Here is a 72,089-nt window from a genome sequence, read left to right on the forward strand (position 1 = left end):
GTCACATAGCTAACCTTGCATTATCAACCAAAGAAAACGTGTATACAAAATTTCAGGTATAATCAGTTGAAAATATATGTATGGTTCAAAATTGAGTTACAAGATTCCACCCTACCAAACATACATAGTTATATATATATATATTGCAAGTTAACTATAAAGTTGTATTAATATAACAAATGATTATCAGTAGCGTCATTAGTATAGCGTGCTTAAAACGCAAATATACACTCGTATGTTTGAATATAATTTCAGAATCATTAGTGACGTTATATCAACGTTAAATATCAATGTGTATCTATTGCAATTTGTATGATTAATGAAATAATTTTGGGACTAATTGTAATTACTTTACGAATTTATTTTTAAAAAAAATTATAACTTGTACATTCACGCATATATGTAGACACGAGTATTTATTTATATATTTTGATTGTACAATGAATTGATGTTACGGTGTCTAGTTACAAAAATTCTACTAAATCTTGTTATTGGTCTGGGATATTCTCATCTTGCCCACGATGTCTCGGAGTGCACGAAGAGGTAAAGTTTGCTATCATAAACTTTTGATAACAATCTTTACTCTTGAAATAATATTATATAGGAGCTTTATTCCAAAGTGGAGTAACATTTTATTTATTTAATTTTTATAAAAGTACTTCAATGCCTTATTTATTATTAAAAACTATTAAAAAAAAAGGTTAAAATCAACTTGTCACTTAGTCACTTCTAAGTACACAGCGCTTACATAAAAGAACTTTGTTTTATCGTTACAAACAATAAACAAGATTAGTTTTGTATGTATAATGACAAATAAATATCAAAGACTAAAGAAACAGTAAAAGCATTTATAAGTAAAATAACTTAACATACCTCCTCGTAGTCTCTGTACGAGTTATGTGCGGGCGCGAGCGTCGGCGCGGGCGCGGGCAACGCTCATTCGCGTGAGCGACGCGGGCGGCCCACCTTGCCCTTGCGCACGGGCGCGCCGGGGGTCGCCGCGTTTGCGTTCTTCATCAGCTTCTGCCAGTCCTGTTCACAGACTAGTGACCCCGCAAGCATGTAGTACCTGTGTCAACGAGTCTTTGTCATTGTACATAATTATACAACCTTTAACAAAAATAAAATAATGTATATGTTTGTTCCCAAACAAAAAAAAAATATCGACCACAATTTACATCGACAAGTACAATACACATTATTAGGGATAACTCAAAACCTACTCATCAAATCTCATTCAAAATCAGAGACGCATCCAGACAAAGTTCAAGTAAAAGGTAAGACCAACAGATAAAAAAATACAGTCGAATTGAGAAGCTTTTTTGAGGTCGGTTAATATCTACAATTAAAATCGGTAAGTGTTAGTACTCGTATGTTGCGTTTAGTAAGTATGTGACGTCATGTTGGCGCATTGGTCATAGCACACGGCCGGTTCGCAAGCGGTCGCAGTTTCGATTTCCACGCCCAATATTTGTATAGGCTATACCTTATATGCTGCTATAATTGGTCTGAGCGTTATGTGATTGTGTGTAATAATAGACATTTTATTATATCAGGCACGTTTATTTTCTTGATTTATTTATATATCGTTAAGAAATTAATATAGTAAAAGTATAAAACGGCTGTATTTGAAAATGTCAGATATTGATTAGACAATAACAATATCTAGCTATACTTGAATACGTAGTAGAAAGCAGAATAAGGCCTAAGACGAAGTTCAATTACCATTATTTGACTTCACTGAAATATATAATCTCGTTTCTTTAATAATAACTCCTACAAGCTCGTAATATGGGAATAGGAACTTACCGTTAATAATTAGACGAGAAACTAAGCATTTTCTATGAATTCAATTATTATAATAAATGCGAGTATAAACTGATATAATTGAATATCATTATTGAAAACTACTTACTACAACTAATATAACATTTGTGTAACAGTTATAAAAATGTGAAAATATTTCCAAGTAACCTAAGGAAAAACGTTGGATCCATTTGGGATCGTAGAAGGTCCAAACATACGCAAGAACTACCAGGCATACAATATGTAAAACTTGTTAAAGTTTTCAATAAGTAGTAGTTCACAGTTAAATAATACCACAGATTACTAAATAGTTACTACGTATAATACTGAATTAAATAATTAGCCTGCATTAATAATTTTTAAATAACGTGGGGTCCTGTGGTGAGTGAGTGTATATCATAAATAAATTAATTTAAATATCTTTAACATACACACACGTTCGTCTGATAGATCTTCAGTGATCAGAAGATATGCAATTTATGCTTGTGTAGCATCCGACTGATATATATACGCTTTTTAGACAAATACTTAATATTTCATATATATATATAAATACATATATGACACGCACATTCGAGGCAGAAATCGATCCCAAAAACTGTACTAAAAGACTTAGTCATAAAAACATTAACAGTAATAGTATAAATGAGCTGACCTATCTCCTTGCATGAGGTGTGAGCCGCACTTTGAGCAGGCGAAGCACTTTATGTGGAAGACGTGTAGGGGTTGCTGTGGGGCGTTCGTCCTCATCACGAACTCGCTCGCTGGTATCGCCTGCCCGCACGCCGCGCACGCGCCGCTTGAGCCGAACATTCTGGAACAATTACAATAAATATTTATTTATTAATTTACGTCGATATTTATATTATAAGCATATATTTTAGTCTTTTGTATACGATTTATTTGTATTGTATGTATCTTATTGAAATAAAACTTCTTTACGCACCGCACCGCATACATTTTCACTGAACTTTGTAAGTTCAGTGAATAGGTATGTGGTAGTATAATACAACTTAGATCGGCGAAATATAGTCAAATTAATTACGCAAGTTAAACACATTATGAGATATATCTCAAAAAGTCCTTGTCAGATCCCAATTAAATTAAAATGGGAACAACATGATACGCTTCGATCGACCTTTTGATTAAAAAAAAATCATCAAAATCGGTTCACCCACTCAAAAGGTAACATAAATTTAAAAAAACCCCAAAAAAATAGAATTGAAACCCTTCCTCCTTTTTTGGAAGACGGTTAAAAAGAACATTTTTCTCGTTTTCGTAACATTCCTAGTGAATGCACAGCTCCTATTGGTCGTAGCGTGATGTTTATATAACAATACTAACTTATAGCCTTTCTCGATTAATGGGCTATATAACACAAGAAGAATTTTTCAATTCGAACCAGCCGCAGGGGTTCCTGAGTTTAGCGCGTTTAAACAAACAAACTCTTCGGCTTTATAATATTAGTAAAGACTGGTTTACAACATTAGTTGCATGTGCTTCTATCACTATTAGATTAATTTTTATTAGTCTTTAACCATAGTTAATACGCAAGCTTTATAACATATATAAATAATATAGTTCAAACATAGAAACAGGATAATTTTTTTTACTTAGATATATATATACCATTATATACATTATATATATATATATATATATATATATATAATCCAATATAATAAATATTTATCCAAACATTATCTCAAACTATATTTCACAACATTGTTAAGTGTAATTCGAAGTGGCAAGTGATTTCGTCGAGTACCTATATCGATCTAAATGTGAATCCATTTCATCTCAAACGAGAATATTTGTTGGATTTGTTGATTTCAATATCAGAAATAGCAAGGCAATAAAGCAAATTCATGGATCAAATTATCAGATCAGTTGCAAACGTTACATTTAATAATCTAATATTTGCAGCAAACATTAATCGAAATAGCGAGTTAGCTGAACTTATGTAATAGATATAGCAAAGAAAAAATTAAGAAAGATTAATTTAAATTTATACACACTAGATGGTTCGTTTGTGTATTACATGTTCGTAGATGTGTGTACATAGTTACGTGATTTTTAGTATGTATTTTGATCCGTTACTAATAATTATAATTATTATTTAGAGCAACTATTGTGACAGTCAAAAAAGATCACATTTACTCTGTGTCTATATCTAAAAGAGTGACAGCGAATCGATAATTTGTAGCTTAATATATTTGCCTATTACCTAAAAAGTATAGTGATGATTTTAGATTAAAACTAGATGTGTCCGTGACTTCGTCCGCGTGGAATTCAACAAGTTATTTTTCAGTTCGCAGTTATAAAATAAATAAATTTTAAAAATAAAAGTAGCCTAAGTTACTCCTTATTACATCAGCTATATGCCAGTGAAAGTCCCGTCAAAATAGGTCATCCGTTTCGGAGATTAGCCGGAACAAACAGACAGACAGAAAAATATGTAAAAAATATTATTTTGGTATATGTACCGTGTACAAATCCATATGCGTTTAGTAGAAAGCGGTTATTTTATTATTAGATGTATAGATAAAGCGGAAAAAACTATTGCTAAGACAAGGGGGTCGTATCTTATATAGCGTATATAATTATTTGTAATATGTATAAACCGACCAAACACGACCAAGTGTTTAGATTTTTCTACAGTAATTATAACTGATTGATTGCCACCCTAAATAAATAAGGTTGAATTACATAAGCGTGTAATTACGGTTTAGAGTTGTAATAAGCTGTATGTGTAAAATAATAACTTGTGAAAGTATTTATGCAATCCACATTCATGTAATAATGCTGTATATGACAACATATTTTTGTGTCCCTTGAATAAGTCAAACTTTTAAGAAAGTTAATATTACCGTCTTCTAATAATATATCTTAAATTTATCAACCCTCAAAATATTATTTTAGAGTTAAAAACAAACGTTTATTTTTATAATATCAAGTTAAAACATGTATACGTCAATAAAAATAATAATAAATGTTTGTATAACAGTAATGTGTAAAAAAGGAAATGTGAGTCATGTTTTTTTTGTATAATTAATTTGTTTGATAGTATTATCAAATATAATACCAACGGCAATAATTTACTTACTTAAGTATTAACTTCATCAAAGGCTTTCAGAACTACTAATTATATTCACTTAAAGTAAATTATATTAACATGTAAATAATGCTATTAACATATTGTTTAACCGTTGCCTGCACTACCGCACCCCATTATTATGCATTACCGGTCACACATTGTAATAGAAATGTCTGATTAATTTAGTGGCTTCGACCGCATACATTACATAGCAAACAACGTAAGCATCAATTTTTTCCAAGTCACTAGATAACGGCGAGGCCCTGTTGCCGTTGTTGTCATTTAATGGCCTCATTTAATAATTAATGAGTAATTATTGCAGCGGTTATTAGTGTCGACCGGGTTCGTATTATTTACTACCGGACTGAATATATTAATAAATCGCAACAATCCGTTCGAAGCCAATCAAAATTTAATTACCTGCGCTTCCCCGCTCCGATATTATTCGAAGCAAACATCGCTAAAAGATAAATTTGAAAGTCTTAAAAGATAAATTCACTTCAATCACTCGCAGCAAATAGGATTTCGTTTCATTTACTCCGGTAAGAGCGTTTTCAATTAAGGAACGCCCGACAAACAGTAGGTATCGGCGTATGAAGGTAAAATTAATTAAACCGAGCCAAGACAAACATGTACGAATCTATTTGTGTTGGACGCTCGCGAGGATGTTCGGCGCGCGATACGAACTTGTCCTATCGATAAAAATGATACGAGCACGCTTCCAGAGGTGATTTTGCGACTTACGTGCGAATGTTAAACTTTTAATTCAGACGTTCTTATCGTAACAAAGTTGCAAGTCATTCAATGAAAATACTTTATAAAGCATTAATTAACTCCTTTTCCACTGCGCCGGAGGATGTCTTTAAGACGTTGGATTGGGGGGACAAGGTATCAACGTTAACGGCGAATACATCTCGCACCTTCGTTTTGCCAACGATATATCGTCATCTTTGCGGAGACATTGGAGCAGCTTGGCCAAATGCTGGGCGGCCTAAACGAGTCCTCCCAACGAGTGGGTCTCGGTATGAATTTTAATAAAACGAAAGTTATGTTTAACAACAAAGTCATACCGAGACCGATATTGCTTGGTACCCTTCTCGAAATTGTACAAGATTATGTCTATCTACGTCATACCATCCAACTAGGCCTTAACAACTTAGAGAAGGAGGCAGATATTCCGCCGGAGGATTCGATTGGGCTAGAAGACAAAAGTCTTAGAGCAATGCGTCCTGTTTGTGTTAACATATGCAGCCGAGACGTGGACACTGACGAAGGGACTGGTCCACAAGTTTAGGGTCGCACAACGTGCAACGGAACGGGCTATGCTTGGTGGTTCTCTCAAAAATAGGATTAGAAATGAGACTATCCGCGAGAGTAGTAGCTAGAAATGGCAGTGGTCTGGTCACCTGTGTCGCGGAATCGACGGCCGTTGCAGCAGACGTGTCCTGGAATGGAGACCGTCTGTTGGCAAACGTAGTGTGGGACGTCCTCCGGCACGCTGGACAGACAATCTACGTTGCCGGTGTAGGCTGGATGAAGGTGACTTAAAACCGGGATGTCTAGCGCGAACTTGGGTAGGCCTATGTCCAGCAGTGGATTGTAATAGACTGAACTGACTGACTGACTGAACTTTCTTTCCATATAAGTTAAGTTTCACATTATTCAATGAGATATGTGTTATTCTACGTCAATTAATTACTTAACATTAATAAACTTTCCAGCGAAAGGGTTCGAAATTAATCTTAAAGGACTTTTAGATTACCTTCATATGTGTCACGGATTTATTAGAATACGCAATCGGAACTAACTTTTAGGTTTCCTTTCAAACTGATATTAATTAAGACATGAGTAATGAGGAAGTTTGGTGTCTCCGCTACCAGCTAGTCGAAGTTTATTTGCCTTCGTTACGTGTAAAATTGAATACGTTGCCGTGAATCCTCATTAATTTAAGATGAAGACTGTATCTTGACATGTTATTTTATTCATTACGGGAATGTCTCGAGTCTGAATGTACACGTGTCGAGTTTAGATTGTTACAAGAAACATAATTTAAAGCTCTCGGGAGATCATTAGCGGATAAGGACAGGTGAGAAAGATTTTATGCTTTCTTCTCTACTTTTGAAGTTAATCAGAAAAATAATAAAAACTATTTCATAAAAAAAAATATTAACGATTTATTGCAGTTTTTTTGCAGTGAAATATTTCAATTGTTTATTTATTGAACAAAAATTATATTAACAGATAAAACGATAGAAACTTAATTTATAAATAACGGAAATTACTAAAAGAAATTAGCAATTAAATTAAAAAAAAATTAAAACTTCAAAATCCTGAAACGCGTAAGCCGCTTACCAACTTAATGGAACAAAACTTCGCGAGTAAATCCTCCCCGAGACTCATAAACTATGTTCGAAAGATGAAATAAATAAATGTAGAAATTACTGCAGAAATTAAAAAAATGATATTGACCCTTATAAACGCAGTCTTAATTGTAATAGAATTTAGACAATTAAAATCAATCACCCCGTCTTAAAACAGAAATCTATCTATATACATAAAAATGAATCATCGAAGTGTATATACGCGCATAGCTTCCGAAAAACTGCACCGAATTGGATAATTCTTTTTTTCTGTTCATTATTGTCAGGATAAGCTATGTATAAAAGAATGTTTAAATAAATCGATATACTCATGAAAAAAAAAATAATAATAGAGGGGGGATGTGAAATTCGGTGGGTCAGTTAAAAATATAATTATTTTTGATCTGCAAACAATTCTGATTATGACTTGGTTTGACAAATAAGTGCCGAGTTCGATAGGGATGCGGGACGGAATTTCTTACTTGTTGCTCGGCGCCATTCGTAGAACGAGTCGACGAGACGCAGAGTATATTTGTTACCATTATACCTAGATTAACCTACATATGACTAAGTATATTTAGATTATATGGGAACTATTATTTATCAGAATAAATATCTTATATTTTTATATTCTTCCTAGTCTAGAAAAACATTGCATTGTTTGAACTATACAATACTATTGTTGCACTGCTTATAATAATACTTGCATATTTTCTTTCCTTCTCTATATGAATAAATAACTTAAATATATAATAGTAAAGTGATTATCGTACTTTAGTTCAAGATAAATAATACTGAGTTTTATCAAATATATATTATAATTTATAATGCAAGTATGATTTATCGGCTTGTTTTGATTTTATCTAAAAATATTACGACGTATAAATATTCATAGTTACAAAAGTACAATAAGTACCAAAAGCCTTAAAATAAAACCTTAATATGATATATTATATCCATTATCCACAATCACACATCCCTTTATCTGCTGTCAAAAACAAAAAATTACACGCAATTAAGAACAAAAGCGATTACCTGAAACCTTTTAAAAGATTTTTAAAGGGGTTATTCGTTTTGATGCTTCAAAATTTACTTTGTTTTTTTTTGGGTTTGTATTTTAAAGCGTCAATTACAACGTAATAACTTTGATATAGCTTTATTATAAAATGAGTTTTTGTAATGTATCTTTTTGTATAGAAAGTTTTTAATAGATATACGTATTTACTTACGTGTTCAGGTACAAAGTCGCAGTTTTATTAAATCCAGATAACTAATTAAAATGTTGATAAAAACAATTGAATAAATGCATTTTATTTTTATCAATAATAAGTAGAGGTAAATGAAGTCCAAAGTTACTACACAAAGTAAAGAACAAGCTGGAAAATCTTAAACAATCTGTTAACATATTATGCATGTAATAAAGATCGCTTACAGTACGCTAGTTACGGTAGTAATAAGGCAAGCGAGTTATCGGATGTCGTTATAATCACAATGCATGTTAGGACGGTGGTGTATCAACTATCAAGTTAGCACGTCGTTAGCAAGAAACTCGTTAGCGGCGCGTGGCGTCGACAAGGCAAGAATTTGCTAATGACGCGTGCCGCCCGCGCCGCGGCAGCAACACTCGGGCCACGGGCTCGTAGAGCCGGTAGCACACACTAACGCAAAAAAGATTCGCACGTGTGAAATTGAATTTTAAACATTTACTACTTCATGGAAATTGTATAAAAATATATTTTAACAATAACAAAGAATGTGAAATAACCTATTTTATAAATGACGGCGCAGTCATTTATAAAATAAACAAATTAGATAATAAACTTGTTCATTTGACATAAAATGCAACTGAGGCGATCGGAAGGCAATAAAAGAGATTTAGTGCTTGCTATCGCTGATAAAATACACGGACCGATACCGAAATTCTAAATTATTGGCATAGCGAACAGGCGGCTACAATTAAAACGTTTAAAAAACAAACTATCGGTTTTTTTATTTTATAAACATTAACGCACAACCGTGAAGCAATCTCGTATTCAAATTGACATAGGTAGTAAAACAACAGAGCCTCCGGACTAAGTTCCATAAACTCGTTCCGAACTCCCCTCTACACACTCTATCGGCGATTTTTAATTAAGTCCCTAGCGAGCGTCGAGCGAGCAAAGTAACACCATCAATTTATTATCCTAAACTCCGGCCCGATTGTTCCTCGCTCGCTACTTACGCAAACTTTCATTTTAATCAAGCGTTTAATTAAAAATTATCCGAGAAAAACAAAATAAGCCCGTTAGGGCGGTCTGAAACTAATTAAGGCGCATACGATGAGCCGTCCGACAACAGCGGCCGTGAGGTGAGCGTCCTTTAATTAAACGCTTGTTCTACTCCGCGGCCGCTCTGCTCACCAACTATTACAGCGCCGCGGAAAATCTACAAGTGATGTGCGGTCGGGCTTCGATGGAGCCGATCTCAGTATATGTGATTGCTTTTCATCTTAAACATATTTTACAAAGATTGCCAGTGCGATTTAAGTTTTATTTTAAGTTTTCGTACTAATGTTATCCCTACCTTCTTCTGACTTAAAAAAAAATCGTTTTCTATCTGCTTGTTTCGGGGACATACTCTTCGTTAGATAGGTACCTTACAACACAGACTGTATAACCGAACATATGATTAACTCTTACATTTAAATAGAAAGGAATTTTTAAATCTTGTTTAATTAAAGGAGATCGTCATGCAAATTTTTATTAAAATTAAAAAACAAAACTTCGAGATCACAATAACTGTATTCTTTGTTTCCGCATACCAATAAGTTATTTTTGAAAAGATTAATAGTTTCTGAAACTATTAATCTTCCTAAAAAGTATGTCGTGTTTTTTGTACTTGTCCCCGTTATAGCTTTTTTCATTAAGTACCCATATCAGTACATGACTATGTTAAAAATAAATCTGATATAACTTAATTAAGAAGTCAAGTATTTATTTTGCTTCTACAACAATAGAGATACCTATATTTGTCTGTTTTAAACAAAACCGATAAACTTTTACACTACTAAGGGCCTGTTTCAGCGGCCTTGAGTAAAGTTTATCTGGCAAATAAGTTACGATTAGACTTTAGAAGCAGGAGGTAGAATAGGCCATTAGGACCTGTTTCTCCTTCACTACATAGTATAAAACTCGCTTTCTCTGTCCCTATATCCCAATGTCCCTATGTATGCTTAAATCTTTAAAACTACGCAACGGATTTTGATGCAGTTTTTTTAATAGATAGAGTGATCGAAGAGGAAGGTTTATATGTATAAAAACATCCATCAATTACATTTTTTTCCGCTTACATTGCAAACGCAGGCTGAACCCTACGAGCTTTATCAAAATAATATACTGTATAAAGTATTGTACACATTGAAAAGGTCTACAGAAAACTTCGCTTCGTTTATGTTTATCTCTTATGAATATCCCACAATAACATTTTTTGTCATTTACTTTTTACGACAAATACTGGCTAATTTTCGAAGCGATTTTAGCCAATACAGCATTAATCCTTATCTAATTAAATACCCTAAATACATTGTTGATTTAATATAGATCTATAAGGCCCTTTACAGCATATAATTTAAATGAATATTTTCGAAGATATTATAGATTTAAAAATTGCGGGACGTAGCGTTTGCGGCGGTACCGGCCGGCCAGGGCGGCGGCGGGAGCGTGTCTAAAGTATAGTATAAAAAGTAAATAAGTAAAAATGTAGTGTGTGAATTTAGATATTCCAAAGATAACAAGAAATTTTCATGGTTTAGGAAAAGAAGAATTGTTTTACTCTAAAGTTAACGCGTGCGGGCCACGGGCAGTAATGAATAAATCAAAACTACTAGATCGATTTTAATCATTTTTTCAGTGAATGACATATATTTTATATCCGTTCGAAGCCGGAGCAGGCCGCTAGAAATTAATAAACTACAAGTTTTAAATTTATATTTGTGAATAGAAATATAAATACAGTGAAATTTGTTGGCAAAAAAAATACATCACGAACATTTATCTGCTGGATATCGTCAGCCGTCAAATAACATTATTCACTATTGGTAAAACAGACCATAAATACTTCTAAAAATTGAATTCAACAGTTATTTCACCGTTACAAGGCTATAATATTAAAAAGCACATAAGCTAAATAATATATACAGCTACGTTAAGGATAGTCAACTATAAGGTATATGAATATGAGTAATACTGAGTAGGTCGTCTTGTTAAACTTTTATTGAAAGCTTATAATTAAAATAACTCACAAATAAAAGTAAAAACACGTTATTATACTAAGACAGCTCACAAAACCGATATACCTAAATAAAACAGAACGATGGCGGAGTAGACGCAAACTTTTCTAATTAATGTTAATTTATCAATTAACTTGCGCTAAGAATTAATTATCTCAGTATTACGATCCCTGACTTAAATAATAAAATTCCACTAATCAATCTTCTAAAATAGCCCGAGAGGAATGTGGAAAAAGTAATAATATCTGCTTATATTATAATTATCTGTTAGGTTAATTAGTAGCATAGGTTTTATTTCGTTATATTTATGTAATCATAATTATTCGGTGTTACCATGATATATATTCAACCTTTAGGTATATTTGTAGAATTTTCATGTAACTATAAAATTCTTCTATATTTTTTTGTTGTAAAAAGTACAAAGGCAAAAAAAATGCATTCAAATTGTTTAAATTTGGAGGAAATTAGTATGTAACAATTTGTTTTTTGTTATATTAATAACCAAGTCACAGGACATTGCAATATTTTATTATTTTATATTATTAAACGATGTATAATCTGAATCTCGGAAACGGCTCCAACGATTTTCATGAAATTTAGTATATAGGAGGTTTCGGGGGCGAAAAATCCATCTAGCTAGGATTCATTTTTAGAAAATGTCGTTTTAGCCCTGATTTTAGGCAATGAAAAATGGTTACAATACAAAGGTAAATTTCGCAAATGTCAATAAAGTTGTAATGTCTCGGGTGGGAAATCGGCCTGTCGGAAACATGTGAGAAGACCACGGTTCAAATCCCCATGTCTCCGATCCCGGTCGATTGTTATTATTTTTTTATTTTTGATTTTTTATATTTATTTATATTTTTTATTATTATCTGTAAAATCGAAAACTATTATTCATATTTTATAAATATGTAATTCCTACTTAAATATTATTTCCAAAAAACACGATTCGAAGCTCGGTTGCCCCGGTAGGTACTTGGTTTTAATATTTGCAGGTGGCACTGACAATAACTATATTCTATTATGTTGTTATCTTATCTATATTATCAATAGACTATTCTTCTGTACTAATACTAAACACCTAAATTGTTTTTATTATTGAACATGTTAATCAGTGTACATATAGTATTGGTTGGAATCGATTGTTTTTTAGCCTTAGATAATCAATTATATTTAAAATGATCAAATTTTATAAAAGATAACACACATTCATATTGTCACTTTTTTTAACAAACGAGACCCGAGAAAATTCTGACTGCGTTGTTATTGGTTCACTTAATCAACATAAGAGTTAGTTTCACACAAACGCTGTAGTCAGATGCACAATCAGTTGTCTCAGCGATAACACGTGTTTTAGTGAGTGAACCAGACGATTTTTATGCGCGAGTCAGGAAGATACGTTTCCTAATAAGCGCCCTTTACAATCTACAGATAAACTAATATACTATATAAACAATTTGATTGAATAATTTAAAAATTCTGATTGTAATAGATCGCATACTGAAATTACCCAGACAATATCAAGTGAAATAATAATAATAGGATTAAAAAATTTGGCAGTATATTGTTTAATTTTGTATTTTCTTTTTTTTATATTTTTTCCTATCTTATAAAAACACGAATTATATATATGTGTGTTTTTCTGTGTGTATGTGTGTGTGTGTGTGTTATAATATACGTCATTTCACTAACGGATGTTTATCATTATTATTTCAGGAAAGGTAGCGGATTATAATTGTACATATCGGCAGTATCAATGGATTTGTAGAAGGAGGATCGAAATATTTTGAATTTAATAAAACCTATGACTACCACCAAGATATGAACGCCAGTGTTTGAAAATTGTTTCCAATATGTTTTACCTAAATTGGATGAGAACGCAGTTATTTTTTTAGATAATGCATCGTATTATTCTCGAAAACTTGACAAAGCATCTACAAATTCACTTGGCAAACAAGACATTTAGTCATTTTAGAAGTATGTATTCAATATGAACGAGCCTTTACAATTTCAAAACAAGAACAAAGGCGTTCGCTCCACCCTAATAATAACCCATCTCACTCTGTCAATATCGGAAATGTGCGAGAGACATAGTCAAAACTCAGTTTTGTTAAAGAAACAGACTATAGTTCCACGTGACATTCCTAGATTTAAAAAAAAAAACAACGAACAAAATAAACTGATTGATTGTATATATAATTATCTATAGTAATTATAAAAACGATTTCCATAATAAAAGCATTATATAAACCAGTTTTGTGCTATTTATTATTCCAAGTAAAAACATTTTAATTAATTGACAATTAAAATAAAATAAACGGTTCATATATAATTAAGTGTTAGTATATGTAGTAATAATTTAAAATGCGTTCCCTGTCATCATAATAAGTATATAACTATTAATTATATGTATTTAACGAAGAAAAAAAATTTGGCTATATGAAGCGCCTGTTACCTAAGTATAAGACATGTAGGTATTATGTTGCTTACCGAGTAATAGATGACCGTGAGTCTATGTTATGGATATTTATTATTATTATTAGTCATGATGTTTTTAATAGTATATATTTTTTCAATTAAGCAAATCACATAAAAAATCTTTAAAAACACGTTTGTTAAATTGGTTATTTCTATCACAAATGGCCGTACGATAAAATATTGTACAATTGATAACCACTAATTCATATTTTAGTCACATTTAATTAAAGTAATAAGCACCGGTCAACACAACAGATTTAATTGGCCACGAGCACGCGTATTAATTACACCAATTATCTGAAACATTCATAAATAATAATAATTTATTGCTGGCAACATTTGTCAAAAGCCGCGCTCACACGATGAGCTAATCGACTATCACCGCTAATTGCCCCCGTCCCCGGCGCCCACCTGCCCGCACCCCAGCCCGGGAGGGGCTCGCGCGACGCGGTGCAGGTCCCGCTCCCCGCCCGCCGCTAACTAATTAGATAAGTTTGCAACTCCACTGTACTTCTGGTGCCCCGCTCTGCCGTTAAGCATCAATCTTTTTAATTAAACATTTTTGACGCTGCAATGCGATTAGCCATCGAACTCGTTTATATGCTAATAATCTAAATTATATCCAACATTTAATTCCAAAATTATAATTAAATATTTTGAATACAATTTTTAAACTTTAATTAAGACGTACGTCTTAGTCGTATAGAAAAACCATCACTGAAATTATTTAATAGCTTAAAGTTCAAATTAAAAATAAACGAATACGTTACGGGCGTACTAATTTACGATTCAAATGTATTATTAAGAATTTATTTAAAAACATCTACCTAATTAAAACTTGATTTCGAATCGAGCAAAAATGAGGTTGGTTTTGTTTTATTAACATATTAGTTAAACTTTATGGTTGCAATAAATTAAGAAATTTGTTATTTGTATAGTGTCATATATTTGAAAATATTGATGCTATTAAATAGTTATGGATATTCTGACAGTTAAATTATATTAAACAAGTCATTTACATTGATCGATTCGATCGTCTAATAAAACAAGCGTGAAGCTATTATAGATCAGAGCCGGACAATATATCGGCAGTTACAATAGCTCATTGTCCGTCGCTCACTCTGATTTAATAAATAAAGGGGAGCCGATCTGAGACACTCGCTATGATCTTATCCTCGGGCTCGCGACGCTTATAGAACTCGCGATGCATGCAGAAGTGATCTCTCTATCTACTAACGTATGGATATTTTATCTGTGTATACTATCGTAACCATCTAATCTGTAGCAGCATTTTCACAGTTTTGCAACACAATTTCGATCTTTATGTCGATTGTTTTTGACTATGCCTTGAAAGGTGTGTGTAACGATCCTTCGAGGTGGACGTTTAAAAAGTGGAATAGTACTATAATGTTAAGAGACGTCTCAGGTGGATAAATTGTCATTACATTTATTTGTCGACACAATATTTGGACATTATTGTATTTAAATTGAAGTTTTAAGTTGCTTTAAATTGGATTGCTTTAAATTGGAGTGGTTTATAATTGCCTACTTACTTTGTAACAACGTTTATATCATCTATATCTAAAGGCTTGTTATACTGATGTCGTTTGAAGCAAAAACGACGAATAGCTATTTTAATGTGGCCATAGTTCTGAACGTACACGGGCATACATTACCATCGCTAATGAATCTCGACGCATATATGTGTTGTGTCCAGGAGACCAGGACGATCGTTAGGGTGCTTTATTTAGGGTAAAAGGCAGCAGTAATTGGACGAGCCGGATGCAGTGCTCTCACAGGTGCTTGCTTGTGCGTGCTCCCTCTTGCGGCGTTCGCAGGAAATGAGAACCAATTTGATTTTCTTCTGTGGCGAATCGATTAATAACTACGCCTTTTCGCTTCGAACGGTAATGATATACGAAAATAATGAGATGACAGATAGATAGATACAGACTTAACGCTGGAAATACTAATCAGAATGCTTTTTGTTCCGTAAATAATTGTGTTTGCTCGCAAACGAAAAAAAAACCAACTTCAATTACATCGACAAGTAATACAACGTAGATGGACGAAAAAATAGTCAAGCAACTACGCGTTATCAAAGATTACTCAAAAAGTAGTTATCAGATCTCGATAAAATTTATACGTGGCCACATGATAAACATCAGCTTTCGATTAAATTAAAAATTATCAAAATCGGTACACCCAGTAAAAAGTTATTGCGGATTTTCGAGAGTTTCCCTCGATTTCTCTGGGATCCCATCATCAGATCCTGGTTTCCTTATCACGGTACCAAACTAAGGATATCCCCTTATCAACAAAAAAAGAATTATCAAAATCGGTACATCCAGTAGAAAGTTATGCGGTATAATACAACGTAGGTCGACGAAAAAAGCGTCAAGTAAAAACGCATTATTAGATATAACTCGAAAAAATTTGTCGAAATCGGTCTACCCGGTCAAAAGTTCTGATGTAACATACATAAAAAAAAAATACAGTCGAATTGAGAACCTCCTCCTTTTTTGGAAGTCGGTTAAAAACTGTTATATATATATATATATATATATATATATATATCAATCTATATTAATTAACTTTTTTAAATATTATCGTACAGTTAAATAAAATTTAATTATCTAAATTAGGTCTATTTTAATGAACTAAATCGTTCAACACAATTAAATCGATTTAAGTTACGATAAGCCGTTCCGTAAACGTTCACGTTTATTCATAGTCGGACTGTTCGCCACAATCTGTACAGAATCTCAGCACGAAACTCATTTTTCAACTTCATAAATTATCGGCCGATATCTGAGACCGTTCTGTACCTACCTTAATGAGGTTGTAAACAACAGTCTAATTTAACTCCTTAATCGCAAAACTCAAACGGTTAGCGCTTTTAAAACAAAACCTCGCAATTTTCGACCGACCACCGCGTAAATAGCTTTCGTTATATCGGGCCGGCGATCGCGGCTCATTACCTTCACCCCTCCCTAATTAGACCCCCTTCCTTCCGTCCCCTTCTTTACCCCTGTCCTGTCCGGATTGTTTTCTAATAATTCCTTAATTTCGATACAACTTCAACTCCCCTAATTATACCTGAACGATTGAATCAAGTCACAAATAAAAATTAATGTGAAAATTTAATTTGTGTTTCAATTTTAAAATTTCTTTAATATTTTGTAAATGAGACTTTTGGTTACATGGTAGATTTTATTTTTCTATTAAAAGACATCTGTAGTTAAAAATAATCCTTTATTACTTTTTGTAGTAGTCTGTGAAAAATAAAGCGGACAACATACAGCGAGGATCGACTTCGATGTCGCGACACAAAAGAGTTTTTCGGCGTTATAGACGTCCCATCGACATCATTAACGTATCGACAAAGTTAGCCGCTCAGTTATTCGCTAATGTGACAACAACACAGAAAAAAGCCCGCCGCAAACGAGCTATCTTTTCGGGTTAAGACTAGGACACACTTGTTAATATTTAAGGCTTTCAGTGTTACTTTCGTTTAAATGAGTTTTACTACGAATATAGTGAGATTCCCGATATTTCGGTGACTGATTAGTTCATGTTTTGTTACGATTTTTTTTAAATAAATAAATATATTCAAACCTGCCATAAAAAATCCAAGGGGTAAATAATCCTAGGTAATCTCTTTTGTTTAAATCCACTACATTTAAAAAAAATCATTAAAGACCCTTACGCACATTTCCTATAAATTTAATTAAATTAAAAAAGCCCTCTAATTCAAATTTAAATAAAGACAACCTATTTTATTTAATCCTCCTATCAATCCCCAATATGAAAGAAACTATTATTTCTACATTACCTTTAAAATATAAATTTAAATAGTATTAAAGTAGATCTGTATCCAGTGTGCCCTCAGCTCGGGGGTGTATTCTAATCGCGCGTTAGCGTGCCCCGTTTTTGTGCTAACGAACAGGTTGCGTTAAGACGACGTTGGATCGAGACCGACGGGGAATTTCGCCTCATTAAAAGTTGTGACCTGCAAAGGCAATTTAGAGGCCTCGCGACTTCGCTGTTACTTATTAACGAACTCACTTCGCACTATCACTTGGTATTTGGTGGAATCCGACTGAGTTTGGTCTCGAAACGTCAATTCTTTCCTAAAACGGCGATGTGCGGCACGTCGAAAGTTATTTAGTTGAATTTATTTCGTGCTCTTACACTTTTTTCTATATAGGTATATTTGCAATCATGAAAGGGCATAATTGGGTATGGTTGTTTTCGTTTGTTATTGAATTCATCGCTAGTCATTTGTTTGTCATTTCAATATGAGTGGACGTATAAGGACGTATAAGTTTTTTTTTTATTTTTAAATTTTAGTGTAATTTATAAAGTAATTGGTTACATATAACGTTTACTTATAATTTCACATCGATTAATTTATTAAAAATATCTTTAAAATCTATACCTAAGTACCTATCTATATTTTTAATTTCCTTTTCCTGCATCATCAATATTTAGTCTTATTCAAGACGATTAATGTGTCATAATTTAAATAAATAAATAAACGCTTCACACTCAACGGCCCCCAATAGGATTTTCTCCTGTGTCGGGGGTCCGGAAACACACACAATACACAAGCACAACCGCCCAGACCACGACAAACAACTATATGGCCAATACAAATATCTGTCGTGAGCGGGGATCGAACCCGCGACCGCCAGCGCAACAGTCAGTACTGTAACCATTGCGTCAAAGCGAAGAAATTGGGTGTCTCGCCGCTTCAGATGACGCTACATTGATATTTGTATGTCAACATTGCTTGGCTATAGAAATGGTATCAACATAAAAAAATAAAGAAATAAACTAAACCTTAATTTAACGGCAAAGTTGTTCACATGTCCGTCTAGAAAATGCGCTCCTATTCTTTTCAAACATGTAACAATAAATTCTTTTTTGTTAGCGGATAAAAATATCAAAAGTAAATATTTCGTATCTTAAGTTGCGTAATTAATTTTTATTATTATCAATTGAAACTGAAAACACTATTCTTACATTTATAATAATATATCTATCTAATAACAAAACCCCTAAAATATAACGATTACATTATAACGTATACGTAACATAAAAATGAATTCTATAGTCAAACTACAGACGATAATTACGTACTAAATGTTTGAAGCTTATCGAAAAAAATAATAATAATAACTAATTATTATTATTCTTGGGTTTAATGGCTTTCAGTTGTGCCAGAGGGCACTGTCGATTTCGTCAATGTCACGTGGGATAGAAAAGACACGAAAACAAACTAAAACAAAACGTTAATTTTAAATTGACACAACATAGGCGATAATCGGAAGTCAAACATACAGTATGTTGGCATTATAAAGTAAAGTGCTCTCGACAGATAGCTTCGATCGCGCTTGCTCAATGAGGGAACGACTTTGTCGATGTCAGCATCTTGATCGCGCTTTTGGGTGAATAATATAGGCAAATTGCTTGACGTTGTCAAACAATGAAACCCGAAAACACAGCGATGACAATTATTGAACGTCAAAAAAGAGCTATCGATGTTCGAGATGGGGTGATCATTGTTTTATTCTTTAATTGGAACGAGCGAAGTGATCCATTAGATTGCTTCTTGTGCTTTCTTTTGTTACAAAAAAAAATATTTTTATTTCAGCCTTGAAATTGTGCATAGTAAAGCATGATATGAATTAATACGTAAACATGATTTTCGAAGATCGGACAAAAAGCGCAACTGTACGATTTCGCATTAAATTGTCTGCTAAAAAATAAGGAAGATTTAAAGAATAAATCAAAATTAATATTGAATGATTAATAACTATAAATCGACTACAAAATTAACGTCGAATCAACAATCATACCCAGGGCCCAGTCACCAGACGCATCTATTTCGAACTTTCTAACACGCAGTTCATCAACAAATTCATTATGTCGTAAAGGAGCGTGCGAGACCGAAATATCGCGGGGCTCGTAAAACCGCTCGTAAAGACGTTTGTTTACTAATTCGAGTGGGGCAGGTGGGGCGAGGGATGCTGCGAATAATAGCTTTACTAATATACTACACGTAAAAATTGAAAATTCTTTGTGTAGATATTTATTTATTTATTTATTTAAAAAATTAGCTGTCTTGTAAAATATAACAACGATTTTTTATACCTACAGAATTTTAATAATACATTACCAAATTGTTTAGGGGAAGGTATAATAACTCAAGTATTAATGTTAGCAGAATAGTCACGTCTATTATTGAGATATAAAGTATTATGTTGTAAAATTCACAATATTATACCCGTAAAATGACTCTATCTTCTATAGTTTTACAATGATGATTTTCTTTCAGAACTACCAAATAAATGTATTGATTAAGGCCAAGGTCGTGGAAATAACATTTTTTTTATATTTTTAACAAACAAATTCCTATAAAATTGTTTCTATAAATCCTAAAAATGACTATTTGTTATAAAGCAGCTAAGTAGTATCTCGACGCGTCGTATAGTCATGCGAGGTTAACACATGAGGTTAATTAAGATCACAGGCGGATCCATAACTAGTTGCGCTCGAACTTGCCGGGAACTACGTAATTGATACGATTTGATCGTCATCGCAACCGCGCTCATTTCTATCGAAATCAAATTTGTTTCGTTAATTTCCTTCATTCTGCCGTAATTTGGTTAATTATCGCGTGCAAATATGTTACAAATTGTTTGATCTTGACTTAGGATAGCAGGAAAATGCTATTTGGGTTTTTTATTCACTGTGTAGATAGATCTTAAGGGTTTTAGTTTAAAAATCATATGGAAAACTAGCTGTGCTCGCGACTTCGTACGCGTGAAATAGTGACTACACGTTCAACGTGATTGTTTAAATTGGCTTAACTTTTTTATTTATGAACCAATTTACATGAAACAAACAATAAATGTTAAGTGAAGCTTACCACAATATATTAGTAAAAAGAATTCTAACAATCATTGTTTTGGGTTCCTTTTGCATTGATAAGGGTTCCAATAATATTTTTTTCTCATATATCTTCCATATACAGACAGCGATACGTTAAATTTTTATTATATGTATTGAATATTGGATAAGGCAGTATAAATGACGTATGCGTTAAGAGATAATAACAAACATCATTTCAGCCTATCATAGTCCACTGCTGGACATAGGCCTCTCCACAAGTTCGTACCAAAAATGGCGTAAACTCATGTGTTTTGCCCATAGTCACGACGCTGGGCAGGCGGGTTGGTGACCGAATAACATGAACATTAACGATGTTTTAAATAATCAAGAAAAAGTTAAGAACAAACTTTAGATAGCTACGCCTTTAAATTAAATAAAATGAATGAATTAATTTTAATTTTATTATTGCTACGACACACAATAAATAAACAGTCTAAAAATATTGGAGGGTTGGTGAGAAAAATACATCGTCAAAATACAAAATCAAACAGACTACACAAAATCCTAAAGGGACATGACACCTGTCAATAGCTATCTCCTGCCTGCACTCCAAATATTATCTACACGTCCAGTAAATTTTGTGGTATGACATGTTAAAACTTTTGCTAACTGAATCTCGGCTAGTAATATTAAAAATTCTTTTGATAGTAGTGGCTATCGAATGATAATTTGTGTACGTCATGCCGGCTTCCGCTGTCATACTTGCGCCAAATTTTCACCGGCGACTTTTTTACCTATTTTTCGACGGCTAGCTGGACGCTGGGCACTGCGTTTATTTATTAACAAAATTCGTACGTCTACCTAACACGTCTCGTTCGTTTACTTCCTTCAGTCCAATGTCATCCGTGGAACAATGGCATAGAGTTCCAGATGCGGCGATTCGCGAAGGCTGAGTTGAGCCGTTATCGGGCGAGCGGGTACCGTTTACGAGGCTGTATAGGCGCGACGCAGCAATGCGCTCGTGCGCTCCACCCATATCAATTTCGAATAGGTTTCCTATCCTATTCGACCAGCACAGGGAGATTGCGTTTTGATCGTTTTGTGTGTAAAACTGTTGCCCTAAATTAAACGCTTTAATAATAGAATAGAAATAAAACCAGACGCTCGGTTCTGTTGACGGACGTATTGGCATGTAAAAATCGAGCGCGCTGTTCGGATTTGCTTTTAATATTTTATGAATTACTCGCTCGTAACATATATGTAAATAGGGTCTCACCCCCGATCACGGACGAGTGCATCGATTCTGAGCATCATCAATTACAAACAAGTTCCAATTAGAGATAGTGCAGTTACAAATCAAATTTAACCGAGAGTCCTGTACGACAGTCGTTCACTAATTAGAGCTGCGGGCGAGGTGCCTCCTGCGAACTAATCAGGTGGCTAAATAATGTAGTCGTGACGGCGTCGTTAGCGCTCGTGAGACAGACGTTATTAATTAACATCACTCTACCCGCACACACGCCCCCCCTCCTTTCCACCCCCGGCTGGCCCATGTGTCGCCTGCGTGCGGGGATCGTCTCGTTTCTGTGGATATTATTCATCAATACGAAATTTCTAATAAACGACTTCGTTAACGTTATATTGTTTGTTACAAAACATTATTATTTAAATGTAGTTCCTTTCGAGTCGGCACTTTTCAATAGATTTGATATTTCAAGCTAATTTGTAGCAACCATCTAACGTGTCAGTCTGTGCAAATTAATAATGAACAGAGCAACTGAATGAAGAATAAGTACGTGTATTTCTTTGAGCATCTTATTTGTCTTGAGTAATTGTAAAATAATTCAGACACGTCTGGCTTTTTTTGGAAAACGTGCATCAACGTAGAAAACATTTCAATACCCATCGTTCTTGACGAACATCTAAGCCAAAGCCATAGTCATCTACCAATAGCATAGCTCTGTAAGACATTTTCCAATTAAGAAGCTGGAGTCAATTTATATAACAAAGACTGGCTGGTGTACACGCGCCATGATTGGCTCATCTCGTGAATTTCTCGTGGCCTTCTGAACATGACTCGGCGTGCTCTGCCCAGCCCGCTCCAACATGTTTGATACCTCTTACGACATCAATAAAGTGCTTACAATCTTTATCACATGCTGTTATCAACAATTTCTTGTTAAACATTTTTTTCTTAGGAGATACGTACTAACTTGTTTATACATGTCATTAAATAATTAGTTACTTTATATTATCTGCTGCAATATTATCTTTTTATTCTATTTTATATATTTTTTTCTATAGTAACAAGAATGTCTCTACTCGGGTGTCATAACGGTTATTTATTTATTAATAAATAATTATCTTGTAAAACATATTATAATCTTATAAATATTATGGAAATAGTGTGTAGCTGTCAGTAGCCGATTATCTGAACACTGATTTACATACGGCCATATGTTGTGGAAGCATTCACGTCGACAGCAGAACCATCGTTAAATTGATTTTGACAAATATTCTAGCATTTCGGATCGCCATTGATGGTTTTGTGGAGTTTTATATAAACGAGTATTAATAAACAGAATTATGGTTTCATGTAATTTTCAAAGTTTGTCTTTGTTTTTATCTATATTTTTTTATAACATAATTTTTCTGACGCAGGATCTGACACTTTACTGAGGATTGGAACCGGTTATATTTATTTCAAACAAAGTCTAATATAATGTAAATTGTATAAGAATAGTTCTAGTTTTTTTCTTATTTTTAAAAATAGCCAACCTGTAAACGAGTAAACAATAGACTAGTTTACTTTTAAACTATTATCGTAACTGGAGTTGTGGTTTGTGTGGACATGTGTCCAGGGTTATGTGGACATGGCTTGTTTTGAATTACTTTCTAATCTAAGATTTACTTATTTTAAAAGTATTAGACCATATTAAAAAATAACAGTTTTCAAATATAAAATAATAATATAAAAGTTCAAGTAAATTCAGAAAAAATAATAATTGGTTACTATATAGAAGATCTTGAGATATAAAAAAGTACTTTGACGAATTGTTGTAGCTAGTTTTAAGATCTTCTGAATAGCTTATAAAAATATTTAGGGGTCATAACTGACAAGTACCAGGTGTAGATGAATATGTGCCAAGTCATTATTAGTATTGCACAGCTTACTTAATGGAGCTTTGCGAAGCTTCCGCTATGTACTCGTATTTTAAGATTCATAAGCATATTTTCAGTGTACACGAGATAAATAATATTTTTTCATCTCTCACTAAATATGAAAACTTTATTCTTTTAATTCACCTTTGTTTTACTTACATTACGATAATTTACAGTAATAATAATTCAGTATTCTTAATTATCTTTGACTTTCTGGCTGATTCTTTTTTTTTAATCAACTAGGTCGGCAAATATGAGTACGGCTCATCTGATGGTAAGTGTTTAACGTAGCTTATAGACACCTGCAACACGAAGAATCGCAAGCGCGTTTCCGACGCTACCCGCTATTCCCAAGAATCTCTGGTCACCTTACTCACCACAGAAACACAACTCTGCTTTTTTTTTTTTTTTTTTATTCTTTATTTATAAAGCCATACACCTATATAAGGTTAAGTCGGCTGAAACACAACTCTGCTTGAAATCAGAATTTTTTACCTTTGATCTTCTGTAAGGTCAAACACTACCCCATTCGGGTTGCTCAAGATTTTGAGCAGGATATTTCCCGCTAAGCTCAGTTTTCTTTCTTTTAACCGATGATTTGTGGTAGTTTAATACGATATTTTTATAATAGTTCAGTAATATCTTAGTGAACTGTTAAACTGTTAATTACTTTGTTTATCACATAAATTGTATTTATTTCTGCAAATAATAAACAGTGTAAAGATACTTGAAATCTAATTCATATTCAGAGAATTTAAAGTTTAAATTGTCGCAATGCATTATATTTTAAGCTATGATTTTTTTTCAATTTACTTATGTTTTAAATTGTAACTTAAAATATAAATTATAGATACTTAAAGAAATATATATTCGTCAATTTTATATATTGAATATTTTTAATTGAACTGTTCGTGGGCACGGAAGTATGTGTTATATACTATACCGTTTATTAACCGAGGTCAGTCAGTTCATTAAAATTTTCAGAAATAATTAAGAACAAATACATTTCAATAACAGTTTTATTTTTTATTATTATTTAATAACTTCCAGAAAAGGAGAAGTTTCTCAATTCGATTGTATTATATTTTATTTACGTTACCTCAGAACTTTTGACTGGGTGGACCGATTTTGGTATTTTTTTTTAAATCGAAAGGTACGTGTCATGTGGTTCGATTTAAATTTAATTGAGATCTAACAAGAACTTTTCCAGTTATGTCTAATAATGTGAATTTACTTGACTATTTTTTCGTTGGCCTACGTTGTATTATATCTTTTTTCCCGGATGCACCGATTTTAATGATTCTTGTTTTATCTAAAGCTGATGACTTATGGTTCTATTTCAATTTGATCGACATCTGATGACTACTTTTTGAGTAATCTTTCATAACACGAATTTACTTGACAAATGTCGATGTAATTAAAGTCGTTTTTTTTTTTTGTTTTTGAGCAAACACAATTATATAATTTAAATAACTTTCTCTTTTTGTACATACGACTGATAATAAATGTTTTAATTTTAAAATGCTTGATTGTTGTTATAAGGGCAATTATTGAGTTATTATTGAGGAAGAAATACATAGTTTATTACTTCTTACAATCATATTCTTAGCATAGGTACTCTCGTTGCATATTCTTTATAGACGTTTGAAATTCTAGGTTTAAAGACTATTAATTTATCTATAAAAATGTATTATGGTAAAAAAATATTGACACGATACTAAATTGATCAACAGTCTCAATAAAATAGTTAATTTATGTACGTCAATACAAGCACTTATATGTGAGTGGACGTTTGAAGTTCACCCAAAGGCTACAACTTTGCATGAGTAAAGTGGATATCAGTAATAGAATTCCGGACATAGATTGGTCGTTCGGTCTGTGCTGTTTAGACGCTACGATGCTGCGACGGACAGACAAAGAGATAAACGAAATTAATTGGGGTCATGCGCCGGCGGCGTAATCCAATCGTTGCGTTCAGGCTACGAGCCTTTTACACGACTCGACCAGGGCAAGAAATTCGAACTAACTTTACGACCGCAACCAATTTGTTTGCGATACGGATTTACGATCTCAACTGATGATGTATGTATTCACTACTCCTGTAACTTGTTATACATTACATTTTATGGGATTTTTTTTTGGCATCGTAAAGTCCGACACTTTAATATCCTGGCTACGATATTAATCATTGCTAAAGTCACTAAATACGTATGCATCGTAAAATTTCTAGTTTTATTACTTTCAATATGTTTCAGTCAAATATACTAAAATAGCGAAATATGTATGAATTCTAACAGTAATTGTAATAATAGGCTCGAAAGTAGAGCGAGCGATCTTCAAAGTGGACGTTGTAGCGCTGTACACAAATCTTGGCATCAAGATGAGTTAGCCGACATCAATTTACGTACAATGTCAATTTGCACAAGAGAAACGTTCGAGTCCGGGACACTGCCTCATTAGAGGCGAGCGGTTGCAATTAAACTGTGCGTCTTTTGCGCGTTAACGAACGGCCAAATTGGAAGCCGCCCGCCCTCGACACGTGCTTCCATGAAATACTTTCCAACAATCATTTTAAATATTTACCCCATTAATGTTTATGCCGTAATACTATCCCTACAATGTACTCGTCGTCGAATAATTACAATTGATGGATGGACGCCTCAACAGCCTTATATTAGTTTGGTGATAAAAGACCGCCTTTATAGCGAGCGGGTCTGGTCGTTACTCTGCCAAGGCGGTGTTTCAGTAAATACAAATAGTTATTTCGTGCCGGGTTTGGCCTTAATTTCAATATACTCGGAAAGTAGGTTTACTACGCCAATTAAAGTCATTGGACTCTTGAGTAATGAGTTTTAACTTTAAACGGACCTCAAATACATTTTATTTATTTAAACTAATTTAAAATCGACACGCTATCGTCGCATCAGAAATCGTAGCCGACACCTATAAAAACCCTAAAGATAATTTATTAATAGCAAATGAAATTTACTAACGTGACATTTCAATAATTAAAACATTCTCAACGCTCGTCTTGATGAAAGAAAGTAGGCTTATAGAATATTATCCGCGACCAATTTAGAACCATAAAGTATACTTGTCAGCATACGTAAATTTGAATGATAAAAATGATTTATTCACGAAGTTCCACTACAAGTTGCAAATGTGAAGACGGTTAACAATGTGAAAGTGTGAGCGAGTGGTAAGAAGTTGGTTTACAGGCTCGTTAGCGGCGGCTGATTGCCGATTGAGCAGCAATTGCCTTGATTGACGGACCTCTAACGAACTCGCTTCAAGAGCTGGACGTGCCTCGACGCTCCTATCTTTTAACTCTTAAATGTTTTCAACTATGACAAGTAAACTAACAAAAAATTAACTAACTAGTAAGAATATGACTAAAATATTCTATCATACCTCACTTGTATAAGTTTTAAATGTAAAATGATATAAGTAAGGAAAAACATTTAAACTATTATAGTAACTTTATTTGCCCCTCGTAGAGGTGCTACGTGCTACGACTTTTCTGATTACTGTATATTCAATCGAATAATTTAGTTCGATTGATGTAGTTGAATCTCTACGGACTTCGTTCATTTGTAGGCAGGCGGCCATGACACGACATATGTATAAATAGTCATGTTACCGTTCCATTCATTCAGAACCAACGCTTTATGTAATCTCATATGTGCGGGTATAATTAATCATTACTAAATTAAAATCGAGCAATGTTAATTAAATTTAATGTTTACGACGCTTTTATAGCCATGAGCCGCGTATAGAGATAACAACTCAGCGACTAATTTTGCGCGTAAACAGTAATCAACAGTATGAAACATCTCGTCTTTGTGGAGCGATTCATCATATCGGGACAAAAGGCGGTTGATAAACGCGGTATTTGTTTGCGTGCGAGAGCGTTAATTTCGTTAAGGAGTCTCAATCAGGGAAGACGTGTAAGTAAAGTCGACGGGCGGTCGCCGCGAGAGCGATTCGAGCGAATTAACGTACCTGGAGGCGCAGGGGCCGACTCGTTAGTTGTTGTTTGCCGAGTGACGCGGGTCAATCAGCAGAGACATGCACGGAACCGCACTTCTTCATCCCCCCTCCGGCCCCCGCCCCTCACCCTGGCGCTCGTTAGGCCGCGCCGTCTCTGTCAACTGTGAGACGAGCTTTATCGAATCTACGACGCACGACCCACGCCGCGGTTGGCCCACTCTTCGTTCCTAGTTCAGCTCGCAACCGCCGGTAAACAAGGGAAATCAGTGTAAAACGAATTTATATTTCCTTATGATTAGCAAATAGAATGAGCTCGGAATTATACCGGTACAGAGTATACGCCATATATATTAAATAGACGTGTAGTGGAGTAAAAAGGAAGACACGTACAGAAAATCAGAGCGTAATTATAATGGGAGGCTTGTACCGCAGCGGGGTGGACTTAGTTAATTGGGTCGAATTCCTTGCGTTTAGCTAATTAACGTCGAGGGCGCCTCGAGGCAGCTGCGGTCCACGTGCGAGACCGGCGCGGTCCGGACGTCGAACGCTCTTCTATTACTTTAAATTTTTACAATCACGTTATTATTGCTAATAATTATTTTCTTTTCGCTAAGCCTTAACTGCTATTTATTTCTTGTGATTGTAATTTATAAAATACAATGCGGTAGGTGGAAGTTCGTCGCCATTAATTAGTTAAGATATAGACTAAAAACTTTGTTACCGAGATTCTAAATTAGTCCTTAAATTTTTTCAAAGACATCAATTTAGCTGGCTTTAGAGATTCCATCGATTGGTTGCTTCGCAAAGTTGTACTTTTTGTCCCTTCTACAGGTAGAAAATACAACGGCTCAAAGCATTTTCATAACAATGCGCCTGCGGCTTTCTCAGTTACTTTTTTGGATGTTCGAAAGGTTTGACAGACACGCTATTGTCATCGTTAGGTGATGCACTAAAAAGTTTACCTTTTATGGATAATCAAAGATGATCTGGAGACTGAATCGAATACTTATTATATTTAAACAGATACTAATTAATGAGTTTAAAAAAGTTTACCGTCAAGTTTATATATGTTTATAGTTTAGACAACGTAGATAACATCGTATAAAATGTGAAGTTTTATATTTCACCAATCATTATTAAAACACTTGGTTTCTTTTATCGAGTGGCATATTCTTTATTTTAGTTGAATTCGAATCGTAAAATACTCACCTTGTATAATCGTTTTTGCACAATATCATTCCTCCTTTGAAGTAAAACGAACGGCCCATATCCGCAAGAGCTTGGCCACAACATGTACATTTTAGACATCCGTGATGCCAATATCTGTCGAGCGCGTGAAGTAAGAACCTTTCTACTATTTTACCCCCGCAGCCCGCACATTCTTTTAAAGCCGGATTGTTGTTGTTGTGGGGATAATCGTGTCCGTTGGCTGCAAATGCGGCCTCCGGCGAGGGCGGGTGTGGCGAGCTGAGCTCCGCGTACCCGTGGTAGTGCGGGTTCATGCTCAACGCGCTCGCTGCCAGCTTGACGGTTGGAGCGGAGACCGCTCGCACCGACCACCACAACTACACGCCCTGTGAACAAAATTAACAAGTGTTAATAAACTTATACTTTCAATAGTTTATAGAGTTTAACTTTTTTTTAAACAGACCCCGGCGTTTTTAAAATGTATATTCTAGTGATAGGCTTTTGAATGGTTGTCCGCGTTTATATAATTTTCCAATTAGCAATTTCATACAATCAGGAGCGGGTGAGTTTTCTGCAGGATAGCGAACGAGACGAGCGGGACGAGGAACGGTACGTCAACTCGATCCAATTACTTCGCGGCCAGCCGAGTGGCGGGACGCCCGCACGGTCTGAACGCTGCTGTCGCCATAAAACTTAATTAAACGTTTTAAAACAAGTATTCATTAAAGAATAATCAAGCTTATGTAGTCATAAATAACCGGATTGTCCCGCGCAGAACGTGTGCCGTAATTAAGACTGCACAGAGTTGATCAAACGCACTGATTTGAAACTACCCTTCATTAAGAGAACGCGAAGCGAGCCCGGGAGCTTCCGCTGCGGTGCAGAAACTAATTAAGAATAACGGACGCTTTAAAAGCGTAATTAATTTAGATTGTAATTCTATTTCTCCGAGAGTAAAATAGACAATTATTTCAGTAGCCCTTTCTTTTGGAGCGATTTGTTTTGCTAAATGTAATTTGGTTAATTTTTGTGTCCGTACTGTAAAGGGTTGTTAGTAGATATTGGTATTCGTTGGCCTGTATGGAATAAAATAGCATGACTTTTCAAAAGAGATGTAGCCAGTTTATGACGGTATCCTGTTTCACAGCAGAAGCGATCGTGCTGAAAGCCATTACTTGTTGTCGACTATGTCTAATGAAAGCTATCAGGTAGAGCGGACTGGCATAGGTGGCGTGTAGAATACCCCATGACCGAGTTGCGTGCGTACTAATGAGCGAGCGTCGCGTGCAACCATAAGCACTTCGTTAAATCGCACCCGGACTACGCTGATCTACTGACTACATGTATTTTTACGTCTTTATTTATTTTTTTCGATTTCGCGAACACGTGTTTTGTAGCACGTAGCAACTTTCGGAGATTGTAATCGCCGCTCTCGGGCAACCATTAGCTGGATTAACGGTTGATTTATGAGCACAATAATAAAAACTTCGAAATGGAACGTGATTGTACTGTAACTATTAACTATTTCGATTGAAGTCAATGTTTTTATTTTTAGCGCTAATTGATTTTGAATTTCGAATCATAAATTGGATCCGTTGGATTGGGAAGATAGGGATCTTTCCATTAGAAATTTGAAATTTGAATGTGCGACCAATGGCTTCACCTTAGGCTGCCATATTATAGGCTCGAGATAGGATGGTCACGCAAAGGCTTATTTGGCTCTGGTTGGGAAATTTTGTGTTAGACCAATTGTGTTCTCTTTAGGCTGGGGGTTATATTTAATTCATAGGGGGTTGTGATATTTGACTATGCGAGGGCGGGATAGTCTTAAATCTCAAACACATCACCAAGGGGAGATAGTAGGTTAAAAAATTATTGAAAAACACTTCGTGATTGATGGACGACCCCTAATTCCCACTTCTGGTAGGTTCTTTCATGTTTACCCAAACTATGCATGCATGGCCTCTCCTTAATAATAATGGTTTAAATCAACTACTACTTACTGTAAATATAAATCTAAAGTATTCAATCAAGCTTAATTAAGTACTGTTAATGGGGAGAAGAGTTAATTTATTTATGTAAGGGTTTTCTAGCCTGGGTTCTGAGTGAGCTCTCGTAGTGATTTTCTACTGATGAAATCCTTCCTATTATCCAACAAGGGCCAGATGGGTGACTGGCCACTGGGTGATAACCCAGTAATTTTTAGTTGTGAATGTTTGGATATTGGTTTTTATTTGTTATTATTTAATAGTTATTCAAACACTTAGGAAGGTGTTTGGAATATTACATTAATCTGTAACTACTACTAAATACTTTAATTAAGCTTTAAGAAAGGCTTTGGTAACGAACATAGAAAAAATTTGTACAAACATAAAAAAAACTTATTATTACGAGTATGTTATATTTCAGCGGTTACACGTTTAAGGAGATCCTGTTACGTAAAAAGGAACAAAACCCCAGTTGTGTATTTTGCGTAGATGAAAAAAAAAAACTGTAAATATCTATTCAGAGCCTTCATCGCTAGTTAAATTTTCTATTTAGAGGTGTATAATTATCAGGTTACGTTAAATAATAACGTGATTCGGTATCTTAATATTAATAACATTATATTATGTATTAACGTATTTCTTTAGACTTATCCACAAATTGTTTTTGATCTATCGTTTGTCAAATAGATATAAATAAAACTTACGTCATTTTAAAACACGAAATACCGTTGCGTATAATTACTCAAAAACTTATGCCTATTCCAGTACCAAATAAAGCGGGAGAAAATGATCTTTATTCCGTAGTGATAGGGTTGGAAATCGTTTACTTTTTAATTTCCCGCGTTACGTGGTGCGTGTTTAGGTTGAGGGTGGCCTGAGAACTTGGCAGGTGCCGTTTTCATTATTCAAGCCCCATTGATTGGATACTTTGTTGCCGTTTAAAAATCTTATTACCAACCGTCCGACAACAAAGAGGAACGAGCCTCCTAGTAGGAACGCAGACCCTCTATTTACCTGTTAAGTGATTTTTTTTCAATTACAGCGATGAACTGCACATTCGAATGTCTAAAGAATGAAACTGTAAGTCATCTCGTTAGACGCAGTTTCATAAAGTTACAAAACACGTTAGGCACATAAAACAAAATTTACGTATTGTTTTATTATTAAAATACATTTTTGATGAGTTTATACTTGTAGGTTTATAATCATCCTTACTAATATTATAAATGTAAATGGAAGTTTCTTGGTTACGCTTTCACGCGAAAACTACTTAACCGGTCATTATGAAACTTTGTACACATATTTTTGGAGGTATTAGAAGTACCATAGGATACTTTTTATTTAAAAAAAGCAATGCGAGCGATGCCGCGGGTAAAAGCTAGTAAAAAATAAAACACATAACATTTAACGACCAAATCATGACAAACTTCATTATGGCCTATAAAAATATTTGTCATGTCCGGGATTGAGCCTACGACCGCTTTCCACAAAGTGGTTGCTGTTAGTTCTAATCAGTTGCAGTGACTAGAACAGTTACATTTTAAATCCAGAATAATTAATTAATATTAGAAACGAATACAAGTTTGGCCAACTATCCGGCTGGGCAACTAGTTGCTGTAAAAAGATCGAGTACTCGATTGACTAGTCAGCTAACGATAAGTCGATCATTACTTTCACGATTTACTAAATAAATTGTTCATCGGTTACATTTCAAACATAATCGTCTCAGTTGCTCATTTTTTTTTTTGGTACATTGTTTCATGCTTAAATTAAAATTCTTCCTCTTACAAGAATCGAATAGGGTTGTTATTCGAATCTGTTCCATTTTCTATATTCATATTAATCACTCTATTCACCTCAGAAATATGAGTAAAGTAATAGGCTAAATAGACAAGTACCTGTCAATTATAACAAATGTTATCACTCGTATTAATTGAATTGATTTGGAAAAATAGTTTAGCAAAAGACTACTTATTATTTCATATCATCATTACAGCCTATACAGTCCACTGCTGGACATAGGCCTCCACAAGTTTACGCCAAAAATAACGTGAACTCATGTGTTTTGCCCATAGTCACCACGCTGGGCAGGCGGGTTGGTGACCGCAGTACTGGCTTTGTCGCACCGAAGACGCTGCTGCCCGTCTTCGGCCTGTGTATTTCAAAGCCAGCAGTTGGATGGTTATCCCGCCATCGGTCGGCTTCGTAAGTTCCAATGTGGTTGTGGAACCTTGTTATCCCTTAGTCGCCTCTTACGACACCCACGGGAAGAGAGGGGGTGGCTAAATTCTTTAGTGCCGTAGCCACACAGCACATATTATTTCATATTACTACATATTACACTGTGAAATTACATACTAACAGTTTTACCTGCAGGCTTTTGATAGATGTACTGTAGGAGTATCCCACACACACTAAGAATATAGATGGTACAAAAAATTACCATTCTCATGAAATCAATAAATCCAATCGAATACTAAGCCCTCATAACAAAACCGGTCACTAACTTCACGAAGGTTTCAAGAACAACAGCGGGCCCGCGAATAACGTAATTAAGGCGAAACCGCCGGCGAAATTAAACGCGAAAACGGAATGAGAATGTGAGCCTAATTAGAGCCGGGGGGAAGACGTTGCACCGGCGCTCTCCCAACCCCAGTTCCGCGCCCGGCCCGGCGGAATGTACCGCTTTGAGTCTATGACAATCATTACTAATGAAATAAAACATTTAGGTGTTAGGTTGGATGATACTTTTAAGCTTATAAAAGATTAAATTATTAATGGAAGACTTTTGGTTTTATTTAAATGGTTATGAATTTTAATTTAATACTTAATTACTAAGTTAACTTGAAAAAATGTATTTATCGTATTTTAAAGTAATGTCATCCTTATACTGTTTATATGAACATTTAAATATTCCTATATATGCATATTTTTTTAATGTTACTAAATATTTTGTTTTCGTAATTATGAATTTGTTATTCCTGACCATAAATGCTAAGATCTACTACATGCGTACAAATAAAAAGAAAAACGAAAATTTTGCGAAAAAAACATCCTAGCCCTTCACGTTGAAAGTAATTGTTTTTTTTTTATATCATACTATTTTACACTCGTACAATCGCAACTCTATCAACACATTCGTACATATTCTTTCTCTTGCTATTCTCACGACCCTCGTTTTGGACTTAAAAAAAGATAATTATTACATGTGTAGCAACCGGATAAAAATAATATTTACACAAAAAAAAAATGTTATTATAAATTATCCATACTCAAAAACGTCCAATTGTATACTAGAACGTATACATGTTAGTCTTTATTAAGCAATAATTAATAGTACAATAATTATGTAAGCTACTCGTTATTTTCTCACGTGCACAATAATTAAAAAACTGCGGTTTAATTGAGTCCACTCGTTGTCCGAGAACATAAAATATCCATTTCAGTGACGAACCGCGCCGCTTCCCGCGTTGATTAATTTAATCCAATCGGCTGAGATTTCAACTTTTCCTTTTCGTTGTCAAATGTCGTTCGTTACTTTCATTTGTGTACAGTTAAAATTAATTAACTACATAAACACATCGTTAAATTCTAATACATATTTAAATATTTAATTTTATATTTAGATATCTATTACCTACGGCTTTGCTCGCACAATAAAAAGTAACAAATGTATATTCCTTATTTATTTCACATCATCGTAGAAAAAAAAACGCGACGTGTGGTTATTATTTCCTCATGTCTGTCTCAATGTCATAATGACTATTTTTACGTTCAATTGTTTTTTAAAAATAAAGCTTACACAGACAGTTTTTCTTCTTGCGGAATTTAAACACAATCTTTACTTGATACATAAAAAAACGAGTGTGCTTTAGACCACACGACTGAAGTAAAACTTCTTTAGCAGTAGGCCTGCACTGTGTCTTAAATATACAAAAAGTAACTGGCTATGAGGGAAAGAGAGAAAGAAAATGTGTGCTTGCACCTCTCTGTCTTGCTCCGTTCGCCTCTCCCGATCACACTTTTCATAACGCTCTCGTCACGCATTCACCAGCTTAATCCCCAAGTCAAGTTTTACTTCAAAAAATCGTTAGAAATTTTTCTCTATTTTTTTTTAATTTATCTTATTATTTTCATACTATAATCAATATCGAAGTGCCTTGTTAATTAATACACACAAAAAATAAATTATCAAATTTCATTCACAATCGGCTAAGCGTAACATATGCAAGAAAAAACCAAGGAACAAGAAACAAAATAGAATTCAAGATTATTGAGAACCTTTTAATTGCTTGACTTAAAAATTAATTTAATGCTGTCGACTTGATTTAAAATGATTATCCTATTTCGCTAAACGTACTGTGATATTAAATATTGACACAATCATTTCGATAAGAGAAATATTAGTTAACGATATGTCCAACTAACACGAAAATAAAAATTATTTTATTAAATTAAAATTTTGAAGTAACGAATTATTTGTTTCGTCATAAACCGCGTCAAGTTTTTACAATTTTAATTAATGTTTCGCATTTTTATGTATAAATGAGAACAGTACCGACGGCTAATGTGTAATATTTGCATATAATGACCACTAATGTTCGGAGCGCGGCGTTATTCATCGGACATGACCTCAAAGTAAGGAACCGTTCGTTTTGAGTTTGGCCACAAGTTTTCTGTATTATTATTATAATGTTTTAATAGACATAACATTTTGGAAGTATTTTCTTTAAGTTATAATAATAATATTCTTTATTGCACACGATTAAAAAATACAAACAAAAGTAGTACCATTAGAGGAAGATGTACCAAGGCGGTCTTACCGCTAAAAGAGCTATTTCTTCCAGATAACCTTTTGGTATAGGACAGGGCATAGAAAAGCGGTTAGGAAGTGTGTAGTAAATAAATTCATTCATATTTATGTCATCAAAAGGTGAAAAGATAATCATGGCGAATTTATCTTAAGTATTTGAAAGAATAAATATATGTACTTACACGCATATTTATAGTTATTTAAAAAAATGGCTACAATATAAAATTTATACAATTATGAAAATAATTGCTTATGAAAATATCATCTTATTTTTTTAATTTTAATCTGGTGTTAATTGTCGACCATGTTTTTATTACTGTGTTAAAACCCCGACACCTTCGTCTTTGCTGATTTAATTGAACACCTCTAACGCCGAATCGTCGTAAGCCGTGCGAATAAACGCCTGAAGATTTGCCTTATTCATTTTATTAACCTCAAATAAAATTTTACGACCGAAGTCGCACGCGTCACGCATGTTAAGTGGATCGTTTTGCTCACCACTAATGGGCCAGGATTTGTCATTGTCGTCAAACAGGTGTGTCGTGACGAAAAACACGTGTAATGACCATACAAATGCATACAATGTCGCCTACATATCGGCCGCTCTCACCGACTCTCGTAATTAGAGGCGGCCGAGCGGAGCGACACAGAGCTATGAGAGCCAATATAGCGAGTCGCGACGAAATTAGTGACATTTTTTTTTCGTTTTGATTGTTCTATTTCACAATGGTTTTTATACTCCATATAAAACTAGAACTTAATTAAATGTTTTTAGGTAAATAATTTGCTACGCTTTTTATCAAGAAAACTGATAAGGTTAAACATTTTTTTGAATTTGTAGAAAGTAATGTAGTTCATACAATTAGTATCTACATGTAGAAGAATTGTGGTTTCAATGATAATAGGTTATTTAAATTGTATCCGAGACTTTTTTGTTGAAAAAGTCAGAAAAAAAGTAGCTAAGAAACTTTTAAATACCACATCCATATCTCAATAAAAATTACTCATAAGTTTTCGTGGTCAGCGGAGCGGCTCGTCATTCCAAAGTAAGCGGCCATAACTGTATGTATGTCCGACAAATATATTAAGTATCCGCGATAGTTTCATGGTACGTAATTTTGAACCGTTTTTAGAAAATTATAAAACCAGATGAGAAATTTTTATTGTTATCTTGACTACAAATTCGCACCTCATATGTTCGAGTATATGAGTATGATCACAGTATAACAAATTTAATAGCTTCAAGTGAATTGATTATTTTGAATTGTGAAGATTTTTAGATAAAACTATTACAAACTATTGTGTCAGTCGTCCTTCCAGTTTATCAACTACAAACATGTACATAATATGATAAAGTTGACATGTTTTTTAACACGATAACAATCACTTCCGGTTCGATTAAAATAAAATTCCTACATTAGTAAACTTGCTTAGAAAGACTAGAAAGACTTTTTATAGAGTGAGTAGACACACATCACAGCTTAACTTATAGAAGTAGAGTAGTAAAAATAAACTTACATGCAGGTGAGTGTGCGCAGCTATACTAATATATAGTATAGGTACACTAAGGCACTAAATAATAAAATATTACTTCTAAATAATAAAATAATAAGGGTAGTGGTCGATTTGCTTAGTACTCTAATTACATTTCATCGGTCAAAAGTTTTGTTGAAAACATATTTATAATCAACTTATAATACATACTTAACTGATACATAGTTCTACAATGAATGAAAGAAAACGCGTCACTATTGCATTATTAAAATATATTAAATGATAATAATAAATATTAAGTTATATTAAACGATGATGATGATAATGATTGCATTATCGGAAGACACTATTTCAATACATCAAACGAATGAATGTTTTCTGCAACGAGGTGTGCGTTATCAATACCAAAGTATGACATCAGATGATTGTCATTACCGATGGGCAAATACTGATAAGCTGCATGTTAGCCGTACCTACCCATTGTTCCTTAGTAAACGCACTTTGCATAATCAAGCAAAATCCTCGCCAAATAAGTAATTAAACTTAAAGTATTATCCATTGTTTCGAAATACACGTATCAAGTGTTATTATTGTTTTCTTTGTTTGGAATTTAATTGATTTATCATGATTCCCTTTACTATGTTATTCTTGCCTATGATTCAAACCGGTTTCGTGAGTAAAGGTTCTCAAGAACCACGTTCAATGCTGACTTACAAACATAAAACTGAATATCACAAGTTTTTTCAACCTATCCATTTATTTTAATCAATAAATTAAGATTAAATAAAATGACTTCAAGTTAAAATAATTTAAATTTATTTTCAATTAATATCTAATAGATTTAATGTTTATTATAGCCAAAAATACGTTAATTGTATCAATATAATATTAGAATTCAAATATATTTACTATGCATTACCAATGTTAAGTATAACTACAAAAGCATATAAATAACATGTATTAAATTTGTTTATAGACTCATGATGTCCACTTTCAAACTATTTTATAGCGAGCGTGGAGCAGTTACATGCGCCGGCGCAGGCCAAAGATACGAGTACGCCAATGTCACGGTTATTTACTGGCTTTATGATATGCTATACTTTCTATCAGATACAAGCAATAGTATTGTTCTCGAGGGACTTATTTATTATTAGAGACATTGATTTATGCGCAATATAATAATCATTAATGTTGTTTTCTAGTGAGTAGTATCCGGTGATAAATTTTTTATAATGATCGTAATAGTATTGTTTGCTTTAGCTTTATCTTCGACTAGCTATTCGCCCATGGATTCAAATTAATTATTAATATAAATTAACAATTAACTAAAATAATATTTAATATTATTAAATTAATATTTAATTATTATATCTTTTATATAATATTAATTGTCTACCTTTGCTTATTATATATATATATATATATATAAATTTTGCACTCACAGGTTTCAATAAAAGTACAATGGTGTGTTTTTTTTAAATAGATATACAAAACTCTTTTACACGTTCTTTAAAAATTTAGTTATGACATTTAATAACTTTACTTCTATAGTTTGTTAATATAATACTCGTAGCTATAGTAACACATATTTAAAAAAAAAATGTTTTTTTTTTTCATATAAAAGTTACAACTCTGTGACAGACAGGACGGATAGACGTAGTAAGAGGATTCTGGGAAAAGAATTCAAAAATTTATTCAGTTAAATAAGGACCGCGTCTTGGCAAACGCAGTGTGGGACGTCCTCCGGCATGTTGGACCAACGATCTACGTAAGATTGCCGGGGTAGGCTGGATGAAGATTGAGGAAAACCGGGGTGTCTGGCGCGAGCTTAGGGATGTCTATTTCCAGCAGTGGGCTAAAATAGGCTGAACTGACTGACTGACTGAATGAAATCAAGAAATCAAACCAAATCAAAAAAAATACTTTTAAATAGTAAAATATTGTGAACTAAGGAATTAATTTTTTCTTTATTTAATTGTACGCGCTTCATATAATTTTCATTTATTAAGCTAAAACAAATGAAAATTGTTTTTAATTGTTAAGATTATATATTTAAATCATCGAACCAACCTCTAATATTCCACAGCCCAGCTGTGTGCATAGTCCTTTTTCTCCGTGTTGTATTTATTATCCTTCATAATGTCGAGTATATATATATGTACATATTTTTATAGCTATCATAAAGTGTAGATAATTCGTATTGTTCAATTAATTGTTTTCTTTAAGCGATATTAATAAACTTAATTAAATTAATCGCATTTATCAAGTGAATAACCGGTACCTTTCATTAGCAACGGTCTTGTCTTGAATAACAAGTAACCTAGTTAGTAAATAAATAAAATAAATAAACGCTTCACACTCAACGTTTTTTTATTTATTTAGTAAAGAAAAATGTATTTATAATTTTACTGAATAAAAGTATGAAAATCTTATATATAGTATTTGTTGATTATATTTTAGACTCCATGTGTGATGTTATTGGTATATAATAGGCTACGTTAAATATTAGGTTAATTCTTAGTATCAGGTAAATAATGTATGTATTAAAAGATTTAAGATTTAAATACGAGTTGAAATTTTTTATTGAAGTTTATCAATTATGAGCATGTGGTTACGGCATCAAAGAATATAGCTACCCCCTCTCTTCCCGTGGGTGTCGTAAAAGGCGACTAAGGGATAATACAGTTCCACTACTACCTTGGAACTTAAAAAGCCGACCGATGGCGGGATAACCATCGAATTACTGCCTTTGAAATACACAGGCCGAAGACGGGCAGCAGCTTCTTCGGTGCGACAAAGCCAGCCCAGAGGTCACCAACCCGCCTGCCCAGCGTGGTGGCTATGGGCAAAACACATAAGTCACGCCGTTTTTGGGGTGAACTTGTGGAAGCATATGTCCAGTAGTGGACTGCGAAAGGCTGATGTGATGATGATGATGTGATGAATTATGAGCGTCCGATAGTAGATGAGGGAAACTGTATTATACACTCTAATATCTATATATAAAATGAATGTTTGTCCTGTATGTCCTTAATAGGATAGTAAACTATGCATTTGATCATGTCACGATCATCAGGAGTGTTGTGCATGAGCCCACAAAGGTTTCTGAGTTGGTACAGCTATAGTTTTAATAAAAACGCGAATTCATCACAGCTAAAATAACAAGTAATGTCACCAAACTTTGTTCTTAATGAACTTTTCTTTGATATTATTAACTATACGTTTGAGTTTGATTGCCATATTCTGATACGTGTCAAATGATAAACATATTTTGTGACGAGCCTTTTATGGCACATTCTTATTCTTTAAATTCTGCCTTTTTATAAATATATTTCACCTTAAGATATTTTAGCGTTATATTTAGAATAATACATTACCGCGTCTGCCACTTCTGTTGTCTACTGAGATTATCATCTTATGATGAAAAAATGGTAATATAAAACTTCGGTTACTTCTAAATGGCCTTTAAATAATACCATAATATCCAAAATTAAATAAAACATAACTCATAGGACAAGTAAAAGTGTTGTTAAAAGTTTCTTGCTAATTTTTCTCAACAAAATCTACATTATGAACCGGTGGTAGCATCACACTGACCAAAATTAATTTATTAAAGGCTAAGAATAAAAACAACAAAATTATATTTTGTAAAATGACAATTCAAAAGCCCTTTTGAGCCTACTTTATTTAATATTTTTGCATAAGATATTTTTGATACTAAAAAAATATGAATCACAAAAGTTCGACCAGCCTGTTTGTCAGTAAATGAGCTCTGCAATCTGTTATTCGCATTTATTCGTGTATTTGTATGGCAGTAGTGATTACATGTTGTTATTGTTTTCATCAACATGTTGAGGTGAGTTATTTATTTGTTATCAAATTTTCAAGACTTCTGAATCCCTTATTTTACCTGCAAAACCTCCATATTGATAGACACTAAATAGATCCCAACACAGGTTCTAATTTAATAATATTAAAAAAAAATCGAAATTCAAACAACATAAAATTCACGACAGAATCTTCTAAATAAACATTAAATTATTAAAATCAACAGAAAATATTAAAAAATATATAATATAATCAATATATGTACATATAATGAAGAGCCAATTAAATATTAAAATAGTTCTAGACAACCTCATTTACAAAAATGAGTCATAAATCAAGTTTAATTTTAGCGAATCGAGATAACTATAAGCTTCGGTTTAATTTATTATGTTACAACATAACCAAAATACGTTTAAGTATAAGCTAAATTCATTATTATAATAAAATTATCGGTTATTTATGTTTTTATTAACATGATAATAAGAATAATTTGTTATTTAAATCTATTTAAAAAATAACTAAAATTAATTAAAGATACAAAATTTGACAATTTTTCTTTCACAAAATACAGTTAAGGTGAAACGGTAAATGACGTAAAACCGTTAAATGCGCATGCGATGTCAACCGCAACATTAAATTCTGTAACAGGTCTTACGGCCACTTTGATTTTCTTTTTTAACTTATTCTTACATGCGAATCATTTATTAATAACAGACGATTAATATTCTGCTTTGATCGGCTGGAGATCGGGACGGCCCGCGGCTTCGGAAATATAAAAGGTTCAATTATAATAAATGTAGTTACCTTCAATCAAATAATACTACTAATTACCGGACATCGGCTAGCTTTGTAATCACCGCGCAACAAATGACTATTGATGTTCTTAATAGCCGGTTGCGGGTTCGTTACAAAAGGGTCTCGGTGTCTATCCAGTCACGACATTGGAGCGATCTTATGAAAACTGTAAATGTATTGAAACTATTTCTACTGGGCGATAAATACAATTACATGCATAATGGGTATAATTTTCTGCTATTGAACCCCTAAGTGGGTGAAATAGCATGTACATTTCATTAACCTACATTCAAAACTATCTAGACGCCGTATGCAAATATGGTTTTAAACTTGACGATTTCTCTTTTCCTTGAAAACACTTTGAAGTGTTTTGCGTATATAAAATTTTTAAATTTATGCATAAAGCATCAAGAATTTTTAAAAGATGATATATGTTTAGAAATTAGAAGAAAACCGTTAATGACGTGGCATCATTACGAATATGTTCAGAAGGAACGTAAGAACCTTGCGGTAATACCAATAAGTAATATATTGTCGTTAAAATGTATGTTTTTATTTCATCACTACATAGTATAAAACAAAGTCGCTTTCTCTGTCCCTGCACATGTATGTACGCTTAAATCTTTAAAAGTACGCAACGGATTTTGATGCGGTTCTTTTTAATAGATAGATTGATTCAAGAGGAACGTTTATATGTATAATAACATCCATTAAATAGTGGAGAAATACTGTTATTTTTGAGTTTTCTAATGTTATGTCGTAAATAATTATTATTTTTTCGCTTAAATTGCAAACGCAGGCTGAACCCTACGAGATTTATCAAAATAATGTACTAAGTATTGTACACATTGAAAAGTTCTACAGAAAACTCCGCTATGGTATATGTCTATCTCTTATGGATATCCCACAATAACATTTTTTTGTCATTTACTTTTTACGACAAATAATGGCTAATTTTCGAAGCGATTTTAACCAATACAGCATTAATCCTTATCCAATTAAATACCTTAAATATATTTTTTATTTAATATAGATCTATATGGCCCTTTACAGCAAATGATTTAAATGAATATTTTCGAAGATATTACAGATTTAAAAATCGCGGTACGTAGCGTTTGCGGCGGTTCCGGCCGGCTTTTACTCTTAAGTTAACGCGTGCGGGTCACGGGCAGTAATGAATAGATCAAAACTACTGGATCGATTTTAATCATTTTTTCAGTGAATGACATAGGCTATAATTATATTTTATACCCGTGCGAAGCCGGAGCGGGTCGCTAGTTAGAAAATAAATGAAGTCACTTAAAAAGTTTATTACTTAGTATCCTTATATGCGTACAGCTATAATATTTTTTGCCGTACGTTGCGAAACAAATTAATGGGGAAGAAAAACAAGACTCCTAAAGTACACTTTGAATTAAAAAGCATTCTATAATTGGAAAATACAAGAACATTAGGCTCCATCATTCCAAGACAGCCTTTAATATTTATTTAATGATATAAAACTCCTGTTTCAAATAAATGGTCCAGACGGGATGTTAATCGGAGGCTCATTACCATCTCATTAGCTCTAGCCCGGGGACTTCGCATGATGTCAATTCACCTATAAAATGCCTTTGTTTTAAACTAATTAGAGTTTACCGGTGCTCTGTTCTTCTCATCCTAACAATGCTTATTTAGCATTCTTTAACTTGATTATAATTGCTACAAGTGTATCTTTTTATAATAAAAATGTTTTTTATCTTTTAACATAGCAATACAATTTGTTGCTAGATAAGATTTATTGATCTTGTAATTTGATAAAATGTTTGGATTCAATGTGAATGAAAAATGATAACAAGTCTAATTTTTAATTAATTATACCAACAGCCAAAATAATATTATGCAGTCTTCAAAACTGATGATTGTTACGAAAATGACGTAGCCTTGAATATCGTTGATTCTTAGTTTCTACTTCGCTTTTCTCCGACATCTCGTACAGCTAATTATACAGTTTGACATGCGATGACTCTTAAATGTAATACATGACCTTCGTTAGTGACCGCTATTGAAATCTAACGTTCAAAAATAAAGTCGCTAAATCTAAATTTGAAATGAGACGAAAGAAATCCTCGCTTCAAAAATTGTTTCGTGTTTATTATAAATACTTTGGATATGAGAAAAAAATACCAAGTCATAGGAGGTTTATGAACAAAATGCATTTCTGATGAATGTTTTTTGTTCTACGAATAAATAGTGACATTGATGGACGTGGGCCTGTCCAGGAGTGCCATGGGTGGTCCACCGATGTATTAACTACTCCTAATTTACCAGCTTTTTCCTCGTTAAATCGGATGAAAATCCATCTCAATTGTCAGATTGGCTTTAAGAGATTGACAAGTTAAACGATACAACAGTTTTTAGTTTAGATTTTGCAGTTCTTGACTTAATGCTATATGTATTACCTTTTTATATTTGTACATTAAATACGAATAAATATTCATAGGTTTGTTATAAAGTGTTAATCTCTTCTATGATTTTTAGTACATTATTCAAGAGTCGGTTTTATGTCAAAATTTTTGATATACCTATTATTGTGCGACTTTATGTGAAGAATACATGCAGACATGATTTTTAGTACATTAATTTTAAAGTTGATATTTCTATATCTACAGTGTATAGATCCTAATCTTTACACCACTGACAGACGGATGCCAGGTGGCCCCTGACATGATTCTTGTGACCTGATTTTATTTGTCACCCCAATTAAACAGAGTTACAATAATAATTTATTTTGCTGTTACATTATTATTTATTCTACTATAAAAATAAGCGTGTATTTTACAAAAGATATTATTATTCCATAATAAACGTTAACTATCACTATTATAACAGATATAATAACAGTTAGAGTTATTTATTATATATACTACACCGCTATATTAATAATTAGTTCTGAATTTAAATTAGTATCTAGTTGTAGTTTATATATGGTGTTTTTAAAGTAATCGAGACATCATAAAATAATAATAAATAGATTTGCGTTAAAGCTCTAACAAGTAAACAAAATAATTCGACACCATGTATTTAGATCGAAATAAATACTTCATAAAATTGATATCACACAAAATTTGTTTTAAAATAAACAAAATTCTAAAGTATAATTAAAATAATTTTAATTACAAAACAACACGTGTATACAATTTTGAAAAAAAATGAACGTCGAGTAAAACATTCTGGAAAACAACAAAACAAACGAAATATGAATTGTAATGAAGCGTTATTGTACGATAATAAAGCTAAATTGATTAGCGGTGGTCGACTCCCGCGCAGGTAGGACGCATTCCATTCCCCCTCCGAACCAGACCCCGGAATGTTTGTCATAATGTTACCCGCCTGGGTCTCTTTATTAAAAAAAAAACATTTGATTCTACGGAAGAGGGACAAAAGATGACGTGAGGTAAAAAACTGTCACATAAGATATTTTTCTTATTTTCAATACATGCTAGGAAAAGATATTAAAGAGCTTGATTACAAGAATTGATAGTTAGTTTTGTTATAATATTTATCGTTATGTTTTTTTTTTTAGGCTACTAAACAAGACGATGCTCGTGGTTTCATTCGAGTTTCAAGAGATCTGCTCCGCTTGAATGCAACGTGGCAAGGTCGGCTTTCATTTGAAACGACTATTCTATCATATTGTCCAATCACCGGGACGATTTCGGCTTTATTATCAATAATATTACGTCACATTGACCTCTTATTTTGAATCGGTTAAAAATATATTACTAGTTAACTATGCAGTAAATCTTTCCTTTCGCAGTGAAATTATATTCTATACCATTTTAAATTTACAATTAAAATATTTAATCTTAGTAATTATTCACTTCGTGTAATTTTTAATTAGGTTTCGTTAATTAATTAAAAGTGAGAGAAGTGCGATTTTTTTCTTTTTATTCAGAAAAAAATAACATAGGTATCTTTTTATACACCAAATTCCACTTACTTCGTTTGTTCATATTTTTTTGAATTTTTTATTTTTCCTACATGTTATAGGTTGTAACTGTGTTAAATTGAACAAAAGTTACGATTTTTTTTTTAATTTTGTGCATTATATTTGGTTTATTTATATCCTGTATACAGTATAATATATACAAAACAAACTGATCTTACATGAATGGAAGTACTTTTTCTTTGTACTTCTTGAACAGATTAGTGAAACTTATGGTAGGAAGCTGGAGGTCCATCACTACAGGCTACTACTAGGCTCCTTTTTATCATCCCACGGGATCGGAAATTACGCTGGTAAAACAGTGAGGCGCGAGTATAGTGTAACAGTTAAGAAATAAATAATATTATAATGATTTTTAACCGAACTCAAAAAAGGAGGGGTATATATTATGTATGTTCAGAGATAGCTTCGTCGTTTATGAACCGATTTTTTTGTTGGACCCAAGTGTGGTACCATGATAAGGAAACCAGGATCTGATGATGGAATCCCAGAGAAATCGAGGGAAACCCTCGAAAATCGTAGTGACGACTAGTGCGTTTGTTAAAGTTTTTCGTCTACTTACGTTGTATTACTTTGTTAACAGTAGTAACTCGTTTACGGTAAACGGTAGTAAACGAAAAAACACAATTATGATACACCATTTCCTAGCTACCATGCAAAGATTCTTTGCAATAACTTAAAGTAATGCAAAAGTTTTACTCTTTATTAAACGGTTTTATTTAGCTCACCCCGTTTGTTTTATTTTTTATTATTTATTCTTTCTTGGGTCAAATTTAGTAATTCAAATTTCACCCTCTTCCTGTCAACCGATTAATCTGAAATTTTGTATACACTTTGGATTTTGGTGACAATACAATTATGTTTATTCATTATCATTATAAATTCAAGATGGCCGCCGCTACAAAATGGCGGATAATTTATATTTTATTAATCCCATCAATATGGGTATCAAATGAAAGGGCTCAACAAGCAGAATACAATATACTATAAAAAATTGAAATCCAAGATGGCAGCCGCTACAAAATGGTGGATAACGTAGGTTTTATCAATCCCATCAATATGGGTATCAAATGAAAGGGCTCAACAAGCAGAATACAATATACTATAAAAAATTGAAATACAAGATGGCGGCCGCTACAAAATGGCGGATAACGTAGGTTTTATCGATCCCATCAATATGGGTATCAAATGAAAGTGCTCAACCAGTATAATCAATGTACTATATAAAATTAAAATCCAAGATGGCGGCCTCTACAAAATGGCGGATAACTTAGGTTTTATCAATCCCATCAACATGGGTATCAAATGAAAGGTCTCAACAAGTAGAATACAATTTACTATGCAAAATTGAAATCTAAGCTGGCCGCCGCTACCAAATGTCTGATAACAATTTTTTATCAATCCCACCAATATGGGTATCAAATAAAAGGGCTTGACAAGAAGAATACAGTGCACTATACAACCTCAATATTTAAGATGGGCCTTGCAATAATGAAGCACTAAATGAATTAAACAGAATGCGAAATAAAAACTAAAAACTAGAAAATAAAAATAGGTAAAAAAACTTTTTAAGTTAAACGGTTTTATGTTAAACATACATTGCAATGTTTAAGATAAATGTACTAAAAACCAAAAAATAATAAAATAGATACAGTCGTGGGAATTATAAACATATGCATAGACTAGACTAAAATAAAACCGTGGGGCACGTCAATTGTCTACAATCGTTGATTAAAATGTTTGTTTTGTAATGTTACACTATAATTAGGCAGTTGTTCAACCGACAAAGATGGACGTGTGATAAGTAGGGCTAGAATGTGGAAACAAGCTAGCAAGCTCGATTATAAGCGAGTTTTAGGGTTTCATAGTCGATTGTAGACAATTGACGTGCCCCACGGTTTTATTTTAGTCTAGTCTATGCATATGTTTATAATTCCCACGACTGTATCTATTTTATTATTTTTTGGTTTTTAGTACATTTATCTTAATTTATACTCAAAATTGGTTTACAGACTATGAAGTTTGATATTTTTAATACGTAATTTTATTGTCATAATTATCGATGCAAGAAAGCAAAGCGCTGCAAGAAAACCTAGTATATTATGATTACATCGAACCATTGTTTCTTTTTTAATTTTCAATTAACAATAAATTAGAAGCATGGTGATGAACGAGGCGAAAATAAGCGTTAAATTAATATCAGGCCAAGGATGCCATCAAAGTAGCGTTTGGCGTTGAACCAGTGTTTATATTATGTCATGGAATAAACATTAATTTCAGACCACACGTATAATATGCGCTGTTAATGTTTAGTTTTTCTCCATGTTTATATAATTTATGAAGAACGAAGAAAACTAAGTCGACGTACAAAGTTGCAAACGTTAATCTTTAATTTAGTATAAAAAAATGATTTTCTAACAATTATGTTGTATTATTTTTATTAATTCAGCATCGACAAGCTATTTTTTAATCATCATAATCTACTGTGTCTTCGTGGTGTCCTTGTGATATATTTATTGTGTTCCGAATACTTTACCAAGCGAACGCCGGCGCGGGCACATGTAGGCATATAACTACGAGTCATAAATTTATTACTACTGGCAATAAAAATACAACTAACACATTTCCTACACTTTGATTTGACCTGTTTACACAGATCAAAGCGGCAGAAAATAAAATTTATTAAATTTAACATCATAACATAGGTATAATTTTATACCGGAATGTGCGCCGCAGTGTTTATTATGAATTGTGAACAAACGTAAGCGAATAAGCGACTGGGCAATAATTATGAAAAAAAAAACGGTTTCGTATAAAAATTTAGACATTCTAAATATTATCACGTGAGATAAAAGAACTCACAAAACGTTCGTACGGGCGTATTATAGTGGGTCGTGAGTGGTACACGTGGCAGCTAGCGTTGTAGGGTTCGCTCACGTGAAGGCATCCAGGCTTCAATGAATGGCCGCCGATCGGACTTCCATTCAACCCGTTTGGTCGCGCACTGATTACCGTCTGTTCACTCGAATCTTATCTACTATGTATGCTACGGAACGAAACGGTTAAGAATCGACGACCGCCGTCGGTTCGGGTGCACGCTCTACAAAAAAAAACTGTTCGCGTTGAATCTAACGAATTTTCTCTTTTCATTCACACCTTTTTGTGAACTTTTTTCATGAATGAAGTCGTGTTCGGGATAATTATTGAATTTCAACGATTCGTTACGAATATCGATGAACCGGAAGCTGATCGCGCGGGTGATTGCATCAAGTGGTTAAATTCCGACGTCCAGAAACTAATTTTATGGTTTTTAGGAGAAATCAGTTCGATCGGGCGTAATTAACGAAAAGATTTTAGATCGCGATCTTCCTGTTTACGACATCGACGAAAGATTCTCAAAGGTCGGATTTGAGTCTAAATACTCTGTAAGTAATTTCAAAGATATATGAATGCGTAAATATCGTGTTTCAACAGATTATAATCGAGATCCCATCTCACGTCTCGAGTACGGGTTTACGTGCTGGCTATTATAGGTTAGACAATATTATTATTAGAATAGCATCGGACGCAAGCAGTAATTTATGTCGTGACTATCGGTGTCGGCAAGCACATGCAACTATAATTGCTTCCCAATAACTGTAATTTGAATTGTCGTATTAAATTTTCTATAACAAACAAGAGTAGATGCAGTCGTCGGACGGGTATTAGAGCGGCATTATAAAACGAATCAGTGGTAATAACGCAGGGGATCTAATTAAATTGCCGCCGATAATAATGGCACTTGGGCTCCCCTCACAGACCCCTCGACATTTATTATTCCTGCAACAGCTCCCGGAACACTGTGCTTTAGTTTATTCAACATGTAAATGGAATGAATTATAAATTTAAGATACGTTACTGATCAAATATTCCACATTTTAAACGCTCACCATTAATTACAAATATACCCACCATTGTAAGACTTACTTGCATATTACTAAAAATAATATTATTTACAAGGAAATGAAACTCAAATACAGTAGACGTTTCGAGATAGTTACGTAAATCGAGTCTGCTTAAATTGCCAAATACTCTAAACTTATCAAATGTCTTCCCTTCTATTCGTACGTCCCGCACTGTCGAATTGCAATTCACGGTAATTCAGACACACACCTTTATATTGTTATATCTCCATTTCATTTCATTGCTCGCTTGGGACTACATCTGCTCGCCTCCCGCCCCGCACCATCCCCCCACGTCCATTAGTGTTTTGTGAATGATTTAAAAGCTCTTTCGGATAACTACTCTGTAAGTGAGTAATTTAAGACTTGCTTCCCATTTTATCAGTGCTCCCTAATTTTGAGTGCGCATTAAAACATTACAAGCGAATATTACTTGCGTTCAGATGGTTGATGAACAATATTTTTCGGAGTGCCTGGATTTTTTATGTACTGAGGAGGATCATTATTTTCCTGAGTAACGATTAAAAATTTTTCCTTTAAAATGTTCAATTATAACTCATATTAACTTACTAACGCTTCGTCGTGGTCTACGTAAAATTTTATTCGGATTATTAGAACTAATCCCTACGTCTAAGAGATTTTATAATTTATTTTTTTAATAAATTGCTTCTCATCTTTAATATTAAAAAACAAATTTAACATACCAAAAAAGGAAAAAAAGCTAACTTACAATAATTCCATACCGTGTATTGAGATATCTGATCGTTAACTATACTAACTCAAAGACCATTTAAAGTATCATTGACCGTTAAGAGAATTTATTAAGGTAAATACGTAACAAAGCGCAGACGACAATTCATTTCGGTAGCCAAACCAGCAAAAGCGGAAGAAAATTCGTCATCTCCCATTCGTAAATAACGCGCGTCGGTACATGCAAATGAGCGTTATGGTAATTCATCGGGATGGGGCGGTAATGATAAGATAAGGTATTGTTGCGGCCGGAGATACGGCTCGTAGCCTGCATTCGTTCGTCGCACGTAGCAATGGAACTGAAACCTTTTTTTTTACAAAACAAAAGATTTTTATTTGATATCCCATTCGGAGCGAATGATCTGTGTCTTTGATTACCTTTAGAAATAATTTATATTATTTAAATAATAATATTATAGAATATTTACACTCGAAATCAATTGTAGTGACATGTACATATATCATTACAAAAAATAGGGAACTGCAAAGTGCTTTACACGTAAATTTGTTATCTTTTATTTCACCATGTTATCATATTAAAAAAAAACCCAAATGGTAAGAGATTTTTCTATCTTCTTTTAACAAAAACTTAACGATAACAAGCTTTAATTCTTGAAAATTACTTGAAATATTATTAAGAGGTGAATCATAATGGAATATTTTAATTATTCATTTTTATTTAAGACTATTTTTATTACAGATCGTAAGTTGTGGATTTTTTTTGGTCGTTTTAGAACATGTAATTATATGACTCTATTAAGCGGTATTTCCTAATATTGTAGCTGAATGAACTTTCGAAGACATAAAGTTCACTTCAACAGTAGTGTTTCGTGTAGCGTTATACGGATGTGTTTGTACTTACTAAATACTAACGCATCATACACCGATTACCGAGTGAGTGTACCAAGTACATACTCATCTCCATAACAACCACTTCTTTCCCATGTCTTAAAATTATAGTAATTTTACTGTAGATGAGTTTTTGTGTAAATTAAGTCTTTCTCTTTCAATTGACAATCTTTAAAATAAATTTACAATAGTACATTTGATAAAGACGATATTTAAAAATGAAGTTTATTTAACTAATTATATCTCAATCTTACTGTACATAAGCGTACAACCAATATTTTTGTGTTACTTAATTGGAAACGGTTTATTAAAAAGTAATTAATTAAATGGTGCTATAAACGATAATACAAGCAAAGTAATTTGAAATTCGTGATGATTTTAGTTATAATTAAAATTAATTTATTAAAAAATATGGCTTTACAACGTAAGATAAATTGGTAAGAAACAAATATAATATTACATTAAATATAATATAATTTTTTTTTGTACGATTCATACATACAATAATGTCGTAGTGAATTCTGTAGATTATATACCCGTTAAAGCTAAATAATTTTATGTTAATCTTCTGTGCTCTTAATCTTCTGTGTAAGCAAATAATACCTATGTGTTAAATGTTATGTTGTCTACATTATACTATTTATAGACGTTCTAGAACAACATGCCGCGTCACTTTAAAAATATTCGGTTAAACACAAAATAGGTACACTATTTGTGCAAGAATTGATTGCTGCGTAAAACGTTGTATTCATCAAGTATCGTCAACTAATGAAAATATTAGTTGCAAAACAATATTATAAATGCGGAAGTTTGTATTGAATGTTTGTTACTCTTTAAATTTGGTACTTACTACTTTTATTAGTTTAGTTACACACATATTACATAGTGTCTTTTTTATATATTCATTTACAAACTAATTATTATTCAGTATAAAACAAATGATGTTCGTATTGTTGGTGTTTGGTGTTATGTTAAAAAATGATAGGTTACACTCATTTTTTTTATTTTAGTTCATTTTTGTTATTCATAATTTACTTTTGGTAAATACTAGCTTTAATTTGACCGATTGTATTTTATAACAACAAAACTGTCACAGTCCGTTGGCTGACTGTTACAGAGTAAAAATAATATATAATTATAGTACTACATAAAATTAGTTTATAATAAGTTTGCGCCATATTATCATTAAAAGTTTTAAAATAATTTCTGTTTTTATAGGTTATTTAGGTTATGTTACCCATCATGGCGTCTTCGAGTCTCGGTAGTCAATAATAGACAAAATACCAAATAAACATCTTTAGTGTATAATAACATTTTTATCGAAACTATCAATCATCACCACGATATTACAGTAGAGCTGATAGCCGAGTTTTATTATTGCGAAATTGCAGTTAATTTTTCTCGCTAAATGATAGCTGTCATCGAGTATTAACAATGATATAGATTGGGGTAAATTGGCAGATAAAAATAATTTTATCTATTTTTGTGTAGCTAACGAGCGACGCAGCGGGAATCTTTAGCCCCTACTTCCCCTACAGACACCCAGACGCCGTTACTATAATTTGTATTAGGCAGTTCTGCATTTAAACTGGAAGGAATATTTACAATGTATGCTTACTACAGCATGTTTTGTTTTTAAATAGATTGAAGTTAGGAATATTTTTGGATTCATAAACGCAGATATACACATTGTTTTCTTGAACGAGTCTTTGGAATACCTACAGATTTATGTGAATGTCACACATTTAAAAGAAAAAATAAAAATAAAAATGTTTATTAGTCGGATGACATAAGATCCATAATTTTTAGTAAAAATAAAAAGATTAAAGCTTAATAACTAGTGTTAGTACTTAATAACTAAAAGTGACCTCATAATGTCACACATATGCTCGACTCGGACATTCCCCGCTATCGGTAATGGCCCTCAAGACATTGTTGCAGCTGCCACGCACTCGCCTTAAAAGTAAGCTTGCTTTTTGCGTAGAATGGCCGGAAAACTGTCGATCACTCCGTGCGCGAACATACTAGAGGCACTACAGTACCGCGGCAGCCCCAACAATGCCCTGAAGGCGTTGTTGTACTGTACACGCAAGACGTTATACGACTTCTGAGTATAGCTGACCCACAGACTGCTCGTATAAAAAAAAAAAAACTGTGGTAAGCTTTAAAAAGTGCGATCTTATGGAGTCAGGCAGCGAGTAAATCTAACGGACGACATGTTCTCCTTGATCGCCTTGCGTTCTCACTCAATATCAATATTGTCCTTTAGGTCTTCTGTCTTCTGAATTACTGTTTTCTAACAAGATTTTAGGTTTATTGAAGATATATTTTCCGGTAGTCTGTTGCCAGCATTGAAAACTAGGTATTCACTTTTCTTGTTATTGTACACCAATCCATGCGCCTCAGCTTTATGACTCACAAAAAGACAGCATCCTCCTGATTGCACTGACAGAGAGGGCCAGCAGCACCATGTCATCCGCGTAGCTGATATAATTGAAACTTACGCCACCAATATGGCATCCGACCTTCATGCTGCTGAACCCCTCAATCAGCGCATTGACATACAGGTTAAAAAGATTAGGTGATCTCAACCCACATTCCAACGTATATGGCTCCAAGTACTCGTTTGCCCACCTTATAGTATTCAATTGATTATTATACCAATATTTAAGCAAGGAAATCCATTCTACAGGCATTCCCACCTGCTGCAGCTTATTCCACAGGATGTTGTAGATGACCAGATCAAATACTTTCGATAGATCCAAGAAGCAGGCATAAACAGGAGTGCTTCTCTGTGTGTAGTTACCGACAGCATGCTGATTTCACTTTTCGTGGATAATTGAGACCTAATCAGACAGGTAATTTAAGTCAGGTGTCTCTTTTTTAAAAACAAGTGAGAGTCACTGAGTCATTCTTGACTATACATACTTTTTGAAACATTTGATATTTATACACATATTTATATCATGTTTAAATAGAAGTTACTACGTCCGGAACCAAATACCGAGCAACCATGACCTACTGATCTCTTCACCCCCAAGTTGGCTTTAAAAAGATGCGTAATTGATTGGATCGACGCGAGCTCATTTGGCTGATTGTACTGAGCAACGAATTGCGTATTTAACGTATGGGAAGGACCCTTTTGAACCGCTGCCAATTTAGGCCACCCTCTAGTCGGCTCAGGGGTGAGTGAATTGTTTATATCGAATTTTGTTTTATTTACAATTTTTTATCCAAATTCTTATTTTTAACACTATAACGTATTTAGATACGGTATCATAGTTACTCCTAAGACAGGTTATTCATTACATGGAAAATTACGAAGATCGAAAAGGAAAGAAACGTAAATAGCCTCGTATAATGGGTCATTTGCTATATTATTATCACCGTGCAAATATCCCGTCCTGCGGAGATTAGATAAACCACGAAGACGACTTTAAACTGTGTGGGAAATAACCGAGTACGACACCGACATTGAAATGAAGTTATTATTGCAAATATGTATCAATGAGTCGATCACTTGACACCTTTACGTTTTACATCGACATATTTTGAAAAAAAAAATCTACGCAAAAATTTAAATACAATAGCCGATTGTAAAAAATAAAGTATTATAAAAATCATGGAGACACAACTAATTGAAGTATCCAAATATTAGGCTTACTAAGGTCTTATTATAAAATAAAGCCTAAAATAAAATTATTTGCATAAGTTGTTATCAATAATAGAGTTATTCTGTGTTCTATTATGAGATAAGTTACCTAGAATGTTGTCTCACCAACTTCTATCACTTGATTTTATCTAAAATCCGCATAGTTACTTTAAAATTTTAAACAAATAAACTGCTAAATGAAGATGTTATTATTACCGGTTATGTACATATATCCTATAAAAAACGTAACCATACATAAATACATACCAATGTTTTTTTTGCGCCGCCAGCTTGTTATTTTGACAGTTTAAAAAGATTGCTGCTATTATTCTTTCAAGGTTAAAAGCAATTAAAATAATAGTGATGTCACTCTAATATCTGTGATTTCAATATTTACTTAATTCGATGATTTATCGTTCTATTGTAGTTTTTCCTTTTTTATTAAATTGTATATTCTATAATTTTTTATATTGTATATTATTATTACACATATATTGTATTATACATACATTATATTGTACATATTCATATTTATAACATATTTAACCTACTAGTTTTTGTCTGTCTTTTCAAAAAAGAAATAATTTTTAGTTCAAGCAAAGTAAGCTCTTACTTCAAATCATTTTGGGAGTTAGGTAAGTAGCTCTTTTTAGTTGTAAAATTTACACAGTTCTCAAATAGGTCCTTCTTGAATTTTGAGTACATTTCTGTCAATAAGTCACGGCTATCGTCACTCTTCGCTTACTAACAGATGGCTCATTGTGTTTAGAGACGTAGATAAGCCATGTTTAACTATTTAAGCAAACTTTCAGTTAACTTATTTTATAATTTATTTACGACACATACAGTTAAACAAAACTCTATTAAGTCATTTTTCAAAAATTATGAAATACTATAGAAATAAATGTTGTTACTTAAAATTATTTAAGAAAACTATTCTACGAACACTTTTGAATCATTGCAACACAAATATTGCTTATTATGTTGGTTACTATAAATGAATTACAAGCCAATATCCGTTTCATGTTGTAAAAAGATTGTCAAGCAACTTTCAAAGACTATTTTCAAATGTATGCATAATATTGTAGAGTTTAAAAATAAAATTTGTATGCCGTCTATAGCTATTGCTATAAATTGAAAACATTGTAAAATTTTAACAAGAATATTAGGAATGAGTCAGCCTTACAACGCAAATAGACATTGTCTCAGCTATTTTAAAATTAATAACTGCAGTGAGTCAGCTATTAAAATAAATTTAATTAGATCGCCCACTATATTGGAAACAATGAGACAGAGTACGATGTTAAAAGTCGCAATTAATACAAGACAATGCGAACCAAGAACAAGTCGGCTCATCAATCTGCCATCTTCTTCCCTCGTTACACATAATTAATCATGGATTATAATTAAAATTCCCGATGACATGGCGCGATCACCACAATATAAGGATAGAAAATTGGCGTTTAAATATTTTTAAGGGGTTGACTGCGTTATTCGAAACATTTGGGGTGTTAGCGCTGTTTTTAATATAATGATGAAATTATAAAATGATCGTTGCATTGTTTCACTTAACTTATGTTTTGATTAATATTTCATTTTTAATAAAAAGTGCCCTTCCTGTGTACCTTATACAAATTACACGTTTACATACATTTTTACATTATATTAAGACTATAATTTATTATATATATTAACGTAAAATTATATATATATATATATATATATGTGTATATATATATATATATATATATATATATATATATATATATATATATATATATATATATATATATATACACATATATATATAATATGTGTATATATATATATATATATATATATATATATACACACAATTTTAGGTTAATTAGCCTTTTTAGACAAATTTAAATACAATGCAATGTATACTACCTATTTCAACTTGATAGAATAATATAGTCCATCTGTGTTATGTGCACATATCAAGGTTGATGTAACCTTAAAAATTATAAAGGTGATATTAAGAATTTATTATTTTAAAACGTTTATAGATAATAAACGTTTTAAAAACAAATAATGCAAATATTAACTGTCGGAATTATCAGGAAATGTTATTTTATTATAAGTTTTACACGCAAAAACCGATATTTAAATCCGTCCGTAGTTCAATATAATTATTTATATTTTTAATTAATTTCTACGACTAATTTATCATTTGTTTGTTGTAAAATCTTCAGAAAGTTGTGCGTCAAATTGTGGTGTATCTAATCAAAAGTCTTTTTTATCTTTATCGATTTAAAAAAGGCTTTCGATAAAGTCAGGCACAAACTACTTATTATTATTACTTATGATTATTTATTTAACACAAAGATCACGAGCAGTCAAAGTTCATTTCCAATAACGAGTGACATACCCCAGGGCTCCATACTGGGGCCTTTGCTCTTCCTTTACTAAATAATATTCATGAGCTAAGGCTGAACGGTCATATTACTCTTCATGTAGATGACGCTTGTTTGTTTGATTTCTATTCATGCATACTTAACCTTATTTCACAAGCTCAAAGCGTTCTATTTAAATGCTTTCATTATAACTTATTGACTGTAAATTTTTCTAAGACTTGCTTTGTATTGTATATCAACGAAATTCCATTGCAGCAAAAACCCCATGAGAACTACCTCGGTCTACATACCTATTTGTCTTGGAAATACTAAATCCTAGAATATGGAAGTATATATATCCCTATTAAGTTACAGCACACAATATATAATTCAACAGTGACACCACACCTATCATATCTTATCGAGGTTTGGAGCAGCTTGGCTCAAACGACAATAAATCTACTTCAAGTTTTACAAAATAAATTACACAAATTGCTTTTTATAATTAATAATAAATATATTACCTAAAATATATAATGAATGAAAAATATAAAAACCTTTCAATAGGAATATCTTTACTAAGTTAACGTTAAACAAACAAGTATCAAGCAGCAATTGTAGCAGTCATTGAGCTAGTTTTCTCGTCCTACCCAAGATTCGAACAAATTTCGGTAAGACAATGATCACTTTTTGTGGGCAAAAATTTATAACCAACTAACTACCTTCACATACAAAAATGTGAACTAGTTTAAAGCCGTGGTTTAAAGTATTTAAAAAGGAACCTGCTAAATACATTTTTGTTAATTTAAGGTCTGTAATAAATAATTTAAATTAAAACAATAAGTTATATTAGTCTTTGTTTTATTAAAAAACTGTTGTGTATGTGTTACATCATAGTCATTTATTACTAACAAGTGCGATGTCGATGTTTTTAAATGTTTGTTTTAAATGTATTCTCAAGTGATAATATGGTCTTAATGAGAATACATGTCCTTAAACATAACCTCCTTATTGTTTGTTGAGTTATCAAAATGTTACCTAAATCGCTCATCAAGTCATCACGGCTTACAGTAATGAGCCCAAAGATAATGTTAGAATTGAGGCGCCTCACAGACATCTATTATAGTGTAATTACCTAGTGACTCAGCATGGCTTTGTTCGTTGCATAGGATCCGGGAACAAACTTGTTTTAATTAATTTCGTGTCTCGAACAAACCTTCAAGCTGATTGTAATCTACTTAGTTGCTGTTAGCGATCCGGACGCCCCGATAATGAAGCAACATATTGTTCTAAACTCTGTTTATAGTTTTGATAAGGTTTAAGAGTCACCATTGACAGCACGTCAACGCGACTCAAGTGTAAACACATTACGATATATAAATTGGTTTTAAATTTTGATAACAGAAATTTAATAACATTTCCTATATTTTACGAGTTTTATTTATTTTTTGTACATTTAAATAAATTGTATAAATGATGAATTAAGCCGTAGCAAACGGTATTGAAATGTGAATATGTATTACTACAGCGATTCCAGTTTTTGCGGCCAAATCGAGCTTTAGCTCTGATAGTGGACACACCGCTTTTACTGCACTCTCACCACTTCCATACTTAGTTGTATTTATAATCTCAGTGTGGCGCGTGTTTGTTTCGCTCGTTGCCATGGCGACGGGTGAAATATGGGCTCTGTCTCGCTTCGTTTATAGCGGTTATTAGCCAACGATAGCCATTTATTAGACCTTCTTAAACAATATTTAATAGCAATACCCGCTTTTGATTATCCCTTTATTTTTTGTCGAATAAAAGACACAAAAATAAATATTTGTCTTATCGTCGTTTTATTTAGTCCTTTCTTACAATCAAATTGATTTATTTAATAACCGTTAAATCGATTATAATTGGAGTTATTTATTGATAACAAATATTATAAGTGTGTTTGCAGGCAAACGAAGAAAAACCGACTTCAATTACATCGACGAGTAATAAATACAACGTAGATCGACGAAAAAATAGTCAAGTAACTACGCGTTATCAAAGATTACTCAAAAAGTAGTTATCAGATCTCAATAAAATTTATATGTGACCACCTCGATTCTCTGGGATCCCATCATCAGATCCTGGTTTCCTTATTATGGTACAAAACGAGGGATATCTCCTTTCCAACAAAAAAAGAATTATCAAAACCGGTACATCCAGTAAAAAGTTATGTGGTATAATACAACGTAGGTCGACGAAAAAAGCGTCAAGTAAAAAGGCATTATTAGATATAACTCGAAAAGTAGTTGGTAGGTCTCAAATAAATTTAAATGGGACCAATTGACACACACCACCTTTCGATTAAAAAAAATTTTGTCGAAATCGGTCCACACGGTCAAAAGTTCTGATGTAACTACATTAAAAAAAATACAGTCGAATTGAGAACCTCCTCCTTTTTTGGAAGTCGGTTAAAAAATAGTCATGTAAATACGCATTATCAAAGATTACTCCAAAAGTTGTAATGTGATCTCGATGAAATTTAAATGTGACCACATGATAAACATCGGCTTTCAATTAAATTAAAAATAATCAAAATCGGTACACCCAGTAAAAAGTTATGCAGATTTTTGAGATTTTCCCTCGATTTCTCTGGAATCCCATCATCAGATCTATATCGATATCTCCTTTCCAACAAAAAAGAATTATCAAATTCATAAACGACGGAGTTATCTCCGAACATATAATAAAAATAAAAAAATATATACGGTCGAATTGAGTAACCTCCTCCTTTTTTGAAGTCGGTTAAAAAGCAGCGGATGATGTCGACACGACTACACGACGGTTTCACAAAATAATAATTAGTACCAATTACAATAGTAAATTTCTTCTATAATTGAATAGGATGACTGGCATAAGTTGACCGGCCGCACGCAGAGGGAAATTAAGGATAACCGGCTCTTAGCTCTCGCTCTTCGTCTCTAACATTAAACAGTTCTCGTTTAATACCGTATTTTTACAGTCCAATGTTCAACTGGTTTTTTTTGTTCTTTATTTTATTAATTATAAAAAAGCATTACGGTACACTTGATGCCTTTTCGAAGATAAATTTAAGAAATATTATTGCGTGATACGAATAAATCATTTAGATAAACTAACGTTAAAAATAATTGTTAACAAAAAAAAAACCGACTTCAAACAGGAAACTAAAAAGTGAAAATTAATTTTTTTGAAGTCTGTTAAAAAGTAGACTTGCCATAAACCACTATAACTAATTTTAACACTGTGTCGATTGGTTTTTTGATTGAATTAGCTTTTATTATTCTTTCAATTTTGTAAAAAAGTAAAATAATAAAATATCACTTGATAGTCTGTAGACTTAATAATCGAAGACTGCAGTATATTAAGACCAGAACAAATAAACATGTGATACTGTTTATTTTTCGACGAGTTTGTATTGGTTATTCTAGGAATAGTGGACAAGAACGGTAATCGTACGATAAACAAGCGTATATAGATGATGTCCAAATAACAATACACTTATGAAAATAGAATTTGTCAAGAAACGATATTAAGAAATTCATAATACTAATAATAAGTTAAGATAAGAGAAGTTTCCACCTCACTAATGAAGTAGATTAACTGAAGAGCTAATTCAATAAAAAAAACCTGCTATTAACTGTAATGATTCTCTTTTTTATGTGTTAATTTTATCTCCTGTATTTGTTTAAATAATTTTATAGACTGTGCGGATAAACGTATGGTCAATAATTGCCTATAAGTACCTTATTTGCAAGTTTTTATTAAATTTTTATTTGCTTGTAATAAAGCAAAATTTATTGAAATAATCTATAGCAAAGATGTTAAATTCCGCCAAAAATATGTAGCTTTGTATACCAACGTATAACCTGTAATCGAAACCGGTTTGCTCAATGTTAGCTTACGGACTGGAGAGGGCATGCGCGATATCAAAGCAGGTGTGTGAGCCCACTGACTCAATGAGAATTCCTATTCTAGCTCAAACAGTGTGACTAAGAATGAGTGGAATAACGTAATCATCAATATACCACGCCAGGGTTATTCATACAAATAAAACCTTAAACGGGTGACATCACTGAGGTCAAAAGACTTTTATTCTTATTTATAATTTTATTTTGTTAAAATTTATGTTAAAATTTGATAAAATTATAACATAACATAACCGATATGCGTTCAAACAACCAAATAGCTCTGAACCTTACAGTATTAAATAGAAATTATGCAAAGCAGGTTCGATACAAGTTAGTAAAGCGACAAAAAATTCAAGTAAAAATATGCAAAGTAAGAGTTACAAGCAATGATTCTGAGATCTACAACAGTCAAGTACAGATATTCCAAGAACACGTTGGGGTGGCGTGTTTATAACGCATGTTTAATAATTTAGCAGCGCCGGCGCGGGTCCCTTGACGGCCCGATGCTGAATAATGGATGTAACAATAATATGAGTACTGTCTACATTCGATACTTTAATGTATATTACTTGCTATTACACTGACGGCTATATCGAGATTTATTTCATATAAAATGGATATTAAAATTCATTAAAATAATTGACTCCGCTTAAAATGTTTCACATTTTAATAGCTGTACCCGCGTCTTGGCTCGCATGGGAGATGTATCTGGACACTCATAAATTTTTAATGGCGTGATCCTGATTGGTTATTTCATATCTATCTGGGCAGTAGGTTCTAGTGTTCTCAGAAATGTCTGTTTTGGAAAACCGGGATTTTCTGAACTTTGTCTAACGGGATCGGGCTTTTCCCGGTTTTTTCGGTTCTTTTTAGTTTTTATTATATTAAAGTAATGTTATCTTTTAAAAGTGTATTACAATCGAACATTTTAGTAATTGTTGTTGAATTTTAAATAATTTTGCAAAGAAAACAGTATATTAAAAACAAAACTTATATAACACTTAAATATTTTTTTATAGGTCGGTAAACAAGTGTACGGCTCAGCTTGTAGACGCCTGCAACACCAAAAGCATCGCAAGCGCGTTGCCGACCGTACCCCGCTCGCCCCAGGAGCTCTGATCCACCTTACTCACTACAGAAGCACAACGCTGCTTGAAAGCAGTATTATTTAGATGTGATCTTCTTATTAAGGTCAAATTTTAAAATAATTTGTTTATTTTAGAATCGTGTAAATATTAAATGCTCTTGAAATAACATAGTTATTTTGAATCACAGACGGACACTTCTATTTGATTTATGTATGTATAGATTACAGTGTCGAAGGCTGTAGTGCTTTTTGGTAGGTATCATCAATTTAATTGTTGCAGAAAGAAGACGCAGTTTTAGTATTGTGCTCAATTAAATTAATACTATAATATAGTAACACAGAAGCGCGAACAAGATTTTTAATCAATAGTTTATTTAAGATTTATTAAAAGTTAACAATCACTTAAATATATGTAAAGTAATATTGATATAGTTAATAAAGTAACTAACTAATGATCTTTACGTATGATTTGAATAGATGTATCATGTATTTGCATGAGGGTGCAGCAGAATGCATTTAATTCGTTAATAAATCAGGCTGCGGGGGTGGTGCGGGTTCATTAGGCAGATCGCCTGGGGCCTTCCGGGGAGCGCTGCCCACTCTATCCGTCCTTCTATTGCTTGATGCATTTAATTTAGTGAGAGTAATGCATGATAGACTCCTCGCTAATTCGATTCGCCGGTTACATTCCCGACTTTCTGCAGACTGAAGGCGAGCAAATTTCCTTACAAACATTCAAATGTTTACATACCAGGATTCATAACTCCATTCTCTTCGATATTAACTTTTCAATATTAACCTTGCCTCGGTGTAATATTATGTTTAGTGTTCCGTATTACAAAAAAAAAAATGCTGTACAATCTTACTTATCTAAGAGATTAGGCGAAGAGAATTAAGTACAATATTATTATTCTTTTTTTTTAACATCCATGGGCTATCATCATTATTATAGCCTATACAGTCCACTGCTGGACATAGGCCTCCACAAGTTTACGCCAAAAATAACTTGAACTCATGTGTTTTGCCCATAGTCACCACGCTGGGCAGGCGGGTTGGTGACCGCAGGGTTGGCTTTGTCGCACCGAAGACGCTGCTGCCCGTCTTCGGCCTGTGTATTTCAAAGCCAGCAGTTGGATGGTTATCCCGCCACCGGTCGGCTTTTTAAATTATATATATATATATATATATATATATATATATATATATATATATATATATAAGTATATATATATATATATATATATATATACTTATTTAGGTTAATAATTAAGATAAGTATTTACGACTATGTTTTTTTTTCATGCTACATATTCTATGTATTATATTAATATTTATCACATATGCTCTATAATGTTAATGCACCGCATTGTCGACGGCCATACTCATTTTTCTAAATCAGCGCCCGCTGCCAGCTTCGCGAGCACATCCTCAATAACGTTTGCATCCTTATTATGGATGCAAACGTATACTTTAACATTTTAAGGCTGTGTTCGAGGATTTGCCTAAGGTCTGCCTCCACCGCCCTTCTGACGAAGTGGCCGATTGCGTCGTCCTTGTCGTCAGTGTAATAGACACAGGTGTTAGTGTGTCTAGTCACCACGACCACCGCACGCGAGACACTATCATGGATTCAGAGCCTCTCCGCCCTCGTCTGGTTAACAATGACTTTTTCACTCGTCTGTCCTTGTGCCTCATGAATGGTCAAGAATCTCGACCCCTCCCCGGCTCCGTATCCCCGACTTATGTATTCGTGAGCCGGTGAATCCTTCCATGCGCAGGAAGTGGATGATCGGGCTCGAGCTGTAGATCCTGTTGTACACCTCACTAATGGCGAAAGCAACGTCTTTTAGGTTTCGATGCGTGCAAGACAGCTCGCACGAGATACCTACTGACAGGTAAGGTCTGCTGTACCGCATCTCGAACAGGTTTTCCCTGTCGATGTACAGTAGCTGGTTTACGTCTCCGATGAGGACCACCTCCTATGCTGCCGATAGTAGGACAGCCATGACTATGGCTCCGAAATGGTTCATAAGGGCTTCGTTCACCATTAGTCGGCTTATCTTAACGTCCTCACTAAAACCATTTGCCAGTATGGACGCCATAGTGTGCACCTTCGTTTTGGCCATAGCGGTGCGCTAGCTTGTCTTTAAGGTCTTTCGCTGCCTCGATCGTGATTGTGGCTACGACTTCACCGTCCTCATCGAAATCCCTGACTACGTGAGTTGTTTTGCCGCATCCGGGTACCCCGTCCACCTCTGTGTCGGTAGCCTCCAGGCCCCGAAAGCACCTTCGGCGTCCGGGTCGCTCATGATGGTTTCAGCCATCCCGAGTACCCATCGCCCAGCATCACTCTCGTGCACTTGGCCACTACCACCACTGGGTCTCCCTTCCATATACCTTGCCGACATGACGCTTGAGGACTTGCCGGGTGTCGTTATTAGAAATGGCTGCTTCGGCTTCTTCGAGTTCCACCTCCAGCAACTTTACATGGTTGTAGTGGTAGGTCTGCAGATTTTCTTGCATATGGCCAGGCTTATCTCGCAGTTAGCCTTTGTTATGGCCAGCAACTCGATCAGCGCATTTTCCGCATGCTGTAGTGGTGTGGACGCTAGTCGAAGTCTGGGTGGTGTTACTTGCTCCATGTCGGCCCTCGTCCGAGTGACTGATGGTACTTGAGAGTACTTGGACTTTCGTCCTTGCTTATTGCTTTAATTTGCAGCTCACTCGTTTCCGCTAATGTTGAGGAAAGGTGGGACAATCGTTTACCTCTTTTGGGGGAGATGGTAGCCTGGACGAACTTTGCTAGCGCTATCAGTACAATATTATTACTAACTAGCTGTGTCGCGCTGCGGTAATTTAAGGAAAAATAGCCCATTTGCTTCCTTGGTAAATGGGTTATATTGGATAGCAAAAAGAATTTTTCAATTCGAAGCAGTAGTTTCTGAGATTAGCGCGTTTAAAAACAAACTTTTCGGCTTTATAATATTACAGCTTAAATGGTAAATAAACGAATCAAACAACACCATCTATCGAAACCCTATGGCGTTACGAGAAACGTAACGAGGTCACTCGTTCAGTAGATTTTACTCCTCATATTTTTTTCATACGGGGCCTTATATGATAATAGATTCTTACGGAGTAAACTTCAAAAAAAAAAGAGTGTGTTTTATACCACACGACTGAAGTAAAACTCCTTTAGCTCCATCTTATTTATATCTTCCTCTCCACTTCCGTTTGCCTCACCCGATCACACTTTTCGTAACGCTGACATCACGCATTCACCAGCTAAATCCCCAAGTCAAGCATGCGTAAAGAAGTTTTACTTCAACATTAAGTTCGAGTGTTACATATGTTTGTGATTGTCGAGTATCAAGTCGTTGGAGTATCGTGTCAAGACTTCACATTTTTTTTATTATTTACTTGGTTTTTTCTTTCAAAATTTAATAATAGTTATCTGACGTATTATATTATACAAATATAATATGAAAGAAGTAGATTGATAATAAAAGTAATTAAAACGGTTCGTACGTTTTAATTGAAATTGTTTAAATAAGAACATATTGCACTCCGCAAGTTTTATTAATATAACCCTTACGTAATACGAGCCTGGTTTATAAAAAAAATCGTTCTCGTTAAATCTTATCTTTTCCCTTAATAGTTAAATCTCGATAAAATCTTACCTACAATAAGTTATTAATTGGCTTCTCATAACTCAAGCTTATCGTTGGCATAAATTAAGGTAGATATTCGCGCGCGGGCGCCTCGTCCACGCACGTAGTGAAACTTTTAATTGCATTGAGTTCTATCACTGTCGTCAACACTGCGAGTTATGAACACCCAACTGCTTATACTTTTTGACTCTTTTTATACTATTAATGCTTAATAATTATGTACTAAAACTTGCTATGTTTAAATATAGATTTGAGAGTTTCGTCTGGTTGGCAGCGTGGCCTGGGTATGAAAATCTAATATTAACAATAAAACAAACTGTCTCCGTATATCTTCGGGTAACGTAAATATAAAACAATAGAGGCCAGGACCGGACGAGAGACTCATTAATTTAGATGATTGTACAATTATCTAAATATAAGCGAAGCGAGACGCCCATGCGGGGGCAGGGTGTACTTCAACCCGAAAAGGAGGGAGGGGTGCGGGCACTCGTTTTTAATTAAACCGGCGATGAAATGAAGTGGTCCGTGTAATATTGCTTAGACATATTTTAAAAATTAATTTTCAAACCAGCTCTTTAGCATCAATTCCAACTGCCGAATGACGTAAGTCAGAATGTTTTTTCGTCCAAATTGTTTTAAGGCAGTACAAAACTTTAATTTCTGCCATCAGATGATAAAGGGTTGTGATTCTCGACCCTCCTTTCTCTCTCCCATCTCTCTCTTTATTTACTTTTCGTTAAAGCTTTAATTAAAAGGATGTCTATTTTAAACATAATTGATGTTCAAAGTAAATAAATCTTTAATGGTTTAATTATCTTTTAGTAATTAAGTTTCACCTGACAGTAAAGTAATAAGTATTGTGATCGCCAAATCTTTCTAATTACTGATTTAAAGATAATGCCATTTCAAACGCTCAGATACTATGAACACAGTTATCAAATAATATTTCGTTACCAATTTCAACAGAAGCTTTATTTATTAACTGCTACTTATTTCTACTTAAACAATATGGTTATAATAAAAAATCAGGATGTTAAAGTTATTATATTATATTTACTTGATAACATCACGCGTAGTGTCTGCAAAGGGATAAGCCTTGCACTTTGACGAATACTTTACAATGCATTGTTGTATTTCTAAGTAAAAGGTAGCTTGAATATTCCGCAGCTGCTCGCAGTATTTGTTTAACCATGTTCTTAAATGCCTTCATTCTCCGAAGACACAAAAGTAGTCAAATAGTTCTTAAAGCTATATTGTAAGTATCTTAAAAGTATCTTATTTTTAGTGATTTCATCTTACTATGCACAAATTATAGGTCTTTAGTAAGCGCATAATATATCAATATCCTACATTGTTTACAAACAAACAACATTGTTTTCATTCTAGATTTAGCATGAGCACTATAATACATTGCATTACGCTACTAATACAGTTTGAACAAATAATTACCTATAGGCTTGTTCCCGGAGGTCTCACGCGACCAGTCTTGGGATCTCAATAGATTCGTCGAACTCCGAACTGGCACGATGCACCAAACATAAAAAAAAAACTCAACAATAACAGAAAATGATTAAAAAAAACACTAAACGTATTAACTCGATTAACTACACCGGTGACTGTAGTCTCGTATCCTTCAAGTTCGACAGGACAAAAGACGAAGCACAAAAACTTTCTCATAAAACTTTAGAACAAAAACTGTACAGAGAACTTCGAAAAAAGTAGATGATGTTAGAGGGGATTCGTAACACTTCCCCACACGGCGTTTCGGTTGCGACTGAAGCACGCGGTCGCGCGCGGGGCCACAGCAGGGCGCGGGGAAGGGGCACCGGCCCCGCACCTCCGCGGTATTATTTGATTAATTCGCCTCCCCCTTGTATACTCGGCGAGTCGTCATTACGACAATGAACGTTAAGTTTTTAAATTTCAGTGAGAGGGCCGCAACCTTCACCTACTGTTTAATTATTTAATTGAATAAATTAAGATCTACCGTCGCCAACAAAGATTAGACGTTAATAAGCAAACGCTAAAGGACTCGTCCCGTTCATAGTTAATTACGGCGTCGCAGTAAGCTCGCAAAAAATCCTTGCTTGAAATAATGAGTAATACCTACCAAGGAACGTTAGTCCCGCTAATTGGAGTGCATTTGCATACTGAAGTAAAATAAAGTCAGAGTGAGTTATTTTGATGAAGTAGAATGCCGGCAAACGGCGAGCTAATAAGGTGGCTGGCTATACACAAACTTAAACGTGTAGAAAATATTATTTTTTATTAGTACTTATGAGTTCGTACCACTCATTATTCTTCATTATATCGTAACTTTTTGTGCAAAAAAAAACCTACTTTTTCGGTTACTACTTTTTTTGAAATAACAATATTTTATAATACGAGCAGAGCACAAAACTGTATTTTATGAAACAAAAATCAATTCAGACTACACTAAGACACGCGAAATGTATTTATTACGGTCGTATACTTACGTTAAATACGAAACAAATTAATGTAAATACGCACTTCTAATTGTAAGTAACGAAATTTGCTTGCCTAGTAGTACTAGTGTTTAAATTAAATGAATCAAAAAATTTAAGTATAATTACTTATTCAAAAAACAATCTAACTATTCATAAGATTAAATAAATGTCTTAAGGATAATACAATAATTTGGTGGTTTCCATTACTAATACAGACTTAGATCGATCGATCAGCAGAGAGGCGCGAGCGCAGGTGGGCTCAGAATGTCTGCCGCTACCACGAGACCACGCTTGTAATTTTGTAAGCGACATTTTTAAGATTTTTGGATGATTATTTTTTTATTACGTACCTTGTCAAAAAAGGTTTTGTACTTAAATTCGTAAAATTATATTTTAATAAAGTAATAATATTTAAAATATTAATACACATAATAAAGTAAAAGAAATATATTTCAAAATCAAAATTCATTCAAAAAATCATTGAAACATATTTTATAACAAAAATGTAACAAGTCACGTCACACGTCTTTCGATGTAACTACATAGTAAGAAATGTATTACTCCAATACTTTCGTAGTATGGGCTCGGGTATGGGGCAATATCTGTTACCAAGAACGAAGTGGGCTCCGGTCCGAAATTAATCTTTGTTTAAAGTTAATGGACCTTATTAATCACGGGTATTATGTCTAAATGAATGTAATGTGGTAATTGGTGACGCATACTTGGATATTGGGCATTTTATTACGAAATTGATGTAGTTATTTTTTCAATGTCTTAATGCATTGATAGTATTCTATAGAATTGGTTAATAATTTTCGTTTATATCTTGCTAGTTAATAATTTATAATTGAAATCTCAGAAGTACTCTGACATGATCGTGAGATACCACACACACATACTTTATATTACTAGTCGTAGCAAAGATCTTGAGTCTGTAATTTTTTATAATTACCAAAAATGTAAATAGACGGCGATCATATTGCTTCTAAAAACATTACAATGTACAAATTATTATAATAGAGGCGAGAAATAACTAGAGAGTCCATGAGAAGTGTGTATATAGTTTTCTGTTATTAAAAAATGTGTGATTATAGCAGTCAAATTACGATGAAATCCCCTTTTCCCTTTTTTTATTCGTAAGTTTATTCAAATGAAATCTGAAGTCATATTAAAGTAACCCAAGGAAAAATATTTTCTGAGTGTAATCCACTTCGGACACTAAAATCTTTTGTCGTTTTTTTGTTCTTAAAATTAAACTCTAGCTCTTACAATAAAGCATCGATTTTCAAACTCTTTAAAATTAAGGTACATTTACAGCTACTAAGCTCATCAAATTTTTGAAGTGAAACTTCTTTAAGCGCTTGATAGTAAAATTTTTACGGATGAAACGGCAAAGTTTTGATGATACGGCAACGTTTTGATGATACGACAACGTTTTGATGATACGGCAACGTTTTGGTGAAATGGCAATGTTTTTGTCAGACTTAAAAATTAGTTTGACAAAGAAGTTTTACTTCTGTCATGTGTAGGTACTTTCTATTTTTTTTTTATGTCACTAGGTCGGCAAACAAGCGTACGGCTCACCTGATGGTAAGCGATTACCGTAGCTTATAGACGCCTGCAACACCAGAAGCATCGCAAGCGCGTTGCCGACCCAATCCCCAATCCCCCCAGGAGCTCTGGTCACCTTACTCACCAACAGGAACACAATACTGCTTGAAAACAGTATTATTTTGCTGTGATCTTCTGTAAGGTCGAGGTGCTACCCCAGTCGGGCTGCTCCATATTTTGATCAGGAAATTCCTGCTGTGCCCTACCTCAGCTAAAAGTGGTAAGCACGCACTTTTATTTTTTTTTAATTTAATGTTTACAAAATAATATTGCTTATTACAATGAGTAACACACTATAAAGGATTACATTGTTTGTGCTTCAGTAAAACATTTTCAACTTCACCGTTAAAAGTTAACGAATCGAAGTTTCTTTAATCTTTATAAAGAATTATTTATTTTTAGATAAATTGGATTACTAGCTGAACACCCAATACTTATTCCTGATGGATATGTCCATTATTGGAAGGTTGTATATGTATCAGTGCGCAAGAGTGTCAGAGAAAAACGAATAGACCGTTCTTTTTCTCTAATTCATATTTGATAGCCGTGTATGGACACAATTATAGAACGATCACTTTTCTTCATTTACATTATATTATGAGAGTGACGCACAGTAATGGACGCTATCTTCTACACAATAGAGCTCTAAACCGCATCAATGTCACAGAACAGATAGATTAGAGTGACAGGTGAATGCTAGTATTATTAATATTATACATTTTAATTGGATACCTGGATGATAAGTTATTGGAGGCGGTTAGGAAATTTTAATGGGTGTAAGTGGGCACAGCTGATATTAGGTATTAGATTTGTTTTCGACAGCACACGCCGTTATGACTAATGACTTTCGTTACACTTATTTGTGTACATCGTAAAAACAGAAAGGTGTATTTATTAGTTGTAATACAATTAATGTTATAATAAATAACAATATAACTTTTCGATTACGCTTCCAAAAAGATGTTTCAAGTGCTTTCAAGTGCGTGAAAACAAGTTTTAATTGCGTAACGTTTGTGAAGAAACGTAATATAGATGTCGATTATTAAGAATTATGGTTTAGTTGAAACAAGAGTACAATTAAGGCGGCAGCACACTGCACTCTGTAAGAGCGGGTCCGACACAATGTGCCAAATGACGACCGCCCGGTACGCAAATGAAGAATATTGTCGGACTCTGTGAATGCTCCTTAATGATGCACCAGACGCCCGTGTGCTAGACCTCACCCACACTACATTTGCGCGATTGTTAACTTGTTAATTTGGCATTATTGTACCGTTTTGTCGAAGCTTAAAGCAAAATAAGGAAGCGAGATACGCTGGTTTTGTCGCTTTTTCTGTTTGCTTGCATTCCACACAACGACCATGCGTTTTATTGTATGCGTTTCAAACTTTGAAATTGCAGTTCTACAGAAGCTTCAATAAAAATACAAAGGACATAATTATCTCTCTTATTTTGATTTCTTTTTCTTAAAAATGTAACTAATATTTTAAATATTAGAGTTACGAGTACTAGTTTAAAAACTAAATGTAACTAACTGTAAAATTTAAAAATATATGACTGCAATTTAAAAATTCCAAATAAACTCTAATATTATTAGTTTTATTCAACTGTTTGTGCTAGCTA

The 72,089-nt window shown here is 33.4% G+C and overlaps 1 protein-coding gene across 1 annotated transcript; it reads right to left on the reverse strand.

The window, feature by feature from the left end:
- Positions 1–926: 926 nt before the first annotated feature.
- On the reverse strand, positions 927–29,565 carry LOC123669336 (LIM domain transcription factor LMO4). The gene is made up of 3 exons (XM_045602943.1): positions 29,273–29,565; positions 2,462–2,620; positions 927–1,069 (listed from the first exon to the last, which is right to left on the reverse strand). Exons 1-3 carry the CDS (start codon positions 29,563–29,565, stop codon positions 937–939), a joined length of 585 nt encoding a protein of 194 aa, XP_045458899.1. The 3' UTR covers positions 927–936.
- Between the last annotated feature and the right edge of the window lie 42,524 nt (positions 29,566–72,089).

Source organism: Melitaea cinxia, chromosome 3 (assembly GCF_905220565.1).
Source record: "Melitaea cinxia chromosome 3, ilMelCinx1.1, whole genome shotgun sequence".
Lineage (NCBI taxonomy): Eukaryota > Metazoa > Arthropoda > Insecta > Lepidoptera > Nymphalidae > Melitaea > Melitaea cinxia.

Coding starts and splice junctions, on each gene's coding strand:
- LOC123669336 (XM_045602943.1), bottom strand. CDS start 29,565: ATGAACCCGCACTACCACGGGTACGCGGAGCTCAGCTCGCCACACCCG. Junction 2,621..29,272: donor TGCAAAAACGATTATACAAG/GTGAGTATTTTA, acceptor TAATTGTTCCAG/AATGTTCGGCTCAAGCGGCG. Junction 1,070..2,461: donor CACCTCATGCAAGGAGATAG/GTCAGCTCATTT, acceptor TCGTTGACACAG/GTACTACATGCTTGCGGGGT.